Here is a 72,089-nt window from a genome sequence, read left to right as displayed (position 1 = left end):
ATACTACTCTTGTGGAACGAATTATGATTTCAGCACAAATGAAACTTACATTATATTTGAAATTTGCTGACCAAAGCCGAGAATAGATGCGCAAGAGGATCTCGCACTATATTTTTAAACAGTTCACTATATACTCTATAAAATAAGTTTTTACCAAACGTACAATAGCAATTGTGATACTTGTCAGTGTTATTTATTTAGCGCGCAATAATCAATATTGTACTCTTATCGGCAGCACTAAAGAATATTCCACACAAATTCGGAACTAATTCGACGGTTTTTTTAACAGGTCTAAGTTTATTTACATTAAACATGTACATAATGTAATAGCTGGTTTATTGTTTATAATGTATTTTATTAATATATATATTTTATTATTTTAACAATATAGCAAAAATGGATTTGAATACTTTGATACTCCATAGTGAACAAGATAACATAAAATGCAAATTTAGTTTTTAAGGACAACCGAAACGTGTAAACAACGCAATCGGGTTGGAAAATACGCATCGGTTTTACAAAATAAAAATGAAAAAAAGAACAAAATTCAAATAAAACGCGTTTGGAAGTACAAACGAGTTTTGTATAGAATAACAACAATTAAAAAAAGATAATAGGAACGACTAAAAAATGTCGAGGTGATCAACTGGTTAGGTCGACCAACAAGTTGTAGAGCTCGTCATCGGTTTCCGGGAAACGCTGGTCGGCCTGTTGCGGTTCTAAGCTTGACTGCGGCATCAGTTCCAACAGTTCGTCGAACACGGGTTCTTGTTTGATGAAGTCTACCGAATTGACGGCAAGCGGTTCCGTCTGATACGGATCGAACATGTTCGAACAGTCTATGACCAACGGATTGTATTCCATCGGGTCTTCCGGCAAGCCCACAAACTTTATTTCCGGTACGTATAAGTCGTCGGCGACGGGATCCGCCGGTTCCTCCGCGGTCATGTGGTGCGCGGTGCGGACGTGTAAACCGAACCCATCGACGGACAGAAATGCGGTGCAACACACGTGACAAGTGAGCGTCTGGTTTATGAGCGCGTGTTGTTCCAGATGACACTTGAGAAATGCCACGTCCAACAGGTCCTTGTTGCAAAGATTGCAAACCGTGTGGTCGACGGACAACACCGCAGCCTGACCGGCCGTATGTCCCGTGATGTGCTCGACAAACGCGGTCCTTTCGTCGAACACCAGCTGGCAGAACGTACAAGCAAATCTGTCGGACGTAAGTGTTGCCGCCGGCGTTTCGATTTCCATGGACGATGTCGCCGTTGCCGCCGGAATTTTCTGATACGTCTGTTGGCTGTCGGCGACCACGCGCAGCCGATTGCAATGGGTTTTCTTATGGCTGTTCAACGACCGCTCGGTGGTCTGCGATTTGCCGCAATGGTCGCACAAGTACTTGCCGCCGCCGCCGCCGCCGTTACTAGTGGTGGCCCCGTTGTCGATGTGACTGCGAGTCTTGTGCAAGTTGAGCGCGCCAACTTTGTTGAATTTCCGCGAACACAAGTTACACTGGTGCACGTCGTCCGTGTGGTCTTCCTGGTTGAGGCTAAATCCGTGAACGGTTTTTTTGTGGTACACCAGTTTCCACGACGATTTGAACTCTTGTGGACACCGGTTACACTTCACCTTACCCGTGTTCACGGTGTGCTTGAGCTTTCGGTGCAGGCACAGGTACGTGTAATGCAGGCACGTTTTACTACAGTGCTCGCACGAGAAAAACTGAGGTATGCAGAACCGGTCCTGGTCGACGTTGTTGCCGTTGTCGATCTGACATTCGAACAAGGTGGACTCGGTGTTTATACCGTGGGTTAACTTGTGCGTGGCCAGCCTGGAATATGTGATAAAAGTAGAAGAGCACAGAGCGCACACAAACGCCTCGGGGTTTCCGTCTTGGGGGTGCGTCGTGTCCCGGTGTTTGTTTAGCCACGACGAGTCCACGTATGTGGAATCGCAATACTCGCATTTGACGACCATGGATAAGTCTACGGTAGTGACCTGCCCGTTGAAGTTGTGTTCTCTGCCCACGTGACTTGTTATCATATTGAAGTTGGGCGCTACAAAACAGCAAACCGTACAGTAGTAGCAACGCTGCACAGTCGATTCGGCCGCTTTGTGCGACTTGACGTGTGACCGGAGACGCGAAGCTCGGCTCAAATATTGGTTGCATATATGGCACCGGAACGGTTTGACGTCCATGTGCGATATTTCGTGTTCTTTCAGCGTGGATCGGTTGAGGAAAGATTTGCCGCAAGTCTTGCACGTGTAGTGTCTGTCGCCGACATGATACCGACGGTGAATGCTAAGGCCCATGGACGTCTTGAACGTCCGGCCGCACGTCTCGCACACCGACTTCTCACACACTTCGTGCTGAAAGCGGATGTGGTCGTACAGATGGCATTCGTCTTCCATTTCGACCAGGCACACGTCGCAGTGTAGATGCATGGTCGGGTAAACGGGATGGTCGTGAAACTGCAGGTGGAAAGCGAGCCTCATTTTGGACGGGAACATCTTATCGCACTTTTCACAGTATAGGTTTTTTATTAAGCCGCACGGGTGCCTCAGTACGCTGGTTTGGGTTTTGAAGCCGATGTGGCACGACTGGCACCGGTACACGGCCGGCCGTCTGAACGTCTTGACGGTACAGTGCTCGCCGACCAGGTGGTCGACCATTGCCTCGAGATTCTCGCACTGCTTTTCGCAGAGTAAACACGCCAGGCTCACCGTGGCCTTGGAAAGGTGCTTGTCGAACAAGTGTGTTACAAGAGTGTTGCGGCCGGGTCGCTGGTCACAGTAACCGCACGTGTCCGGCATCGTCGCGGGATCACTGTCCGAGTGCATAACGGACACGTGCTGCCGCAGGGCCATCACGGTGTTCTGGGCCGGTGAATGTCCACAAATGCAGCACTTCAATTGCGTGGACTTTCGAACGTGCACGTCCAGCACGTGTGCTCGTAATAAGTCTGAGTTGCCGTATTTTTCACCGCAACTGAAACACACGTGGCACGTGACCGTCAGGTAGGTTTGTTTCGTGGTGGCGTGCGTTCCAAAGTGTTCGGTAAGTTGTTCGCCAAACCATCCACCGCATGTGGGGCAGTTGTCCTTGTGGCGTTCCAGGGCGTGCGCTAACAGGTCGCTTCCCGGCGACAGGTCGCACGCCACACACTCCGCGTCCACGGTGTACACGAACGATTTGTCCGTGAATCCGTGACCGAGCGGCTCGTACTTGTTTTTGTTCTTTGATCCTTTGGGCCTGCCCTTCTTCGGCTCTTGGTCGTTGCCATCCGCTGCCGGAGCGACATCGATCTGCTTGCCGATCTTACACCGTACGTATCCTCCGCCGGCGGGCTTCATGAAGAACACCTTTTGGCGGCTGACGTCCAAAGGATGTTTGCAAGGTCTGCCGCTGTGGTGTTGCGCGCGTTGACGGCGCCGGCGGCATTTCTCGGGTGGCCTGTGTTTGTTGACCGACAGCGACGAGAAACCCGTCACGGTCGGCAAAACCACCACCGGATGGCCATTACTCGTGGTCGCTTTCCTAGTTTTCCAAACAAAATCGCTCTAAAATTAAAAAAAAAACAAACAATTAAATTACAAACGCTGTCCAATTATATTTCTTTTCGTTTATTAATCAAACTAAACAAAAACAAATTACATATTAAAAACAGTTTTTTATGATTAATCTATCACCATAAAACATTGTTTGTGTTGGAGGTAGACAGTTAGAACAAAATTAATTTTTAATACTATTTTTACATATAATCTATTATATTATAATAATTTATACAACTAACTAACAGATTAAAGTATTTAATTATTAATTTTAGCATTTTGAATGTCTTAATTATGAAATACAGTCGAGTTAATTATTACCGTCTAAAGACAATAATAGTAAAACAATTCGGTTGAAAACTTGATTGGATCGACAGTATTCTATAAAAATAAAAATCTGGCTAGGTAAATTAGACTCTACAAATGCAAGCTAAGTATACCTTACAGCCTTTTCGTTTAGTGAATAGATTATCAATACTATAAACTAATGTGGCCAGCTGGTATACCAACGTCAACATCAACACCTGTCCTAGCTTTTACCTACTACGAAAACCTCCCAAACATTATTATTTAAAAATTCGAATACTTCCAATTATCTAGTACACTGATTTGCATTCTCTGAACTGCTATTCGTCAATAAACTACTCATAAGTGCAAATTTAATACCAACAAAGTCATATTGATTTTGATAAATGTTCATCTCTAGTTAGGCCCCAAAAATGTCCTTAATGACCCAATAACTAAGTTCTGAGTTTGTAGTGACAATAAACAACTGGCGTTCACTTTGATCGGCTAATTTACTTATTGTATGTATATATTTTATTATTATACATAAAACCTTAAATTTCAAATATTCATTGTTTTTTTCATAATTCCATTGTCGGTACCGACACGGTTCTGATAATAATACAAGTTATCACATTTAGGTAGTGCGATATTTTTTACTATAATATCAAAATATGCTATTGTTTAGATTTGACGATTATATTTTATTATTATTATTTGTTGTATTAGTAATCATGAGAGACGGCGGATTTTTAATTACTACATATATTATAGCGAGGAATAATATAAACGGAAATTGAATAAACAAATTTAAAGTAATGACTTGGATCAAAATCGATATACTCTGCTGAATAATCTCTAATTTTTGAACAGTAAGTTAGACCAAGGTTCTTACTTATTTAATATTAATGTTAGAAGTTGTTCGCTAACAAATAACGTTACTGGTAATGTGAGTTTTTTTCTAAGACAATGATATGTGTATCTACATATTAACACAATTGATGGTACGCAAGACGTGATCGGCGATATTGTATTTGAAAAAAAAACAAGCGAGCTGTTTCCGCCGGTTAATTTTGAAAACGCGCTTCTTCTTTCAGATAAACTTACATAAGTTTTCTGTGGTTTACAACTGGAAATTGATGTCTATGCTAATCGATAGCGAAAGCGACGACGATTGTACAATAATTTCGGCAAGTAAATCAGAAAACCAAATATGACACTATATATTATACGGAAAGATGATCTGGATAGCGTTGGAGACGAGGAAATTGCGGTTGTCTCGAGAAAACAATATACTTATTATATATATATAGGTACTCTCACAGGCGACGGAGTATGTCCGACGAATTCCAATGACAGGCCATAGGGTTTTCTGCTATGTCCACAACGCTGACAAGACAAATATTTATAAGATTAACTGACAGTGACTGAAATTTTACATTTGACCGGCACAAATCCTGTGCAATTGTTTAGCGCAACGCCATCGCGTCATCATGACTACCACATCGACACAATCAAAGACATAATAATATTATCACTACCAACCAATATAGACTGATCATTCTGTCCGCTTATTAAAATGCGCTACTCCTACCGAAGAAGTCAAACAAATTTATAATGACGAAAAATATGTAATTATATACTTATGGCGGTTTTCATAATAAATAAATTATCGACATCTTTTTTACTATGAAAAAAAAATTGAAAAAATGTTCAGATTATTCTGAAAAACAAAACGTTAAGCTTATTATTAAAATGACAACGACAACCCTACTAACTGTATGCTCTTGAATACAGTTCGACCTATGCAACGATCTGACAAATTAATGTTATACAAATATTGTATAGGTACTAGATATATGAGATCTCTGTAGTTCTTTGTAATAATAAATAAAACTGGTTTTTTTTTGTAGATTACTTGGATATAATTCTGTAGCATATAAATACCATATAATTTGCCATTTTTAAATTAATGACAAACTTTACTTACCTACCTAACTTTTAATTATTTGACAGCAATGATTATTACTGTTTTATGACATTTATTACAATACAATATGCTTTATGACTTTATGCATGCTCGGGGAAACCCGAGAAGTGCGAAGTCACTTGCTTTTGTTCTAATAAACTTGTTATACAAAATACTAATATTTGTACTTACCGAAAGCGTGTCCATTTATTAATCTTCACTCGCCGCGGGTATTGCTAATGGCATTAAGCGTTATACGAAAAAAAAAGCGTATACAACTTGACTCGAGCTTTAACTATTTTTATATATAATAACTCGAAACTTACATAGTAAAAGTATAAAATAAAAATATAAAATAAATAAATATATTAACATAGAGGAATAACGCTAATCTTGTTGACTGTCGAGCTCAACGATGAATGATGATTTTTTCGGCGTTACCATAATGAAAATATAATAGGGGAGACCGGGGTAAAGCGGATATCTAAGAAAGTGAATAATGATAATAACTTTTTTTAATATTGAAGATTAACTAAACCAATTGATAACCTATAAACTTGGTTTAAAATTAGGTGAAAATGCTTTCCATGATTGGGGGTTCCAATGTGAAGGAATCGGTGAGACGCATTTTGAGGAAGCTTATAGCAAATGAATTTGCAAAAATGTTCAGCTACACCGGTCACAAACATAACAAAAATGCGTTCAACAAAACCATTTTGTCGTCGTTGCTCATAAATGACTATTTTAAATGATTTTGTTTTTATAGTTATGTTTCAAAAAACTTGACTTATATAAATATTATAAATTATTATGTTTAGAGGCTATATCCAGACGGCTACAAAAAATGAGATAACCCTCAAGGAAATTGAAACCGTGTCTAGTGTTTGGTTGTCCAAAGCTGCTAAAAGATGTGAACTTCAAACTCCGTAGTTTTTTTTTTAACATTTTTTCCCTTGTTTATTGTTCATTTGTTCCTTAATCTTTTATAAAATAATTTACTTGGTATTTACATATTTAAATATATTATATACCTATATTTAATATTTAATAGATTAACATGGATAAATAAAAAAATCTGTAGACATGATGGGTATATTCTTTCACTTTCCTCAGTACAAAACAATTTTAAATTTAGTTATAGGTATATACATTACCTTGTCTGTGAATATTCATACAGCTAAGTTTTTTGTCCTGTTTGATTTATTAAAACCGTTTTTTGGTCATCAATTAACAATACCGGACACCTATCGATTTGAATAGATAACAATTTTTTTGGTAATAAAAAATATCATTCTATGGCTGTGTTGTATAATAGTAATTGTACTGTAAATCGTACAGGATGGTATCTACATACATACAAAATTATAGTACTACACAATGTACAGCAATCCCATACATTTGACGATTATCGTATGATTTGCAATATTTAAATATTAATATAAATATAATTATAGTGAATTTGGAAATTGATTATATCATAAACAATGCTAAGTAGTTATCAAACCTGAATAATTTAATTAACTATTTGTTTTTTTTTTTAATTGATATATTTACCGATTTACGGTTTATTCAAGATAGATAAGTATTAGTCCATAAGATCAAGTTCTATTATATAACATCATTACAATCACTAAAACTAACATTCGGTACCTAAACACTTCCAGCAATTAACCTAAGCTTTATTTCGTCTCTTTGTTGGAGCCAAAAAATTTTACTTCCATTATAGTTAAATGTACTTATTTATTTATTTATTTTCAATTAAATATATTTACTAATAAAGATTTTTTTCGGGAATGAGTAGGCACATACAAAAATTTAACAAAGATTAAGCACAGAGCAAATAGAAAATTACAATAATAACGAATATTATGAAATCACATTTTAAACATTCGACCATTTTTATTGAAACATAGCACATAAATAGTATAAATAATTTACAAAATAGCACAGTAGATAATAAAAAAAAACTGTATGGGTAAAAAAAAACGATGACAAATTCAATAATAATAAAACAAATGGTACAATATTAAACAGGTAGTAAAGAAACAAGGATTACAAAAAATAAGGCAGACGGTCTAAACCAACGTTCGGTGATCCACATAAAGTTTGACCAGCAAAATATGCCAATTTATGGGCTAATAAACAAGGGGCGGGTACACGAACTGTGCCCTGAAATAAAAAAAAAACAAACAAGCTCAACGACAGGCGTTTTTATATGACTTAAATTATCTAAAAAAGTGTTTACTCACCGACCAATTAAAGTACATATGACACAGTTTGAATGTAAGTTTTTGCATATGATCTGGTGGAAGATTTAAAGTGTCTTCAATAACCTGATAATGCGTGGGCGCCACTGTACCTTGTCTTGAATGTTGTGATACTAAATAGAAGTCGTATCTAAAATTTAGTAAAAGAAAAAATATTACAATTTACAACGAAATAATTATAAAATCTAGTCACACCTATTTGTGTGCATTGTACGTCTGTCCCTTTTTTTTTTTAATATCGTGATGTTATTCAAGTTATTCATGTAAAATTAAAAATATTATAAAAATTAAAAAGGTGAACACGTTACAAATAATTAAAACGAAATTATTAAGAATTCGAAATAAAACGAGCTAGTTATGAACTTAATTCATAACTTTTTTTTTTGACAGCCCCTACAACCAACCCATTGAATCTTATCTCCCAAAGGTTTTTATTTTTTATATCTACTTATTTGAATCTACATCATTAACTTATACTAATACGATAAACAATAATATAATTATAATCCCTTACTTATTGGGGTCGGTGACGACACTATCTACAACTGTACCGGCTTGAGGGTTACGTGTGCCATGTTTTGTGAAAAACCGGGTGGTTATACGTTTAGTTACAATGACAACAGCCATGGGGACACTAGCATCACCATAGAACTGTTTAACAACGGCCTATATTAAAAAAAAAATCATAAATTACAATTCATTAAACTATTCAAAACACACTTTTACAACAAATTAATAATTGTTACTTTAAACAGTTTGATTTCAATTTTGTGCACATATTGAAGCTGCCCTTCACCGACACCGTCCCTGTATATTACTATACACGTTGGCAAATTTCCATTTATCGATTTGTAAGTTATTAAGGCCTCTGGAAAAATATTTTTTTTAGAACGAATAATAATTGAAGAAAATAATCCTGTACAATGTACATACATACATATACTAAATGATTTACTCACTGCTCATAGTAGCTGCGAAATGATTGGACAACTCTTCCCCGACCTCGTGGAGCTCAACACAACTAAATATATTAGTGTGGGTGTCGCCCATTGTTGCAATCAAAGCTCCATATGACATTTTTTTCTTACCCTTTTGCGTATGGTAAACGTCATAACCTACTATCATCATACCCTAAAAATATGTCAGAGGAAAAACTTTTTATATGGTGTATAACATGACCTACAAATGTTCAGTGTTAAAAAAATGTACAAATAGTTACTTTTTTAGGAATTTTGACGAGCCACGGTGCACCTCCAATTTTGCAATTAATTTGTACAGCAATTTTTGTTGCAACCGACATGTTATTTTTTTGAACATTTTTTAGTAGTACCACTTGAGATGGCACTGAAATGTAGAACAGTTTATACAACATTAATATGTACTATTACAACCGACAAAATTATACCCAACGACTTTTACCTGCCCTGTCGACACACAATTTTCGTTTAATCACAGCGTACAACTGTCCTTTCGGCGGAATCGCGCAAAGTATCATATTTGGATTGTTTTGATTTACCGTTTGTTCCAGACTACATATAATGGTATCCGATCGAAAATCATGCAATGGAACCCTTGTAAATGAAATTAAAGGTGTTTAAACGTTTCGGGTAGGTGACAAACCTTATTTTTGCATCAAATAATGGATACTCACATAACAGGCTGTGGTAATGTGAATCCCATCCCTCGGGCCGCCTTTGCCAGGGTATTGACAAAAGTGATTATCTCCTGTTTATTTTGCACAGGAGCCATAACGACCCAACATTTTATCACAGCACTCGTGTACATGGGTGACATTCGTAAATATTTAGTCCAATCAGCTTCGTCTCCACCAGTATAATCCTTTACGTTGCCAAAAATCGGTTCTGGTTTCAAAACGCGCCCAGTCACTTCAACAAGGTCGTTGCTTAAGTCTAAGTTCCATTTCGTAAACTCTTCTACAGACTGCAAATAATTAACACACAATTGTACAGTATTTATTTATAAATTAAGATTTTATTTATACGAATTTTAATTTCCCTTACGTTATTGGACGACAACACTCGTCTTACGAAATTTCGAAGGCGCTTAACCCTTTCATCTGGGTTTATACGCGTATAGCTCGCCAAGTCCTTCATAAGATTGAAATTGTTTCTATAACATAAATAAATCAATTTAATATAAAATAAAATATTATCGAGTGGGTCTTGTTGAATAAAAACGTTTTTGTTTAAAGTATGATCAAGTACCTAACAAAACAAAAAGTATATTACCAATACTATTACTATACATTACTGCTACAACGTTTTTTTAAATATTAATCATCAAAAATTTTAATTTATTAAATGCGAATAAAAATATGTATTATTATTTGAAAATTGTACGTTTATATAGCGTCATTTCGCATGGTCAATCCCCGAAACAATTTATTTATCTACATTATTATAATAATTTTTTTTTAACCTAACCAATCTCACAGATCAGGGATAAACATCATGTTACATAGGTAATAGAATTGTATAGTGTATAATAATTACCGCATCTGAGTAGTTAGTCCAGTCATGACACACAGTTCAGGAACCAAATACACCAAAGATTCTTCCACTCCAAATTGTCGCACAGATTTTTTTTTGTTCTTTGATATCAGCATGGGTTGTCTACCCCCGCGTATTTGTACATTCCATTTCTAATTTATATCGAGTTCAAGATGACTAATTTCATAGATATAAGTTACAAAATTAAGTGACAATTACTATTAATACCTCTTTATAGTATTGGTTGTACGACATTTTGGTGCCATCTTTCTTAGGAAATGTTGACGAAGGATCCGAAGCTTCGTCGATATCATCAATAACGTAAGTCTCGTTATTGTAAACTGTCATAACAGTCGTTCCAATGACTCCATTCTTGAAAATGGTCTATACAAAAATTAATGTTCAAACGAAACGCGTTAAAAAAATGTTGAACGTACTGCACACCAACAAAACAATTCCAATATCAAATTACTATTGGCTATTTTGCGAACGCTTATTATATCTTATAAATCGCTTTAGTATAATAGTAGTCTACAGACTAATTAACTGATAACTAGAAAGTAGCCATATTATATAAAGTATAGAAGCTTACAGATTGTCTGATAAATTTCAGTGCTAGGCATAAACTGAAGAGCTAAAATGATGATAGTTAAACTGTAGATTTTAATAGCAAAATTGTAAAAAAAAAATGTATTGTAAAAGTAATTTTTCAATAAAACTTAACATTGGTTAAAACTGTTATACTCATCACAGCGATAAACAGTATACCTACATGTTTATTTTGGATTTTTCCTACCTTAGCGAAAAAGCAATAATTTTTTAGTTGAGAAAATATTAAATTATGTACTTTTAAAAAGTTTTAATTACATTTAAAAAAAAAATTGTAAATATCTAAATAAATTTTACATCTTCAGTTTTGCTAGCATGTAAATAAAAGCTGTAACTGATAAATTTTCTAGACCAAGCACTTTCCGAGTTTTAGGCATTTTAATTATTTTTGTGACGCCCTCCTAACATAATAGTATGACATCATATTATTATGTTAAATAATAATACCATATACTATATCAATAATACATCAATCTCCTCAATAAAAATAATATAGTTTTACCATCCATTCTGGGTTCCTAGACCTTTCGGCGGCACATGAATGTAAGAAATCCAACACTGTTTCTTGGCGCATTACTTTAGTCGAAATTTCAGCACACATTAATACTGTATTGTTTTCATGCATGGCGATAGATGTTTCGTATCCAGGCCAAAGTTGGAGTTTATGTGCTGGTAAGTCAATCTAACATATTATATACAAAAATAAAAATTCAATACCAATGTAGGGTGTATGTACGTACACTAACCAAGTAGTAAGGTGTAGTGAAAAAAAAGTTTTTTTTTTTTTTAAACTGCCTCCGCCATCAAGTTGAAAAATCAATATTTAGTAAAATTATTTAAATTTTCCCTCATAACTCAAAAAGTTTCAAAGCTAAAGAAATAAAAAAAGAAATACCTTATTTTAAATAGGTAATCTCTGCAAAATATACGTGTTATTTTTAACATTTTTTTTTATTATAGCTAAAGAAAAATTTGTTTTTGAAGTAAATTATGTTGTTTTGTAAAATAAGTTATTCTATATACTCAAGAATATCTCATCTTACATCAAAATTTAATTATAGAAAAATAATAAATAGAAGAAAAAATACTAGGTTTTTAAAAAATAATAAATTGCTTTTATTTATTTAATTAAATATTTACATTCCTATTTAAGTTTTAAAGTCCTCAATAGCACTTTGGAAAAAAATTTAAGGAGATAAAAATCTGAATATATTCTAATGTACAATAGCATAAACTGAAGTATCAACAAAAAGAAAAACTGCACAATTACAATTATCTTAAAAGAAAATAATGAGTATTTCTTTTTTTTAAATAAATCCACCTGTAAAACTTGTTTGTTTTACAAATTTTTTAATAATCTAAATTTGACTGTATTATTCGTAAAACAACTTAGGGCGAAGGAAATATTTAAAAAAAAGTTGTTGTTTAAGTCATTTTTATTTTGGGTTTGAATTCATAAAGCCGTTACATTTGTGAGGTATTATGGATACATTTTCAAAAATTGCCTTTTTTTATAACTCCCTATTCCCGAATGTTTATAATGCATAATAAATACTGACCTTGGCTTCCGGGTCATAAAAGTTTCTGGCTATAAGTTTTAGGCCGAGATGACGAATACAGTTGCGCAAAAGCAAGTTGAATACTTGAATGTAAGCATAATCACCGGATTTCAAAACATTAGTGAACTTTACTTTTATAATAAATATCTTATCGTCATTACGATTTTGGGATGTTAGCTCGAATGACTGAAACAATATAACGCAATTAGTTATTCTATTGGCAATACGGACAACCACAACCGGGTTAGTCATTATATCTTGCCTCGGGGTTTAACTTGGTGCTTGTGAACAACATAGTTCCATCAAACAAGTAACCGCCAAATACATTGCGATGCTGAGCCAATAGGCCTCTTTTGACTGCAATGCGATCTTCTTCCGGATCAAAATCAACTCGATATTGATATAGCTCCCATTGCATTAATCCTCTGTCCTTGTCAATACATTTCAACGGGAAATAATTTGCCAACAATTGTACCTCAACTCCGGAGACACCTACAAATTGTATGTAAGATTAGACCTTATCCTGTAGTTATAGTTATTTGACTATATTTTTTAACAGTCATGATAACATGTAGATTTGTGGATTTTAAATGGCTTTATCTGCATTACACGTATACCTAAGCTAATCATTATGTACCTCTCTTTCCTGTCGGAGTCATAGACGATTCAGGGCGCGGCGCTAAAAATGTTTCTTGGACTTCGGTCGTTGATCGACGGCCGCGTACACTTCCCCGGCCAAGAGGAATTGGCATATCATCTATAGGTACACATAAGGTGAGATCAGTTTAACTTTTACGCATTTTTCAAAAAAATTATAATTACATTATACCTGTTACCAAATTTTTCATTTTTTCTTTTACCTGTTCTACCTAAAAAAAAAATAATAATTTGAAACATTTTTGTGATCTTCCACTAAAACTATATTTGATTAACTTGTTTATTATTATTCTTAAATTTCCGCTTACTTGTGAATCAGACACAGGTGGTCTAGGAGTAAAAAATGTAGACGTCGGTCGCGTCGGACGCATCCTAGTATTAACACCGGGCTGTTGTGGATACCTTGGACTAGGATGACGTACATCGTTAACCGGACCTCGAGCTCGTCCTCTCGGTGGTCTAGTAGGATACATTTTGATTGTTTAAGCTGCTAAACAAACAAACAAATTGTTATAAAAACGTAAGAATTGGTAAATTTTAAGTTATAATGTACATATAGTTTGTTTGTATCCTCTTATAATATTATCTTCTCTTATCCTATAGTATATCTTCTATTAACAATTAGCATATACCTACACTTACTAGCTACTAATAACTAAAGTGGTCAAACACGTTATGAGAGCAATTTAATTTTTACTTTATTTTTTAGTACATTTAAAATAAAATAAAAGAATATTTTGATGGCTGCACGCAGTAAACATACAACACGACAAATAGCGTTATAATAGCAGAAGTTATCATGTAAATATAACTGTTATTAAAAAAGTTCTTACTATATTAATTGGTAAATCATGTGAAATTACAATAGGTCGTCGATATCGTCGATAGTCCCTATACATAGGGCTATGAACGATATTTTAATTATGCACTTAAAAAATGTATCTTAACAAAATGTTGTTAATATTTATTTTAAACACAATGTTAGTGGTGTTGTATAGTAGAAATATTTAATATCTATTGTTACCTGTTATTAAATATATTTGACTGTGGAGATCCGATAAAATGTTTACGATTTAATAACGCCGAACTACGAAAAAAAAAATTTGATCTCAGAAGTACATATAAAACTGAATGGTCAGAAAAAATGGTCGATAGTCCTACGCACTGCCATGGATTGTTGCAAATTTCCTTTGAATATTATAACGTCCATATTTCAAAGACATCCGACATATTTTCTTTTTGCGTTTATACAAGCAAAGAGGGTAGTATTGGGTTGGCTTTTTCGTTTCTCATTATTTTCAGATTATAATTTAATGTTTGTGTAAATTCTATGTTTGTATACACTTTTCTATTCTTCTCATATTTGTAATTGAGCACTACCCGTTTAAAAATACAATAAATAAATAAATGGAATACAACGTTACGCAGATAAAATTTTATTATTCATTTAGTAAGAAAATAACATTTAATTATATAATTTACCATTTAAGTTTTAAAAGTTGATAGAGCTAGATTTTTTGTTTAATATAATTAACTGACCTAAAATTGTAAAAATGTACCCTGATAAAATTGAATTACCAATGTTTGTAGCACGCTATAAAACCACATTAACCACTAATCAATCACTAATAACCACTGATCGTTATCTGCCTATTTAAATAAATAAAACCTTTATTTTAAAATATGATGGCCAAATTAATCTCTTTTAAAAAATGTATTTTCAGTGTTAATGTGTCAAATTGAAAATAATATTACACTGGGAAGGCAACATAAGAAATCCGAAAATCATTGATTAAAAAGTAGTATAAAATTATAATTATTTGCCAAGAAAATAAGTGGATTAAAGATATCTTTAATACAATGTATTGCTTTTTGACGAAGTTGTCAAATCAAATTAAAATTGCCATCTCTAAGTCCTTCTGACACAAAATTATTTTAATCTTAACGTGAAAATATGAGAAGGATAACTCTTTTAAAGTAGGTTAAGTTGCGCAGACTTCTCTCATAGGTCATATATTTTTATTTACACTCATAATGAAAAAACTGCTGCTAAGTCACGTCGAACCCGAATTGATCACATTCAACTATTTTGATTAATTTATATTCCAGACTAATCAGGAAAATATATAACGTATAGATATCTACATTAATTTATGTCTTTTACTATTAAGAGTTCTGGCTAACTATGTTTGCACAGTAATGATTTTAATTTACATAAACCCTTTTGATTGACTAACATAAATTATGCCACTATTTTTATAGTTTTTATAGTTTACTTTGTTTAAATTATATTAGGGCTTGTGATAAGCGTGTGTAGTTTATCTACTAATATTATTTTTTATTTTGTGAACTATTTGGAAATAACTATAAGCTATACAGGATTCTTTTATTATGGGCCACTCAATATGTAATAAGATTTAACAAGAAATTTCATTTTTATTTTACCTACAGCGCCTCATTTCAGAGTCTTGTGTGATTTAGTAATGGGTATATTGTCAGCCAGAGGACGCCACACAACCTGATTACACTGTCTGTGGAATCGCATACAGCAATGGAAGCAAATACGGCTGTACGGCGCCTCCGACTGTTCGTTGCTTATGGTTTCCCTGTGAGCTCGTTTGAGACCACTACAGTTTTTTAAATTTATCACATGAAATCGATGACGATCAATCGCGATTTTTTGCGGCAAGTGTGGCATTTTAATGGTTTTAATCGAATTGCGATTGCTTTTCGAGACAAGTTTTACGGTTTGTTAAAGAAACACAAAAATAACACGGCTACTACCATGTGTTCGTTTCGCGACATTGGCGTGGTATATATACGCGTAAATTATTCACTATTGAACAGGGGGCGCGATGGTAGCAAGCACCAAACTAGCCATAAGGCTCAACCGTTGACTCGTATTGTGGCGAAGCCGTCGAGAATCGGCCGATTCAACGTTAATGTGGCGTTATTCTCAATATACTGTCAAAATCGCATTCTTCTCACCTGTCGTTGTTTCTTACTAGCGTCTGAAACATACGTCCTTAGGCGTTTGCTGCCGACTATAATCCCCCGCCCAAAAATTTTTATACACCAACAATATGAATCACTTTTCTTATTTATTTATTTTTTTTGTAAAATATGGAATTGTGATTTTTATACTTTATTTATCACGCTTTTCATTTTGTGTGTTTTTATATAATGTGATCTCCATTTATCATATTTTTTTTTTGTTCTTACCTCCCTCCTAACTTAGATTTCTGATAGCAACTTTTCAAACTTAAATGGTAACGCATATATTTCATTAGCTTTTTAATTGGGAATAATTTACTAAACATTTTAACTGATTGATAACCATTTGGTTTTGTACAACTATTTTTAAAGTTACAAGAGTTTAAAAGTTAGGATGGGAGGGGAAGTGCGCGCAGATAAAAATAATACTTCACTCGACCTTCCTTCCTACCCTAAATTGAAACTTCAAAATTAGTTATCCAAAACTGGTTATTCACCAGTAAAAATGTTTATTACATTATTCTCAATTTAAAAAGCTAATGAAATATATGCGTTACCACTTAAAATTCACAAGTTGCTATCGAGAAAACTAAGTTGGGACGGGGAAAAAACCTAATTTTTTTTAAAAAATTAAGATCACATTGTATAAAAACAATATGAAAAAAAAATGTAATTTCTTATTAAACCCTACGAGATATTGAGTGGCCCATGATAAAAGAATCGCCTTGTATATGTATAGAATATGCATGCCCATAGTGTTATAACCATTAAAAATAATAAAAATAACGAAATTTGTTATTTACAAAATTTGTAATTAATATTCTAATGACTAAAGCTCAGATGTTTATGACTTTGCATATGTTTTCAGTGAAATCAGAATTATACTAAAATAAGATATAAATTTGATTCATAAAAAACTATATATCAAAAGATTAAATCTATAGATTTCAAATCAGCAAACTTGTATTGCATATATTTGCCTATTGACACTTCTGAGCATATATTTGCCTATAACGATTATTTCTAGATTTAGTTGCCTATTTATAGGTATAAATATTAAAAATGTTCCAGGTTAAGAAAATTATACATCATATGAGAAAAGTAGGTATAAAACATTCTGGTTATAAATTTTGCCTAAAATTTCTATAATAATAATATTTTTCTTTTAAATTTAAAAACATACCAAAATAATAGTAATTCAATGTTATCCTGATACGCATAATGCCTTTTTAATTAATTAACCTATGTCAAATATTATTTATATATTCAAGTCGGCTACATTTTTATAGTCGAACTCAATAAAGGCATATTATTGCATATTTTGATATTTAGAAATACATATTTTAACACATTTATGGTCATTAACTTCCGAGCTCTACTAATGACTTTTGAAAAAATATCACTGCTTACATCCTTTTAATACCCACGCCACTGTTTTATGTTTACAACAAAGTTCTTACAACTTAATCTAATAATGAACTGTATTACAATAAATATAATATAAATTAATCATTGTTAATTTTAACACATTTTTATTTAATTACTATAGTTTATTGGAAGTGTATAATATATAATATTATGTTTACATAATACATAAATATATATATTAATATATTATGAGTACTATTTGAAATTACATAAATATAGTATAATATTTAGTAACTTATGTAAAATTTGTATGACTATTTATATTATAATGTACCCGTAGAGCTAGGTACACTGCTAACTACAAATATTATCAAGAAAATGTTTTTTTTTCTATAACAGTTTAAGCTATGTTAATCATGTATGTTTACAATATGTTTAATATGTTATCGTTTTGTTGTTTTGAGTGTTCACCTATTATATACATAAAAGTTGTGTTCTTAAAATTTCACTGAGCAGACTAAAATTGGTAATATTCCACTGTTAGTAAAATCTTATACAATAAAAAGCTTAGGTTATAAAAAATCAGATTAAGTATGTTACCTACCTGTGAATTGCGGTTTCCAAAAAGCTGATTTCCAACAAAACTGTGAAATTTAATTTCACACAAAAAATGTAATCATAAAATGTTTTACTGTAGAAAAATACATGAAAATTAACAGCTAAAAAATTTGTTGTGTTAGATCGAAGGTCTAAGCGTTGATGATGTTGCCATAGAGTGCTTGAGTTTTTGTGTGTATAATGTGTATTCTTTGGATTTCGTGACTTCTACATTTTAACGTTGATTGAAAGATCAACACATGTTCTGAATTCAGTTATAATAACAAAACAAAATACACTACATTTTATAAAATGGGTAATTTAAAACGTTTTGAAAAATAATTAAACGGCTCTATAAAAAAATACTTAATATATATAGTAAGTTTAATCATCAATAAACAAAAAAAAATGTATTGGATAATAATATAAGATAAAATATATGTAGCTATAATTAGTATTACTCATATAAGAAGAGCAAAAGAAAATTTATAATTATTTTTTATTATGATTATGATTTGTTTTTTTTTTTGTGATACCTGAATAAAAATAATTTTTAATTAAAAAAATTATGCTTTATAAATATAAAATTTACAAATGTATAATGACTAATGAACTTGTATGATTTTAATAGTTTTACCGTATTGCAAATTTGACAACACAATTTTCCCGACCATCATCGACATAATTTCACAACAGTTTATACATTATATTTTAATGTTATTAAGGCTAGTAAATATAAATAAATTTACTCATTGACATTAAACAGGGAAGAGCGCATTTCATTTTTGTAATACTGTCTAAGATTTGTGAAACTTAAATAATAATCACACATTTTTTTAAATCAATAAAAACTTAATTTTTTGTTTTATGTTTTGTTACTTTTTTTTTAAAGTAATATCAAAAAAATAAATCCAATAGTAAATGCTAATTTTATTTCATTAATGTTTTGTTGTTTTTTTAATAAAAATAATTATCTGTATTAAAATACCTACTTTAAATAATGAAGTACTGTGTATGAACCATGTAGGTTGGTTTATTGATAATAAAAAAAAACAAATAAATACCATAAACATGCATAATTATTCAAACAATATCTTCATATTACTAAACATAATATTGTAATGTCAAACCACATAATATAGGTAAGCGTACAAACATATTTTAATCCTGCAAAACTTGCATAACTATAATTAAGTTATATACAAGTACTCATTATCAATATAATGTGTATATTTTAATGTGTCTGGTATCTGTTTAAATTATTAGGGGTATAACATGTTACTAATTTGATGGTGCGATCTATCTTCACAACGGTTTCGAGGATGTAACTAGTAAAAGATAGAAAGATCAATGATGTCGTTATTGTTACATTTCGCCATTACACAATTTAGTTGGCTAGGCTATGTTACATTGATGCGAGTTTCTTAAAAATAGACTATACTTTATTAAATGCCCTGCTTATATAGGTACCATAAGCATATTGATGATCCAATGAAAAACTAATTATGTTTTTTAATAAGTAATACTTTTTATTTCATTTCCATTTAATACATTACTTGGACCACTTTGAACCAGACTTTTTAAATAGAAATTTATACTCAAAATTTTCCATGTGTTCTGAGCAATAGGATCTTCCCTTAATACAAAAGCTTGATCAAATACTCCCACCATTCGCCCTACTCCTTGGTGGAGCGTTCCGCCAATTTGGACTTTGATAAGCCCATGGCTTTCTTTTTTCCACTTAACTTGGTCGAATGTAGGAGCGAAAAAGATATGATGTTGTTGCTTTATATTATACAGGCCTTGTATCACCGACGCAGTATCGTGATATTGCTCCTTGATCTCTTCTGTGTTGCTGGCTATAATTACAGCCATTGAAGAATTTTCAAAAAAATATCTATCGTCTAATGCATTGTCATTTAATAGATTATAAAAATGTTTGCCAAACATTTTTATAAAATCTTCAAGGAGATCTTGTGTTGGTGGCGCAGGTTGAGCTTGTACCATCATCTGAAACAACAATTTTATTAGGTTTACTTAATTCAAATGATTACATAACTCATTATTAAGAAAAAAATAATGTCAATAATTTTATAAAATCAATTACGTTTTTAAGAATGCCAGGTTGAACCGGATTGGCCACCTAAAATACAATACAAATATATATTATAAACAAATATTGTACACATTAATAAAATTTAAAAACTTAATACTAGCGGTTATTAGATACCTAGAGAATCCATTAGTACTATTTATTTTGTATGCATATAATTTAAATTAAATTGAAATTCAGTTAACAATACGAATAATCATACAATGGGACATTCGGCACTGATAATCATATCAATTTGTAATAAAGTAATTTTCCCCATGTACGCTAACAAAACTCACCACACAACAAGTAGTTGGGTTTATTACGGCGGTACCATTACTTTAGTGAAATAATTATATGACACAATCATTATAACTTTTACAGACATTTTTGTACACGTCTAAAATAAAAGCCTATGAAATTATGAGTTACTCTGATCAAAGAAGTTTTATTTTATTTTTGCTTCCCAAAATAAAATAAAAATCACAATAATCCAAGAATAGCTAAGTCTTTTTGTCCTGTTTGATTTATTAAAACCGTTTTTTTGTTATCAATAAACAATACCGGACACCTATCGATTTGAATAGATAACAATTTTGTTCGTAATAAAAAATATCATTCTATGGCTGTGTTGTATAATAGTAATTGTACTGTAAATCGTACAGGATGGTATCTACATACATACAAAATTATAGTACTACACAATGTACAGAAATCCCATACATTTGACAATTATCGAATGATTTGCAATATTTAAATATTAATATAAATATAATTATGGTGAATTTGGAAATTGATTACATCATAAAAATTACACAAATTTTTAAGTATCATGGACATTTCTATTGGATATATTATACAACTGGGAATCATAGCCACAGCCCACAGCATAATAGGTTTATAGCTCTATGCAGCTCATGTCCCTTACATCAAAATAGCCTCTTAACCCTCAAAGCGAATTGGTTTGTGCATAGCTCGTAAAAGTCAAAACCACAAATCTAAAATATGTAAACCTAGTTGCCGTTTATTTTCAATCAAATTATAGTATTGTACTGTAAAAGTACATACCTGTAGCGCATTTGAATTGTAGAGCATCTTAAAATATTCTATTGCCTGGATTTTATTTACATCGGGTGGCACATTTATACCGTGTTTAAATAAAAAAAGTAAAATAGATTTCAATGATGTTTTTTTGCAACTTAGAATGCGCCAACTTTCTTGCGTGAGAAGCAGTGCTTCGGCCTCTGAAAACCAAATGAAATATGTACATCGCTATAGGTATTGTCTGAATATATTGGCCGTGTTTTCGAAATATTATCATTAAACAAATTATTTTTTTCGAAAACAGTTTTATTAAAGCTTAGGAACACTCAAGACAGCATAATTACCTTCCCTCGAGTTGATTTTAATTCCACCTCCATGGTATATAGAACGAGTTATACCACATAAATTGTCTGTATCTATTGTGTCCAAGAAACTTTTAAGAATTACTTTTTCGTCCGCCATTGAGCGAAATATAAAACAAAATATCCAAAAGCTAGTTTAGACAATAGAAAAAGTAAAAACGTCAAGGATATAACCTAAACCATAATTTCTGTGGTTATTCCAAATTTGATAAGTGATAACAGTTCTTCCAAATGATAATATCAATTGATTTTCATTTCAATCAGCATGACCAACATCGAAAATCTAAAAACCGCACACTAAAAATTTACCAAACTACTGCCTATCAGAGCGAACTACTGTTATCACTATGGATATTCCAAAATCAGCAGCTGATAACTCAGGACTCATTTAACTTCATTTCTGACGACTTACAAGTTACCGCTACATTTTGGATTTCAGAAATAACATTGCAGTTTACACAAACAAATATTTTAGAATTTTTTTGGCCCCTATATTCTTATGTCACGGAAAACGTTGGTAGGTCTTTTTCAGACAGTTTTTTTGTAAATAATAAAATGCAAACGTCAAGTGTACAAAGGAAAAATTTCTAGTATGGTTGACGTAAGTCACGCCTGATAGCACTAAATTTGTATTTATTACTTTACTGTGTACCTTAGTAAAAACTAAAACCAATTCTAGCTCCTCAATGTTTCGTACTAGTATGTAATTACTATTATTCAGCACACTACTAGACTGCAGAAACTATAGCTAGTATTCATTAATATTTAATACTCTTAGATTTTAAAATTATATGAAAAAAATAATAGTAAACCGGAATAACTTGATCGATATACCTATTTCACTCTACAGATCACTCTCATTCGACTTATCAATTGAAACCAATTAAAGTAAACTATTACTGTAATTACTATTTCCTAAGTATTTACACTTTATGGGATTCATAAAAAGGTTTAAACAAAATAATTCATTTAAATTAAAACAAAACAATAACTACATGTAAAAAAAAATTAAGTCATAGTCATAATTTTACCTACACATAATGTGCTAGTGGATTTTTTTCTTTTTCAAATTTTAAGCTATCCATTTGGACGTAATATTATTGCCAAATTATAAACAAAACACCACATAATCCAACAATTATATTGTTATTATCCATGTAAGCGTACGCGCCTGTCTTTGAGCCGTTATGTCTATTAAAGTGGATAAGAACATTGACAACCTCTACAAATTAAACATAATTATATTTATTATATACACTTATTATTTCAAGTGCCAAACAATTGTGTTATAATAAAAAACACCTCTTACAAAAACACACCATAACGAATTTACCTAATTTGAGCTAATACGATGAATACTAATACAAACAGAATTCTCTTTTTCAGCGAGAACAAGCTATTATAGACTATTTGAAAGCGGGAGTTGACTTGGCCTTATTCTCAATTGATAAATAAATTGAGAAGCCAAATATAATACGTAAATGCTCACATGTAAAGACAGCAAAAAGTACCAAAGAAAGCCATGTAATTCTCTTTAATATGTGCTAACGACACAAGAACAAAATATCATGATATTGAGTCTGTTTCCTCCAGTTTATATTATAATACTTAAAAGATTGTACAACCAAGTATAGCACAACAATCGTTATATATAGGATGTGATTTTGTTACTATTTGGAATATAACAGCAGCTATGGCTAAATCGAATACGGAATACAATAACTTTCCTTAACAAGGATGTAAAAATATATTAGGCATTAAAAGTGCAGCTATTAGTGGTGTATATCTGTAAGTTGGTCTTGTATATTATTATGTAAGCCTAAGGTGATTCACCATACCACATGTGTTGCGCTGCATCAGTAAAAACTTTGTAATCAAAGTCTGTATAATGTACACTATTATCGTCAATAACAAACCAGTGAGCAAAAACAATTAGCAATGTTCTTATTACAAAAAATCAAACACTATATTTTACCACATAAAATTTATATTACTTTTATACTAAGCTATTGGTATTTTTCTTTTTTTTTTTCTGTTTACATCAAGACTATATTTTGATGCGATGCTTTAATGAATTGGCTATTAAACACTGACGAAACAACATAAACTGATCTTTACAAGAGTCTAATTTAAGATCTTTTTCATTTTGGATGATGCATGTAGCATACTTGATCCCTTCAACACGGCACGCTAATAGTAGATCAGGATATTTCTTGAAGCGCAATTTTGCTTTGTTCACAGAATCCATAATTTTATTCTTCCTTATCCTTTTGCTTTCTAGAAAAAAAAAACCATTTAAGTCTCATTAATATGTATTTCATATTGGAAAAAACGGGGGATTCAAGGGTGCCTACGCAATTGACTACATTAAAAAATCAATTAATACTACTTGGCCTATTTTAATAAATAGTAGGTAAATAATAAATTGCTAAGAAAGTGTTTACAAAAATTGTCACATTCAAATTCATTTACAATTTAAAATAGTAAACAGTTTTTACTTTTTAGATAATCGACTATGTGAAAATTCGCTAACCATCCCTAAAAACTATGCTTTGTGTGACATATTAATGTCTCAAGTTTCAACTAATTGATCTCAATTTCAGTATCCAATGCTACTCTGTTGGTCAAAATTTAATTATTATTATTTAGCAGAGATATTAGCTACACGCATTAAACAATATTATTATTTATGTCACACTACCGATCGTGGCGTAGCGTCATGGCCAAGAAGGTTATCGTGGAGCTGGGCGGGCAACCGTCTGGAGAGAGAAATGGCCAACCGACTGGTGCGGAACGCAACAGGAATCTACCGCACAACTACTCGCTTAACTACTTCCCCAGAATGGCAACCCTTGTCTCAAGTAGAGCAAGAGTTGTTCAAACCGACCAACAGGTCATAGACTAAAAAAAAAAAATACTACCGATATAACATTTAAAATTTAATTTGCTATTGGAAATTGTGTACACTAATATGCCCTTATGTAACACAAAGGCTTTGTGACAAAGCAAAAGAAATGATTAAAAAAATATCATACCTACACATATATTGTCAACTTACAATCAAAAACTAGTGTAATTCAAAACCCATCGAATTATTTAATTATTCTAGACCAGAATATTTTGAGTTGAAATATTAGTAAATCTATTAAATTATCCAAAGAAGAAATTTATCAAATAAAAACGTCCAAAAAAATTACATTTATAAATCATGTCATAGTTAACAATTATTTCCTGTGTTTGGAAACGCAATCTTGAATTTTAAAGAATGAAGAATAAGAATGTATTCGTTTTGTATTGGAATATGAATGCAAATAAAGAATTCTACAAAGAAAATTTCCCTTGTAAAACAAGAATTATTTTTAACCAGTCTTAGCCATAATTTAAGTGTCTTCAACGTACTGGTTAGTCAGTGTAAAAAGGTGTATTCTTACAAATCAAATTTAAAGGGTTTACCTGTATATTTGGTTATAAAGAATATTTTAATACCTGTTTAGTACATAGCACAAAATCAAGTATTAAACATAATTTTTTTTTTTAATGAACTGAATGCTTTTTATTTTTGATGAATGTATTCATTATGAAAATAAGGAATGGGAATGCATTATTTATTAAAAGGAATTTTCCAAACACAAAGTGGCACTGAAATTGTAATCGACCGACCCCAAGAACCTATTTTTCTAGACACTGATAACAGCTTACTCTTTCTTTAAGGTTTCTTGTAAATGTAACTGATATTGTTTTTCCTTGACTAATTGCCGCTGAAAATCTTGAAAAGTGGTAGGTCTGAAAAAATCATACAATCCCCTGCTAAACAAAATCAAGAGGCCTAGTGAACTTCCGATAATAACAAATGCTCTAGGATTTCTTCTATAAAATGGCTGGTCTTTCAATAATTTTTTGTCTGTGTATTTTTGATAATTGTTTTTTGGTCTTTGTGGGTATTGGTTTGACATATTACTCAAAAACCTGAAAAAAAAAATAGAATATATATTATAATAGTTACTTTCACAAACACGGCGGCTAGCCTTGTATGTGATGAATGATTAATAATATATTAATACAGAGCACATAGGTACAGACATAAATATTATAATAGTTATATGCAAAAAACTATGTATTTTCTATGGTGGTATGTTTTATTTCAACCCTATACTCTGTTCCAACAATTTTGGACCAAAAGATAACATACCAACAAAGAAATTAGGACACATAACTCCCGCCTAAAGTCAGCTGCCAATTTTTTGAAAACAACTTATAGCTCGTCATAGCCAAGATTAATTTAATATAATATCATGGGATAGGCAAAAAACAAAATAAAAATGTATCAAATTTATTTTGTGAAAAAACTGGCTGATCAGAATGGCACTAATATTTTATTCCAAGTAAAATTTCTCGTTATTTGAACTACTCAGTAACCTTTTTCCTATTCACAAGCCTTTAATTTTTTTATAACACTCATGTTTTGCTTTATATTTTTTTCAACAACGGCTCTCTTATTTGTGTGTGAGTGAATTTGAGTTGTGATCTTCATATGAAAAACAAATTAAAAAATAATAAATCAAAAATAAAGAATTTATGCATTTTAAAACATGAAAGAAAAGTATGAATGTACTTATTTTATTAATTTTTACATCACCTTTTTTTCATGTATAATCCTTACAGACCAAAAATATTTTTTTCACATTGTGCGGACCGGTCTGAACAAAGTAAAAATGTTTTAATATTATTAAAAAATAAAAACTGAACCCTCACACGATCGTGCCTTGCCGGTCTGTAAGGTATTTATAGGATATTATTTTTTATAACATACGCATTTATGAATGTGTTGAAGGTTTCACGGGTTGAAATATCACATTGATGACTAACAGATATATCTGTGTCAATAGTTGTTAGCCGACGTTCCAGTACCGCTACGGCAGCAGAACAGTCATGACTATCGCAGCCCTGAAGATGGACTCTGCAAAAAGTCTGAAATATCAGCTAACAACTATTGACACGGATATATCTGAAAGTCATCCACGTGATACAAATTTAGCTACAAAAAAATTGGTTTACAAGGCAGATTAATAAGTGATACCATATAAATTTTTTTTTTGTCTTACGTTCTGGTATATTTTACAACACTAAAGAAGACATTCTTTGAATACTACATTCTTAAGCAACTCACTATATTTTAAAATGAACTTATTCAAATTAACAAAAATTTCGGAAAAAGGTGTTCTTATTTTATCTTAATATAAAATTCGAAAAGTTTAATTCAAATACATGATCCACTGTTTGTTACCTTACTTTGTATACATATCCCTACAATAGTTCGTTAATAAAATGTACATACTTTGTTTGAAATCAAATGAACGTATATTGTGTAACTTTAAGAAGTATTTATGATAGAACTGCAACACCAACATTTAACTGTTAGAATTATATACTTACTTTTACTTGCTGCTAAAACTTAATTAGCATACTTTGAATATAAATCATCAATCGCTTTATTCGGTATTCCGGCTTAACGTTGTAGCTATTTTATTTTATCACTTTATTAGGAGAGAGAAACGACGTGAGTACCGAAAACTTGTAAATCATCCCAAAATATGTAAAATATTTACTGATTATACTACCACAGAATAGATAAAATATTTAATCTATTCTGTGATACTAATTGATAAAATATGATAACACTGTATACTTGTATTAGGTACTTATATCTATTCAGTGCCTATTTAGCAAATACATTGTACCTACCAATGTATAAATTGATGTAAAAATGTATAAATTAAATAAAACACAACAATTATTACTAAATTACGGATTAACTAATTCGGATAATATTAATAACCACGTGTCCCTACTTGAAAAGTCACTGAAAATATTTTTGCAACGAAATTTTAAAATCTCATATGTTGGTTAAAACAAGTAAAACTTGGTACAAAGAATAAAATTACCGACCAACCTATAACTCTACAAATTGCTGTTAAGGCCAGAATCTCTAACACTAGCCGTATTCAAAGATTCTAAACCAAAGCCCTATGAACTATTTGTTAAGCCCCAATCTTTCCAAGGACTCTATTCACAAAGGCATTTCTACTGTGCCTGAAACTGTCAAATTACACTACAAACGCTTTGGAAACCGAACAAGTCATCATGCTAATCCTCTCATCAATAACTATTCCGTAAAACCCTAAAAAATATGAACAACTAAGAAGGCGATGGTTTTGTCACCTTCCAGTTAAAGAGAAAAAAACTGTAAATAATATTAATTAAGTGGAGGTCTGAGGGGGTAAACACTAAACCCCTTACCCTATCAAATTTTTGCTTAAAATAAATATATGGTACACTAATTGTAGTAAATTAAAAACATATGTATCAAATAATCGCTATAAATTATAGCCACTTCGACAAGTGCCGTATACGCACTTTGGTACACGAACCGTTAAACACACACACACTTCAGGGTTGTTTCTGCCTCAGGTGATTTTCCATCCAACGAGCAAGGCTCTGATTATAAATAGTATAATGACTCAGGACAATTATATTGTCTAGCTTTATAACTAAAATAAACAGGTTGGTAGCTTGAACGCAAGTACTGACACTAGCAAAGAAACAAGACCTAACCGTACTTAGGCTTCCTCGAGAGATTCGGTCTTTAACACAATACACTTATTATTAAAGAACACTTAGTTTCGAATTACCTTAAAAGCGACGGGAAAAAAGGTAACACTTTTAAATTAAGTAAAAAGAAAAGCAACTTATAAGTTAATAAGCACACACACAATTATAATATTCGTAAAAACAATAATGCACGCGACAATACCCTCCTCGTAACAGAACGGTCGCTTACGGGAGAGTGTACCGACATAGTAGTTTGGGTGGCCTTAAATAATAAACATGATTGGAAATTTTACCGTGTAGATAATTTTATATAGTTTTGTTTTGATTGTTTGGCCTACATTTAATTGCTTGTTCGCTATTATACATTTGTCTCTGAGAACTATACTACACAAGATAACGATGATCGGATCATTTATTTTGCTTTTAAATTGTTTTAGTAAATTTTATATTAATATTCATAGCTTTATCTTATAAGCCAATTTAATCTAGACTAGGTACGTCTCTTGAGACCTCTGCTAAAATCAAGTATTTTATTATTACACACATGCTCATTCTCTACAAAACTCTACTAAGACCTATGTGAAGTGTGAACCTATGGTATAGGCATTTGGGGGCTTTAGGCTTGCGAAATCCTCAAATATAAGGACTATTGAAGCCTTTCAAAATATTTGCCTGCCACCTTAGCTGTAACAAATGAATCATTAAAATGTGACATTACTATCCAATCAGTAAATGGAACCGCTTCTTCTTAAAACTAAACTCAAACTCCAATCGACTCAGCACACAGTTAAGTATCAGTTAACTTCCCTGTAAACCGGCCCAGACACCTTAAAAATAAAATGCCAAGATCTTTCTAGATCTCTAAAATTATTCTGGGTTTCCATTTAAGGCGTGTGATTCTATTGTGAGATTTCCCATCGTGATTTGTGTCACTCGTTGTTAATTCGAATTTTCAATTTATTTACTTATTATACATTGTTTTTTTATGGATTGTAAAAAAATACCTACAAACAGAGCCGTTATTATTATTATTAAAAAAAAAAATTCCTCGGTTTTCAGCCGTAGTATATGGCGGTATATTTTGTTGATTTTAATTAACATCCTAACCTATAAAACGGTTTGGCTATAGTAGCGCTCAATGCTTAAAGTGGTGAATTCCGTAAACGTTTTCGCGAGCGGACAAGTCGTGGCGGCGAGCGCGAAGGGGCGGACCGGAGTCAACCAATAACCGACCTTATCTGTAGCTGCTAAAGCCGCGGTGGCGATGATACCCATTACCCATAGTATATATAATAATTATCATTGCCGATGATAAACAGTAAACACCAGCGACCAGCTATAGGCCGTACAGTTTACAGTAAATTGCCGTTCGGATCCGGTGTCGACAGCTCAGCGCCAAAACGGTTTTGTAAACGACAACGTTGCCGCCACCCAAAAGCCGAAGGGAGGATATTATAATAATTATATCGTTATAAATTATTATGTCCTCCATCGACGACTTCACCAGGCAAGGGCTGGCGGCCGCAGTAGCCCGTGTGTGCACGCAAAGTGGCTGGGAAACGGCGTCAACGTCGGCTATACGAACGATGACTGATGTGCTACACGAGTATTGCTCAGGGCTGGCGAAGGCCGTCAAGAAGTACTCCGAAGTCAGTAAGTAAAACGCGCTTTGGTGCCGTTGACAAGTAAACCCTACTCGCCGTCCGTATCCATCCGCTCGTTGTGGGTTGGGTGTCGCTTGCATTCGGCCTAAACACCGGTGTACTTATGTTTCCGTTACCCCTGCACTGACGGTCGGTAAAAAAACTGGACCGATGCTGCAAAAATCGATTGTTCGCTTTAGTCGTCTCATTTTTTGTAATTTTAATATAATAACATATTTTATCTATGGAGGAGTGGGTTAGGCGTCCCGCGTCAGTGTGTTTGGCGCTCACTATCGCCGGTTCGATACTCGGTCATGGGCGCTCCGTTTGCAGGGCAAGATACTGTCTGGCAAAAAGGAGTTGCCATCCTCTCTTTGGCGACGGACTGACGATCCATCTCAGATAGGGAATTTGTCTAGAAACCATCTCATGATGGCAGCATTGGGTCTTCAAGGCCCGTTAAGCTACATGATGATGAATAACTTATATTATTCAAAGCAAACTATTTATCGACCAGTCGACATTTTTAATGGTTTACTCTTGATTTAAAAAATGCATAAAACATTTGAAGAGTACAGGGAAAAAACCACCAGTCATTTTTTTTTAATCTAAGAAAAACATGTTTAAATAATACTAAAATATATTTTAAAGTGTTAAAGAAATACTTAAAAAACTTTTAAAAAAATTGTATATTTTTGTTTATAATCAAGCTTAAAAGTAAAGAACAGATTCGTTTTGAATCAAAACTAATTTTACAACAAAAAATTGCCATTTTTAAAAAGTGACTGCTGGTTTTTTCCCTGTACCCTTCATTTATACATTAACATTTAAGTTTCAAATGGTCTGGGGAATCAAATTTTGAACTATTTAGTTTAAAATGTTAGCTACCTAGTTAGTAGTTGCGTTACAAATAAATTTGTTTATATACACCTATAAATCTAAAAATTAATTTGCGCAGCATCGGTCAAGTATTTTTGACCAACCATGTATTCTTGCTGATGAAAACCCTTGTGAATTTGTTTTCAGCGGATTCTACTCTGATTGGCAGTGGATCACCGTGCGTTGAAGACGTCGTTATGGCTTATCGCGACCGACGCATTCGCCTAGCAGAAATTCGAAAATACCTCAAACACCAGCAAAACATAGAGACGGAACTGCCAAGTGCAAATAGACTCATTCCCCCATATCCTGTGCCAGCCAAGTCCACCAACCTGAACATGATGAAGCCAGGAAGTAGAGAAATTGTCACAAGACCAGTTCATGTACACGAACACCTACCGACAATGTATCCGGTTGAACAGCAGTCTGGTATATATCGTAGTATAACCTAGCGTCACTTAAAACAACCAAAATAATAAATATACAAAAAAAAAAAAGAAATACCCGATTATGCACTTCCAAGTTGTTTATTTAAATGTGTAATACTCATTTATAAATTACAAAAAAACTTGTTTACACAAAATAGTTGTTGACTTTTCTTTTTTCTTCTTTCTCGTTTAATAATATTTATTTAAATGCTATCTATACTGTAGTTTTCTATTTTTTCAAAAACAAACAAATGTTTCCTTTTATCTTGTCATTATTTTGTTAGTACTTTTAGATACCCAAATTTTAAGAAATGTAAAATATGCTATTAGTATTGAAAATGTTAATAAATGTATGTACAAATAAAAAATATACTAAATTTAATTTTTAATTTGGACTCTAGAGTAGTTCATCAAGATCGTATCTAATGATTGAGGCAAATGCCAGTTAACTCGATTGCAATATGTAAACAGATTCTTTAATGTTTTATTTCGCGTACATGCTTTTGGTAGTTATTATTTTTTTTTTTATGTCAAGATTGGTTTTAGGATAAATGTTTTACTTTTTTTTATTTGAATAAACTAATGTAGACCTGACTTATTATAAAATAACTCAAAAAACTCTTTTGATTGCAAATTTAAAAACCATAAAAATATCAATTCAAAAAAATATAAATAATATTCTCCTTTTTTATTGAAAACATAATCATCAGTTGTACCCCTTAAAAAGTTTTGCCATTGATGTATAATCTATTAAATGATTAAAACAATGTAATTGATTCAAATAAAAAAAAGTAAAACATTTATCCTAAAACCAATCTTGACATAAAAAAAAAATAATAACTAAAAATATACATAATTCTATGCTTTTAACAATAATAATATATTAATGTAAACATTTGTTTTTTAATTTTACTAGATGAAAAGTCCAATCAAAATTTTAATACTGCTAACAATTCAACAACTAACGATCCATGGAATATTTTGATTGAGGATAATCAACCAAAGAGTTCTGCTTCAGATAAAAATGCTGACAGGTAATGTATATTTAATTTTAATTTTTTTTTTTTTTTTTATTGTATATGGACATTTTTCAAGATACCAAATACAATAAAAAATAAGTAAATATATTTATTAGACAAAAAAGTGAAATGAAGAAAAAGTAGGAAATAATTGAATTGTTTGTCCGTCTATGATGTAGACAAATTTTTCTCATAATTCGAATATTTCTAAAATTGAATTAAAAACTCTTATTACTTAAAAATGATATTAGCATAAACAATTTTAACTTTTTTTAAGCATTTTTTAGGATAGTATCCAAAATGTAAATTGTAACTTAAAAAAATAATTAAAGTAAAACTATATTCATATTTTCTGTTATATTTTTACAAGACTAATAAACTTTTTGTTTTTTTTATCAAAATATACAAATAATATTACAATTAATAAACAAATTTAGTATCAAGTTGATGAAAGCCTGAGAGAGTAGTAGAGATAAATAAAAATATCACGGAAAGAGAGATACAACGTTATAAGAAAATCAATTTTTAATTTATTAAAATAGTTAAACACAATTATAATAGTTTAGTTCTATACATTTAACACATTATTAACATTTTTGTTTTATTATTCTAGGCCGTTAATGAATAACATAGTAATGGCACCGGTGCATAGACGTCTTAGAGAGATAAAAAGCGTTGTCATGACGACATCTGGATATTTGTCGCCTTCACGGGAAGGGAGACTACCGGAATCTAGATTGGTACTTCCGCCACCTCAGTCCACTAGCTCGTCGTCAACCAAGACAAGTACAGTTACGTCTTCAAAACCGATTTCAAATCCTCCAGAAGCAACGACTTCTGTAAAAACAGCAATAAAGATTGAAAATCGCCCACAGCAACGTCATATTAAGAAACCGCCCCCTAACAAAATACCACCGCTAAGCAGTTCTTTTACCAAAGAAAAACCCTCTCTAGCCAGTGGTGGGCATAAGACCGATTTGATTAAAACAGTTATGAAAAAACCCTTGAAAGAAGAATTTTCAAGTGTTAAAAAACCAACACCATCCAAGAAGATTAGTGCGATACAGCGAGAACGCAACCACCGCAAAGAACAAACCCCGAAAAGCAATAGAGACAAACTGAAAACTAATGCGCTCAACGCAATTTTTGATAGATTGTCCCCGGCCGCAGCAGCTCCTCAAAGTGGACTGTCATCATCACAAAGTTCTAGTAAACGTTCGAAAAACAACCATTCCCACAGTGACGACGAAAGTGAGAAATTAAATGCCGAACCTGACAAACGCAAGTTGAATATATTTAAGAAAATATCTACCAAATCAGATAAATCATCAGCGGCACGACAGGCTGCAAAACCTCCTAGCAATAACACAATTAACACGCTGTCGCGTCAACACGAACAAACGGCATCTAGCGTTGCTGTCGCCACCACGTCAGCTGATGTTTCCAACATTGATAACAACAAGAAAATAAAGAAAGAAAAAACACCCGAGCCCGTTCGATCAGTTGTTGCTGATGAAAAACTACCTCCTACTAGTACGATTACTTCTCTAAAGACTGAGCCGAAAGAGGACCAAGTGCTAAAGCCTAATCCCGTAGCGAAAAAAAGAAAAAAGAAACAAAAATCAATAATGCCTGTGGATGATTTGTTTATGTCAGATTTTGCAGTTATCAATAATGTAAAAAAGAAACCAAAAATAGCAAATGATGTGCACCCAATGCCACCGTCGCCGGTAAAATTCTCATTTTTTGGAAACTTACCACCGCCCATACCACCTTCACTCGCCTCGAATCCGTTGGTCCCCAAGTACACTATTCCTCCATGTAACATTTTAACGGCAAAAACTGTTGAAAAATCACCGAATGCCACTAGCCAATCAACTCCTGTGTCTTACTTACCGCCCCTACCCGGTGAAGACGACTACCAAATACCGGAAGAGGTTAGTTCGTCGCCTCCGACTCTCGTTAAAGAAAAAAAAGAATCGTCGGACGAGGTTGGTCAACAATTGTTGCTTTACTTATGTATACATTTTTCACCAATTTTAGTTTTGTACTACTGATAAATTTTTTAGATGAAAAAAGAACGAAAGAAGTCCAAAAAGAAAAAAGATAAAAAAGACAAGCGCAGAGAGCGTAAACGAAAGAAGGAGGAAAAGTTATTGGGAAAGTCCAACAAAGAAAAATCGGATTCCACTTGCGGAGAATCCAATCGTGACGATTCTAATAGCGCTGTCGCCGAGGTAATAATTAAAACCGTTAATTTCGTTTGTTAAAGGTAATTCTTTTTTTTAGTATGACAAAAGTTATAAAAAGAGCCTTTATAAAACAAAAGTATACTTAGTGCATTTTTTTTTTATATAAAAAGGCCTTACTACTAAAGTTATTGGACAATAATTTTTTACATTTTGGTTTTATTGAATTGTTTTTAATAAAATAGATAAAACATTAACCAAAAAAAATAAAGAAGTGATTATTTAAACTTTTGATGGTAATAGTTATTTCATTTCTGCTGTTATTATTTTTAATGCCTGAGAATCTGTTCATATATTAAATTTGCTTTTGCTTTTCTTTTTATTCCCAGGGCTTCTGCAGTTCTGCTGTAAACATGCTGTTTTTATATTTCACCTTGTACTAGTATAATGCTGTTTTTCAGTTATTATTTTGTGCTTTGAATAAAAGAAAAAGTGCAAAAACGTTTTTTGGAAATTTTTGACACAAAAATTATGTTTTTGGGTTCAACTAGTTTTTCTATTTCTGTTAAGATCATTTGAAGTACTTTTTTTGTGGTATTTCTTCATTCGGGATGACAAAAATTATTATTTGGTAATTTTTTAGAAAATTCGATTTGTTGTTGGCAGTTTCTCCAAAGTTTTTGTTTGAATTTTAATTTGATTAAAGGTATTGATTTGTTTTTTTTTCAACGTTACAGGAGTAGAGTTATTTATTGTAGCAGTATAATTGTACGTTACAGATCATGTTGAACAGTTAAATATTTTTCAACTTCTTAAAGCTCTTAAAAAAAACTTTTAACACCACATATTAACTATATTATATATTACTATTTTGTTTAGGAACCTACAACCAGTAAAGAGGTGGATTTGTCGCTGGTACCAAAAATTAAACTCAAACTCGCCGGCTCCAATACGTCTCCGAGTACAATGCAGCGTAAACTGTAAAAAAACAAAAAAATTGTTTATTTAAACTAATTATGAAGGGTTTTAATGAATGTAATGTTTTTTACAGTGTTATCAAGCCAATAAAGAGAAGTAGTAAATCTCCACCCATCTCTGACAAAGTAAGGTCTCCCATCGTCTCAAAGAAATCGCCAAATGAAAAACGAAATGCCGATACAATAATTAAGTCCCCAAAGTACACAATTAAAGACGACCATTTGCCGCCGGTGCTAACAATGGAGACCAAAGAATTGGTGGAAGTCCATAAAGATCGTCGGACTTCCAAATCGAGAAAAGTTTCATCTACCACAGACAATTTTAAAGCTACTACTCCTCCTGTTAACGACAGCATAGATGATGTAGTCATCAGTTCGCCTCCTTCAACGAGTGTCACTGTGGATTCGCCAACTAACGTCAACATTAAGTCATCGAAAACACACAAATCAAAACCTCACAAAAAATCTACTTCTAAAAAATCTACTGCCATCCGACAGAACGTACCAGCTGCATTTTACTATGTAAGTGTAGATAAAATAATAAACTTAGGTCAAGCCTTCAGTTTCAGGCACTTAAGAAATGTTTAGGTCTTGGTTAATAGATTGGGGCTTTACAAATAGTACATAGGACTTTGGTTTGGAATCATTGAATACGGTTAGCGTTGGAGAGATTCTGGCCTCTACCCACAACTGTATGCCTTATGACCAGCTGTGTCGTTAGAAGTCATAAACTGAGATGTAAGTTGAGGTTGGCTATTCTGAGATAAATAAGTTGAAGAGTAAAGGCGCCGTTGCTGCACTTTGGGGCACGCTTCCGTTTATTTTTTCTGAAGAAGAAATAGCAGAACCCACACGTACAGAAAATAATTGATTATCTAAGTAAGATTTAAGGATTAGAAAATAATGACTAGGTAAGAACAGTTTTAATTTGTATATTAGACCTCCGTGTCAGACCCTATTGAGGGCTTGAGATATATCGAGGAAGGCAAAAGAAATTATATTTACTATTGGTATGATGCGTTTTTAGTAACAGTTTTTTGAATACTTTGAGAGAATATTGGTAGGAGGCTGATTGGCCTGTATGAGAAAGAACAGTCTGGTGGCTTTTTGGGTTTTATTAAAAGGATAATGGTAGAGTGTTTCCACAAGATAAGAAAATAAGATAACCCAAGCAACTTTTCTATAATTTGTATTATTCACATACCAGATAGATGTATTTAATTTTTGAATTTTTCCATTAAACGATATTTAAACCAAAAAATAATACTTATATGACGTCGACGTTTAGTGAGCAAATGTCCGAAGAACAAAATTATGTTAAGAAAATATAATACACATTTAAGTGTCAGTATTATGAGTGATATTGTCTGTGTCGCCCTATTATTGTACACGTTTTTTTTTTCGGAAAACTTTTTATTCGACTTTTATACTTATTTATTTTTAACAACAGGATGAGGCCGGCAACCAAGTGTGGATCTGTCCTACGTGTACCCAACGGGATGACGGTAGCCCGATGATAGGATGCGACGGGTGTGATGCTTGGTACCATTGGTGAGTGATAACATTGAATAATTACACTACAGTCAATTTGTAAATAATTGTAAAACGTCATGGGTAATTAATAATTATCTCTTTTCCGTAGGGTCTGTGTCGGCATCCAGTGCCCGCCCGACTGCGCCGTATGGTATTGCATGTCTTGTCTTGCGGCCAAACGAGTAGCGGCGTCAAAGCGAGGCCGTCCGCCGCTCAAGAAGAAAACGTCGATATCTTCTTTATCATAGACTTACTATTATTATTATTTTTTTTTTATTTAGACTATATTCCAATTATTGTGCATTATTGTTTTTGTGTGAGATTATTTTTTTTATTTTACTATTCTAAACAATTTTTCCTATATATTACACCTTTTACGTAATTATGTATTATCATGATATAATATACCTATTATCCTTTGTTTATAGTTAATAATAATTATCGTCGTGTTGTTACATACTTTTATCGGTTTGTAATCGTACTCTTTGCGTTTTTCTTTATTTCTTTTCGGTTTTCTTTCATTAAAAAATAAAAATAAACTATTGTATGATACAATTTGCGATTGCCCCCCAAATTTAGAAAATTGATTTTGTACATAGCAAAGTGTACCATAATGATTGATACGTATTTGTTTACTCACCCACACCGATGTGTTAATACACAATTTTTGTAAATTTTTTTTTTTTTGTTTACTTACCCTTTTGAAGTTTCGTGTTGTTGTCGTATCATTTTTAATACTTATTCGTTATGCTTTGAATTATATACAATATATGTACATAAATATAATTTCTTCTTTTTTTTTAAACTTATACTAAGTTTTATTTATATTATTATTGTATATTATACAATTATAATTTTTTCGAAAACAAAAATTATTATCATTATTATTAGTCAAGGTACATAATATATACGTATTATTATAATTTATAACCTTTTACCCAAATTTTTTATCATTGCTTGTACGTTATTGATTTACCAAATAAAAACGTGTTGTTATGAATGTTGTTAACTTTTTGTTTTTTGTTTTGTTTTTTTATGGTATTAAGAACAATATTAATATGTATTTCCAACTGATATTGTCTAAAGGTAAAAATATATAATAAGGACACGTTTTACTTAATAGTAAATAAATTTAAAACGACAATTCTTATAGTGTAATAATATTTATACGATAAACAACAACTATCTGCACGTATTTCGATGAAACAACATTGTATCAAACGACGCTAGATCCGCTTATTTTTGTCGTTTGTTCTAAAATCTAATTTTTAAAACTTTTTATGTATGTTTTACTGGATTACTTGTAAAACGAGTCTTTTTTGTGTAGTATACCACCAAACAGTTGGACTAAAATATAATTCACATAAATTACGACTACAAAACTAACTACACGTTGGTTGAATCCAATATTTTTAGCCACAACATTATCTGATAAAAGTAACATATTATATTTACTATTTTATTATAGTTCAACATGATTTCACTTTATTGCTATTATATATTATATTACAATTAATAATTACTTTAAATTGTTTTTGTATACAGTGCATATCCCCCAAGTATTTAAAATTCTATTTAGCTAAAATAAAAATGTATACTATTAATTTCTGGCTAAAGGAAAATAAGTAAAATAAAAATTAACAATGAAAATAGTATACATTTGTTGAGTTGAGTTAAATGTTTGAATTAATTTAGATATTCAATTATAGTTATTAGACTAGCAAAGGCAAAAACTACATGTATTAAATGTACTTTAACGCGTTTTCAGACTACAGTAAAATAGTCAGTTTTATTGTTTTAACTTAACATTTTAGTTTTAGAATTATTGATTTAACAATCGTATAGTTAATTTTTCTAGACAAAAAAAGTAAAAATATTTAACCAAAGTAAAAAAAAAGAAGAGCACAATTGATGCATTATTTTTAAAATCAAACAATTAAATAACTCAATTATAACAAGTTCCTTTGGGACTAGTCCAAACGATATTAATATAAGATTATACAAGTAAGTAGTCAATATTGTATTGTTATAGGCGAAAAGCAACTAGCAAGTGTCATTTTAACTGCTTAAAAACCAGTGTTTGACTTTTATTACCTATTACAACAATATATATTATTTTTAAAATAAAAAGTACATAATAAAACCTAAGTAAATTTGAAATTCAATGTTATACCAATTCACATTTGACCTTGTGCGAAATTGGTGCACGTGTCTCGTTTTACACAAAAGTTCATTAGGACTTAACCAGGTTGTTGATATTATAAGTTAAACTTGGATACATTTGGATAAGTATTCCGAGGTCACGAGCTGAACAACAGTCGACTAGTTTATAGGTATAACTGTATAAGTACCTATGGGCTATGTATATATACTTCGACCCTTATACAAATAACGTCTCCTAAAAAATTATTCCAAAAAACAAAGTATAAAGTCCAATATATACATTTTTTTTAATATCACTTTATTTATTAGTATACATGTATATATTAAGGTTGTCCTTTTTTTCGTACCTAATAGGCCTATTAAAAGTACTTTTACTGGCCAAAACTGTAAAAAATTTATCCCTTCCCCTATAAAATAGAGAAAACGCCACTATTAATAGTACATTTGTCAACCGAGTAAGTACTATGCTTTTTTTTTTGTATTGATTTAAGTTTACCCAAGTAACGCGGTTTAACAGTCAAGGTTATCCACGCGGGAAGTACTGTTTTTTAATGGGTAGTGTTGGATAATTATAGGTATCATACCATAAACCAGTAAGACTATAGATTGTTATAATTTGTAGTAGGTATTATTTATTTTTTTTTTTGTTCATTTTGACTGGTTTATAAATTTCCCACGTTCGTGCGAGCTACAAAATAATAATATGGTACCTATAATAATGTCACTATAAAAATTATATTATATATCCGTGGCTTGGGTCAAGAAGGGTCAATGTCACATTTTACAAAGTTTGACAAATAAGCTTTTAAAGGTTTCATTTCACATAAGCGGTTACATAAGGCTACTATTAATGTAAACCACCAGAATTATCCATGTGTTTTGATATAGCAATCATTTTCATTTATATTATTTAAATAATAATCATATTAATATGCGACCACTGATATAGGTAATATTTACCTATTTTAACTCACTTTGACAAAAGCTTCCGATTAGTTCTCTTAGACCCAAAGCAATATAGTTATATTTATACATAGTGATTGGTTAGCTATGACCCGCAGTCAATGTCTTAAAAGAAATAACTTTTTTATTTTAATTTATTTTTTATAATTTTAGTTAAAAGTTAGTCGACATTTTGTAGATATATTTTTCAACAATAAAACCCTTTTATGTGTTAAAAGTTAAAACCATACGAATATTTAAAAAAAATTTAAATGGTAACGTACCTATATATAGGTAAATTTAATTATTTTAATAATTAGCCGAAAATGTTGACTATTCTGTAATCGAGTTTTAATTATATATTTGAGAAATATAAAAATGAACTCTATAAAAGTATGGAGAATAAGATATTTTATAAAGACTAATGTCTTCTAAGATAGTCCCTGTCCATAGGTAGTTAGCCAATCTCTTTGTATGGTAAAACAAAAAAAATGTACATTCCTACTTACCTACTATATTAAACGTCAATGCGTAGGTAACGGAGCAAAGACCTTGCTACAGTCCACACAAGGTTGTAAGCGAAAATAAAATATTTTTATGGAAAAAATCCGACTAATATAGTACTGTGTAAAAAACAAATGTACCTACACGAGTTGTTAAAAATAAAACAAAAAAATATAACCGCACAGACAATGTTGTTTTAAGTTTTCTACTGTAAAAGGGCAAATCTTTTATCTTTGTCCCTTGACTATATGTACTCATATCAAGTGTAAATGTTGTTTAAACAAATTGTGCATCATATTACAAATTACAATATTATTATTGGTGAATATAATTGTTGAGCCTTAGGCACGTTTCATTTTGATTAATCTTTAAATACAATATGAGTCATGATATTTTATTATAATATTAAATATTTATCATTCTTGAAAATAATACTTAATTATCGTTCTTCGGATTAAGTATGTAGAGTTTTCGTGTTTCAATAGAAAATATGACAAATCGCTGATAACCAAATACTTATTACTTAACATAACCGCCAGAATTATCCACGGTGTAATTCGATATAGTAATTATGTTTATTATTTATAACAATATACCTACCTACCATTATCTGTGTACAAGATATATCAAAATGTATTGACAGTATACTGACATACCTAATATTTACATAGTGATGTAAAAATTCATTATTAGGTAAGTACCATACTTGGTCCAGTCACCAAACTACAATGGTAATTCGAATCGTTATAATATAGTACACACAACATTTGCTGTTAGACCTTTTTGGTTTTCTTATAATTTATTTATAGCTCGAGTAAGTATAGGTAGTAAGTTAAAAAAATCAATATACACATATTATTAGTTTCTCATATTATCTGATAAGAATACTGTATGAAAAACGATATTTTATGCAATGTAAATGCAGCGACTTGGTATATAGGTAGGTATAAATTATAATATTATTACTTATCGCATAAAATATAATTAATATGCATTGTACCTAACCTAATCTAAATATAGTATATGCCTACATATCGTTGGAAATTATTACTATATTCTTTACAAGTTTATAATTTATGTAACCTTAACTTAGCCGACAAGCAATAGAAGTAGGTAACACGCATTGAAATGTTTTAACAATTAATAATTTTTGTATTTAAATGTATAAATATTTTATATGTAACTATTGTGAAAACACGGAAAACCCTAACCAGAAGCTTGAAACTATTTATTATAATAGCCTAAGGCATTGATTTTATAATTATATTATACAATATTATAAAATCAATGCCCAAGGTTATTCGTGTGTTAGTCATGGGAATCACCACGTTGATCGTTTTTTTAGAAAACCCGGGTTGTTTTCCATAGCATAGGACAATTTAATTTTTTTTATTTTTAAGCCCTAGAGGACATTTAACTAACTTATCGCAGGGCATAATATCGCTTTTGCCAGATCTCATAACATGGGTCACAATTCACAAATAATCGATAAACAAGCAGTCAACGGTTGGTCAACCCCTACGAGTGGTATATATTTATTTAGTAGGTCATTGTAGGTAGCACGCAAACGAATAGCTAATATTATTGTGTCCTAAATAATGCAGGCTTATGTTAGGACAAAAATGCACATAGGTAATATTAACATTGATAGTGTTCTCGAGAAAGGGCACAAGTCTGAAATCCCTAATTTTCAGAAAACAAAGTAAATATTATTTTTTACACTAGATAGTTGTTTAATATATTCTCAGACTTGTTCAAAACATGAAATGTTATGTGAATTTTTTTAATTTAATACAAATTATAATATTATATTAATGCATTTTTACTAATTACTACATTAAACACATTATGAATACAATAGTGTTCAAATGGCAAAAACAATGAAATGTTTGTTAATATATTTTTAATTATAGTACCTATTATGCATGCGAAATTTATATGTGTTATACTTTTTTTTTTAAGTCTTGATTACAATAAGTTGTACGACAAAATTTTGGAATAAGAACCAAAATTCATATTTTTTTTTTAGAGACTTTGTCGCTGAAGCCGAATTCGGCTTAAGAATAGGTATTTTTCTAATAATTAGGTGATATTTTTTTTATACCATAGATGGTTAGGTTAGGTTAGGTATGTCAACAGTTTACTAACAAAAATTAGGATTTTTTAAATTTAATTTTATTAAAATAAACGAAAATTCTACAATAATTCTGTGATTAGTTCTATTTGAAATATAGTATAGAACAATTATTCAAACTTCCAGAATTCGCTGAAAATACTATTAAACGGTATAATTGTTCACAACTGTAGAGGCGATTTAAAATATAACTGTACCTACCTACTACGGCCTACCTATAGTAATATGCTGATAGATTTGTGTTCAGTGAAAAACATCTTAAATGAATTATTATTTTATTTAGAAGCACTTAGTTGTACTTCAAATTCATACTTTTTTTTACAACTACCTACAACCGTGCAATAATTATATCAGTCGTTCGTATAATAAAACGGGTTGAATTTTTTTTTCTGGCGTACAAATTATTACCGACAACGATAAAGTAGGTGGACCGACCTACCTATAAAAGTATTGGCCAATGACCATATCATAATATTAGCAAATATCATACTTATTATATAGATTCTATAGTATTCGAATGTTAAATAATGTTATCGCTGCGAATATTATTATTATAATAATTGATCATAATCGTGGATTTTGTCTTATACGCCAGCTGTGACCGTGTACGAATACAATGAACCGTCCCGACAAGGTAACATTGAAAATTGAAATTTGAAATGTTTAATAATTATTGACGTTTGAAAAATATTATATTTGAGCGTTTTTATGTTTTGTAAGTGGGGATCTGCGTGGCGGCGACCGTGTGTGTGTGTGATAATAATATATATTATTATTATTGTTGATTGTGTAGAGTGGGTTTGTTAAACCACAGTTGCAGCTGCTGGCGCAACTGAGTTTACCTGTTTAAAATTCAGTGTTGGCCGCCGCTCCGGTCGTAATCATCGTTCATACATTGATAAGCGTCGACCGTCGGCACTCTGGGTAAAAGTAAAAAAAAAAAAAAAATCAAATTAATTAAATTAAAAAAATATTATAATATCTCTAACCGACAAATTATAGTAAGGTATCTAATTTTGTAATATTAATACTTATCGTTATTGGGGAAAAAACACAATTGTCGGTGCAACGACAAATCCGGAAATAGTGTGCTCAACAGTGGACAAATATAATATTATCATCACCGTCAATAAGAATAATATAATATAATAATAATAATTATATTTTATTATTAATTGTCAACAGTACAGGTACAGAAAGCAGCAGCATGAGCCGATGACTATACAATTTCTCTCGAGTGAGTAAATATTTTTGAATTATTTATTTTTTTTGTTGTTATCGTCCCGAAGTTAAAAATGATAATATTACCAAAGTTTGTCCGAAACAAACAAATCCTCGGCTTGTAGACTCCTGATTGCGGTAGTTTACTGCGATGTTTGCTCATATCGTTAGCTACTTTATATGAAAATCAATAGTTTAACTAGACACTCAATTGGATTCATGTTAACTCAAGGTTAATGGGTAATGCTTAACGCAGTGGCTCAAACAGGAAAAAAATCTCGGGTGGGAGCCTCTTACTGTCTTTTTTAACATTTCAGAAAAAGAAACTTGAATTAATTTCAATGTTTATTTGATTCACTTTGAAAATGTATAGATTAATACAAAAGTAATGACAGGTAAATTTTATTTAGAGTTCAATAGTTAATTATTTTAATCAAATTTGTATTTTATTTCTTGTATATCATATCTACTACTACTTTAGGTACTTTGAGGTAACTATAATATTCAGTGAGTGTGTTCTGAAAGAGTTATGTAGTATCCCAAGTATTTAAAAGTTTATTTAGCTTATAAAATAACACGATAGCTTAATATCTGGCTAATAATTTAAAGAGAAAATTTTTGTACTATTACATAATATCACACTTAAATTCATTAATTACGCTTTAATTTGAATTCAAATTATTTTGGACTTCACCAAACCCATAACTGGCTTCAAAATTTCTCTATCACGTCTATTTTCTAATTTTTCCAAAGATCAAATTTTGCTGTAAATAAAAAACTATTTATCACTAGGTATAATTTTTAATATTTTCTATGGAGATTGAAGACAAGTCGATTTGGCTCAGCCTCCCGTAGCCCCTTTCCCTTTTTTGTGCCATGTGCTTATAGCTCTTTAAGTTAATATCCTAAAAGGACGTTCAACGTATTTATTAGATTTATTATGGTTTTTATTATAATTTTTAGAACAATTTTAAGGTTTAACTTAAACTAGATACTGTGTAATTAATTTATTAGTACCTACAGTAAATAATGGACTTCTGTTGCTAGTATATTTTTTTTACAAGATTTTTTCACATTTTAACTGTAACATAGTTACGTAGCTTGTGTTTTACTGGATCCATGTTAGTTTACAAAACAAAAATAACTATTATGAAATCTAAAGATTAAGACATTGTGGAGGAAATATTATTATTAAAAATTGGATACATCATTTCCTAGAAAAAGGCATTCACTTTTGATTTCATAAGAGATATTTTTATTTTAAACTATCACGAACAAGTAAAACCCGTTGTGAGTAAACACTATATTGCAAACGTTTGGTTGTTTTTAAAATTGATTTATTTTGTGGTGACCATAAAATCTCAAAAAACTGCTTGAACGATTATCAATAAGCTTTTGTAGGCTTATAATACATACTTATTAAAAGCAGTTCTTGAACAAAAGATTTTAAAATATTAAAGAATGATGATTAATTTAATATAAAAATACAATTATTAATAAAACAATAAAACTTTTATTCAAAGACAATCATATACCAGGTGATTCTTTTAATGACATCTACATAAGTTAACCCTTAAAATACAATTGAAAGTTAATTTTGTAGTTTTTCTTAATGAAAACAATTTTGTTTATGTAATATTACAATATTAAACAATATCCCAATTTTTATCTTTTTAGTATTTAAAAACATTTGAAACTTAAATGGTAGCATATTTATTTAATTTGATTTTTATATTAATAACAATTTACTGATTTTAACAGTTTTAAATAATTATTTTTAATGTTATTTAAGCTTAAAATTTAGGACGGGAAGGTGAAGTGGAGTTGAGTGAGGCACGCAGATAAAGGTTAAGAAGTTAATAAAAATATATATCCTACAAGTTAAGTTTTGGAAGCTGATAAAGCTTAAATTGTAAATTTCTATATATTGTATTATATCATATTAAACAAACATATTTTCAAAAAGGAAAACTACAAAACTTCAATAATTTTAAGAGAATACCGGTGTGTTAATAGAATCTTCTAGTGTACAATAAACCTAAAAAATTATAAAATAAATAATCGGTTTTGTAGTATTTGAGATATTGTTCCCAAAGTAATGGCAAAACAAGTTCTATTTAAAAAAACCTGCTAAAGTATTACAATAATTTTTAACATTTTAAAATATATTTCCATAAATCTTGCACACAATTATTATTAAGTTTATTAAATAATTTTAACAAAGGCCATTGGGTTTGTTTATATTTATATAAACATGCTCTTTTTGTATAGTTTTATTAAAACTGATAATAATTTGTTAGAATGGTCTCTTTTAGGATACGTAATTTCAGGCAGTTTAAATAAATTTGTTACCCTTTCGACTGCTCTGAAAAGATTGCATTTACCTTTTGCTTTTTTGTTTACAATTACTACGCTCGATCTTACAGATCTTAAAAATAAGCATTTTCTAAATTTCTTTTGTTTAAAAAAAAAAATTACAGAAAGTACATTAATTCTGATACAAGTTCTGAATTTATTTTTTAAAAGCTTTTTAAAAATGTAATTGTTGTTTAAAAAGAACGTTATTGTTTTTAGTGCATATCTGTTTGCATAATATGAACTTTTTAGAACTATAGTTGTCTGCCCTAAATTAATCTTTTAATACTTTTTACGGGCTGAAATATTTCATATGTTAGTTCAAGATAGAAAATGATTATGTACAATTTTTCCTGTTTACTAAATTTATATATTTATAGGTTTCAATATAATTAGTAGGTAAAAAAAAAACGGGTTACACGGTAAAGAGTACAAGAGTTATTATGTAACTTAATATCAGTATTATCAGAATATTTTAATGTTAATTAGATAATTATTATATTTTAGCTGCTGATTTTTTTTTATATAATATAAATCCATTTGTACAAATTTTTCTGTGTACTCGGAAGCCTGAAGGTCAAATATTAATGTATGCTAAAATAATTCACTGTGTACACTGTAATGAACAAAAGAAACTAATTTTCTTCACAATAATTTTTTTTCTTAATGTTTTAATTATAATTTAAAGTTTGTATTTAACATAATTTATCAATTTTCAAATTCAAATAGCAAAATCATCTGCCAAAAATAATGTTGGTAACCAGTTTTTGGAAAAATTACCTTAACGGTCTTTCCCATCAGTTTGACTTAAAAGATTTTATTATAGCTTATTCTAAAATGTTGGCCTACACTTAAATAATTGAACTAAACTGGCGAGAAGGACCATTAGAATTTTAAAGGCAAGGCGAGAAAAGTATGACGGCCAAATGGTGTGCGCAACCTCTATATCTCTTCGTCTACACTTTTCAACGCTGATAACTTTTAAATTAACTCAAAAGTGGTCATTGAACGATTTCAGTATTTTTCATAAATTCAAAAAATTGAATAACATTTGGAAAATAACACAAATCTGTCGTCCAAGAGAAACCCTCAATGGCTTACGTTAAATCGATCACACCGTAATCGTACACAATATAGGGTGATTTTTTTAACATGGGCCACTCAATATCTTGTACAGCATAGGGTTTAATAAGAAATTAAAATGTTTTTTTTTTAATATTATTTTTATAGAATGTGATCTCAACCACTTTTTTTGTTTCCACCCCCTCCCAACTTGGTAACCAATAATGTAATTAATTATTTATTTTTGATCTTTTTAGATACCCATATTTTAGAAGATGTCCTGTAAAGGCTGTTTGAAACGGTACGTGTTTTTAATTATTATGAATTTTATAATAACAATTGATTTCTATTAATCAATTAATCTATTAATCAAGTAATTATATTACTTTTTGTTCTTATTTTTGACCTCGACAAAGTGTCATTTATATAGTAGATACGTATGCTTAAAGCATGCTTTCGCCATATTTTATGTTGATTGTTTTGATTAGCAAATGTAGCGAGTGACATGACTAAATAAAATTGTTTTTCTTATTAATGTTTGAAAAAATTATTTTTCCTTAAACATAGTTTAGAATGCAAGGCTAATTTTTACCTAAAATATTTATTAAAATTCTGACTTAATCGAATTCAGAAATGTTTATTTTATATTAAAAAAATGTTAAAAATAAGTGTCAAAGCCCACTCAAGTTTTCTAGTTTAATCGGTTAGAACTTCACTCGGATATGCATAAAAGTTTTTTCATAAAAATAATTATATGAACTTAATTTTAAAACGCGGTTTATTAAAATACTTATTCTTTATATTTATAATTGCTCACTTAAAAAATTGGGGGACTTTTTTTAAAAATGTTTGGTCTATTGCTAATGATAATGTTTTGGTCGAAGTTACAAGTTAATATCAAATCTGCTTAGGCGAAACCAGAAGGCATTAAAATATGTTTTTATATTTATATATCCACTTGAAAAAGTTTTATATAACTTGAGGTTAAAGTTATTTTTAACAAAAATTGTTCGTTAATAATATTTGTAAAAGAAAATAGCAGGTTTTAGTGTGATATAACTTTACAACTAGCACACACTTATCTAATTTTTACACAATAGAGTAAGAAAATATTTAAATCAAAACTATCACGTGAGACCTAATTAAATATTTTCTTAAAAAAATATGGGTTTTTTAAAATTTAATTCTCCATTATTGTTCACGAGTTTTTGAATAACTATTCAAAAAACTTATTCAGTGGCACAAAAAGTTGCACAGAAATTATGCACGATGGAGTTTAGGTAAAAATTCTATGACTCGGAAGTTGTTGTCCCAAAAAACCTTCAAAATGGTATTTGAAAATTATATTTTGTTTATTTAGTCGAAAAATATTAAAAATTTTTTTAATAAATAGAATAAATGTTATGGAGTGGCGGATGTGGAATGTATTGATTTTAATGTAAAACTACAATTTTAAAATCTTTTTTTTTTCTCTTAAACGGATTTTTGGTCTTCAACTCCCAGTTTTTGTTAGAATTTTGTAAAAAACTATATCAAATTTACCGACTTCCGAGCCCTAGTCAAACCTAGTTTGTCTTTGTCACTGAAATAATATGTTTTTCTGAAAGTTTAAAACAGTTTTTTCATATTAGATAGGAACATATAAATTCCTTATAAACAATAAGTACGAACGATAGATTGTAAATGTTCTTAAGATGTATTTAAACTTTTATAAAAACATCTTAATAAGTGTTTATAATTAATAATATTATCTTTGTAGTTAAAAAGCAAAACGTTCACTTTGCTTAGTTACGAACTACGATAGGTACCTAACTTTTTTTCTTGATAATAAATAATATAATACACATTGCCTATGTTTAGTTTAGCACACAAGTAAACTAATATTTGTTTTCTATTGCATAATATATTTAAAAGATTGTAAACGGTGTCGAAGAACACAATTATTGCATTACTCTCTTTATCACAATTGGGAATCACAGCTGTGCTTGGTGGTTTTGCAAATGTTTACTAATTTTTATTAAATAAACGTTAACAGAATATTTGGCGTGGGTCACGTATTGTATGTATATTTTTTTTTTTAACGATAATATTACATGCTCACATTTACAACGGCAACAGTTGTTTTTGTTTGTAAATAAAACAATAGACAGACCGTACTCTTCTTACCATCCTAAGTAGCAAAGAAAATGTTTTAATATTTTATGCATACATTTTTATAAATTTATTTTAAAAACGTTTTATGTCATTGAAAGATTGCATTAACCGATTAACCAACGTATTTATAAACGTTACCTACACATAAAATATTTAATGTTGTTTTTAAAATAGTTTATTTAACATGACTTACAACTACAACATAATATAACGTTTGACATACATTTTTCAAATAATTTCTTCGCTACTCGGGAAATGTTGTTGGTGTTTTTATGATTTTTATTTTAACCAGTATAATTTAATTGATGATTCACGGTAAAATCTGTCATGACCGAAACCTTGATGGACAGGAAATAGAAATCATGTATTTAACCGATAGTATTATACGTGAAACTGATTAACCGGACATGACGTTAATTTTATATTATTACCCAACAATTTTGGGATTTTAATTAAAATGTTTAAATTTACCAAAATCATTAGAAGCTCGGGAAAGTATTAAAGTTTAATAATTATTTTGTATACGGTGTGTTTTTATTAGTTAATAAATTGTAAAAATAAAATATAAATTATTATCAATAGATTAGGGAACAATATAGGTAACAGTAATTGATTACGGTTATACCTAGAAGTCCAGAGAAATCTTTTTTATGGTGACATTTTTTTTGTTTTTAGCGATACAATTGGATTATTTTCGCAGTATTTTTCAATAGGTACTTGTTTACTTCTAATAAAAATAAAATAAGAAAAATGTGCATTCATTTCAAAATGTAATTTTTCTACAGTCACTCATTTATTTTACATTTATAGTAGTTAAATTATTATTTTTTGGTGTTTCTGTTAATTTTTTTCTTCGTCGAATTAAAACAATGTTAGAATTTTTTCGACACATTTAAACCGTCCTATTTTTTACAATCACCTTTAAATATGCATAGGTATCAACTTGAAATCTCTAGTTGCCAATAAATTTAAACCTATCCGTTTATTATTAATAACTGAAATGTTAACAAACTTTGTGGAGTGTTGCCAATCATAGGTAAACATCTTACGGTTTGTGTTGATCCAAAACCGTGCCAAATTCAACCGTATACAAGTATTAATAGGTCGTTAATCAGGATTACTATTTATGAATATTATAACATTCCTTTTTGGAGATAACCGACCGTAGTTTGTTATGTATAAATTAACACGTTGCGATACAAAAGAAAATCATTAGTTGTCTATGGGTAAAAATGAAGTCAAATGGTGGAAATTATTATGCAATAATATTCTAAAATGGAGGTCAGTAGTATATACTACTAAGGTCAAGAATGAAAAATTGTAGACAGTTGTGCGGTTGCCATCTGTTTATACATTTTTTTTATTGGCATCTATAAACGTTTAACTTGTTACGTCCCATTTACCAATTAGTTTCTTAATCGAAACGACGATGAGAATAATTGTTGTTTGTTGTAACCACTTTGGTAATTTCAGTTAAATAAGTAATATTATTTTACTGTAAGCGAAATTCAATAATACTATCGTAATATACGGTATGTCAACTTTTTATGTAGTTATCATAATTTTAAAAATATTTAATTATATTATAATAGTATGTACGATTTTCACACTGAGTAAACGACATAGCGATGTTATGTTGTTTTGTTATAATTATCAAAATATATAGCGTGATTCGTTAATGATAAGACATTCATTTTCTCTTAAAATAATTGCCATACTGTCCTAAATTTTAAACTTGACTAACTTTAAAAGTAATCATCCACAACTGGTTATAGAACAGTCAAAATCTCCAGAAAATTGTTCTTAACTGATATGAAAATTAAATTATATTATCACGTACGTTGCTATTTAAGTCAATAGAATAAAAGCTGTCAGGGGTCTAGAAAATACTAAGAAAGGCAAATATTAGAAAGATGATAGTAAGGTGGTTTTAGATTATTGTAAAATAAAACATAAACCAGTGTTTTAAAAAAATAAAAACCAACAAATTGCAAAATTGTTGAACCACCCTATATTTTGGAAATTATTTCACAAAAACGTGATATCACCGTGTCATTTACAATACTTAAATAACGGAAAGTAATGTTTGTACATGCTTGTGGCGAAGTCAAAACATTGTTAGACTTGCCGACTGTAATTTTGTTTGTTTGTTGAAACTCGTTTTGACTGGAATGGAATTCCATATTATGTTACAGGATTGTCGTTGTCGTTGTACTCTAAATATATTGTTGCAAGCACCCGTTTTTTTAGGTTCATCGTGCTGTGAAAAAAAAAAATACACATACCTACCTACATATATATATATCTACATATATCCGAGTAATGGCATCGTGCATGTTGTTGATTTCATTTCTGAAACCTGTGACGATAATCGCGTTAATTTGTTATTTTGCGTAAGTAATCCATCTTTAAAACATTTATTAAAACCTTTCACGTATGGCCATCAGCACGTCATACGTCATCCTCGCCCATCTCACTGATCATTATTAATTAATTAACAACGCTAAGCAGCTGCTGTGTGTACACTATCGGCGGATCCCACGCGATGCTCGTGTGGAATAGGAGAAAAAAAAATCATTGTTTTTGTGTTCATAATAATATTATGTAATGCCGTTTGTTTGTGTTTGTATTGTCTATAAAAAAAAAACCAAGAGGCGGACTGAGAGCAAATAAAAAAATGTTTGAGGTGTAAATATAAATAGGATGTAATATAAATATTAGTCCCAGACGCTTCAATCCGCCTCTCACTTAGCGTGTATTGTTCCATATTGTCGTTATGCTTATCAAGGCGGAAACCTGGTTTACATAGTCGAAAATGGTTTTTGGATAGTTGAAAATCAAATGTTTTTTTTGTTGAAAAATGTGCTCAAAATTTACTTTTATTTTATGCTTTGCTATCCAGGTTCTCCCCTTTCGATGTACTTGTTTTAACACTTTTATGACTTGCGCTTAATAACGTTAGATTTGCACGATACGCTTTCAGCTTAATGTAGTCAAGTTTGGTTGTATATAATATTATATTTTTTGTGCAATTTCATAAAATAATATTACCATTTATAGAGGTCACTAACTACTATAGGGACACGATATTAAATTGAATCGCAGATAAATAATATATCATAATATTACATTGTGTGTGAAATGTACTATGTTTGAGGTATTATTTAGTTAGGTACAAACAAAATATTGTAAACAAAACTATTACATAACTCTCGACACACGTTATCTCTTCATAATTAAAACAAAAATGCAATTGTACCATATTAAATTTTCGGGTTCAAAGTACTTGTTGATATTATTCAGCACGACCCAAAAAGTATACATTTCAAACATGGTCATTATTATTATTAGCAAAACCATAAAAAAAAAACGTTCTATATGGTGGGATTGTTTGCAAAATAGTTGGTAGTGGTCTACGTGTGATAAAACATTTAACTTAATAATAATAATAATTAACACGACTAATTATAGTTTGGCCAAATCTATCAAATTAGTCGTTATTTAAACTTGACGAGTTCTAACCAAAAAGCTACATGTTTTTTTTCAAAATGTGCAAAACCAATTGTCTGATTCATAAATGGATTCCATAATAATTCAATAGGGGCGATAGATTTTTGTAAGGGAAATTAAGATAGGTACACCGAAGAAGAAGCTGGGGCTTGCCAAAAAAATAAAATAAATGGTGATTGATAGCGGCTGGTCGACTCATTTGTATTGGATAAAGTGAAGAATAATCTAATTAATAACTACTCAATATTATGCTTCAAACTGTTGCCCGATACACTATTTATTAACTTATTTTTATATCTATTCTTGTTCACTGGTTTGACAGTCGTCGATTTTTAGTACATAAAATCGATTACAAATTAACTAATGATAATATTTTAACATCTAAAAGTAGTTTTTTTTAGAGTGTAGATTGACTTGGTAATTGACCTACTAGTGAAGTAGCCGGACAATGTTCGTACAATGGTAATAAATTAATTTATTACCTACACGTCCTGTAGGTCGGGTTTTACATAGTTAATTTTTTTTTTAGTCCTTTACAGAACGTTAATACATTGGAGAAGGGACCTAATAGAATACTGTAGTTAAGATGCTAAAAAATTAAAAAAAAAAAAATAGTTTGCAAAAAAAACTCTGTTTCCCTGCTCGTTTTTATATCGCTGAAGCGATAACTAAAAAAAGTGCATAATTGTCTAAGTAGTAAATAATAATAATAATAGATACAATTTTTAAATTATCAAACTTAAAAAATATATAGGTACCTAAGGTTAGTAAGGTTAACATGATGAATGAATTTATAAATAATAAATAAACTATAATGTTATTTTATTCGCCAAACGACAACCGTATCAAGTCGGAATTTACAATCTTTTTCATTAAAGCTATTTTTGATTGATACGATTAACAGCATTCTGAATGGCTAAACTGATTTTGAACTCGTTAAAAAAGTCCATGAAAAAAATTGTAAGATATGTTCGTGGAACGAACTAAATGATATTTAGTTCCAGGAACAATATCTCATATCTGTAAAAAAGTGCGCATAACTCGACATTAAAATGTGTTTAATATATTTTTTTTGTTATTTTCTACAAGTTTACTTGGTTGTACTCGGTTAACCTATCAGAATATAAGTCCTATTAATCGACGACTTTTGTAGTTTTGACAAATCGTTTTTACATTTTTTTGCTGATTAACGTTTCCAGTAGCTTTTGTTGTTGTCTATGGTGAATAGAAAAAATGACCCAGTGACAATTATCTATTATTTAATTTATTCGTCCACACGGGTCATCTGTTTGTATAGGGTTATTATTTTTTTTCCTTTTAGCTCCAAAGCACACACTAAACAAAACGCCTGTGTCGTGTATAGTTTTTTTAACATTATCAATTATCGTTAGTGTTATAATATACTATGTGTGTTCGTTTAAAAGGGGAGGGGGATGGTATAAAAACCGGGTCAAAAAACTTGGTGATTTGGATCAAAATTGACCCAAAATTTGGACCAGTTTTTCGACACTTACAACACACACTTACATTATGTCTGTACATATTTTCCTCCATGCACGTCGTGTAATGAACATGTTTTTTTTGTTAATCATAAACCGATCATCAATCATTTGTGTTGTAATATTTTTAATAATAATAATAATTTTATTATCGTGTCGCGTGTTAAATTAAAATGTGATTATTAATTTTTGTTTTTTATGCTCTCAGGTCATGCTACATAACGACCAGTTTTGTGGGCATACTACTGCTGCTCATATTTGTAGTCATACCAGTGGTGTTCCGTTATTCGCCCGCACTCCAGAGGGGAATGATATTTTTGAATTATGGTAAATTTTTTGAAAATTATCGTTGCTTATTCAGTCAGTTAAACTGCCGCCGGATAGATGATCAAAGACGGCGGCCTATTACACTTGATTTATATATTTGTTACACCTGAAATCAACACAACACTTATTTAATTATCATTAAAATGATTGCATGCGGTCTGTTTTTAAGGAGGTTTGTTTAACACACATATAGAAACCTAGAAATTTACAACAGCCAAAAAGTAATTTCCTCCCTTTTTTGGGTTTTTCCTTTAAAAAAAAAAAAGTTTCACTACAGATTATGTGCTAAGACACTTGTTGTATTACATTAATGATTTTGGTTGATTTTCAATAATTATGTTTTTATAATTTTAAAACGTAAATGGGGATTGTTGTGTTGATTTGACAAATAGAATGACGCGCGTTGGTTTAACCTTACAATAATCTGTACTATTGTATGATTTTTTAAGTATACATTTTTGTTAAAAATTAAAAAAATTAATTCTTATAGTTTTTGTTTAAATGTTAAATACAGGGTGTTCAAAAAGTTAAAAAACGGTCAATTTTTAGAGCTGTTATTGGTTTTTTAAAATTTTGAATCCATTGGATGTTGGTAGATGTTATTTTATGCACATTTAAGGCAGAAATCCAAAATCTTACCTTAAGTAGTTTGCGCATGCGTGGCATCAACTTTTGAAATTTAAATGGGAACCCCCATATATTTTAAATATTCTGTTAGCAATTAATATTTAAAAGTAAAAAATGTTAAAAACACTTTTTAATATCATACAGTTCAAAAGTTATTGCTATTTAAAGTTCATGTTAGTGCTCAATTCAAAAGAATTTTAAAGTATGTACAAGTCAGATAATTTGATGTGGCTTGTATCAGATGTGTAATTTAATATCTGAACTATGATTTAAAATTAATAATCTAACAGAATATCTAAAAAAATTTGATTTAAATTTCAAAAGTTGATACCACGCATGCGCAAACTACTTAAGGTAAGATTTTGGATTTAAGCCTTAAATGTGCATATAATAACACCTACCAACATCCAAAAGTCAAAATTTGAAAAAAAAATCAATAACGCCTCTAAAAATTGACCGTTTTCGAACTTTTTGAACACCCTGTATAAAGTTTATGTTTAAAAAAAAACATAAACATTTTATCATTTACAATATTAAAAAATTTAGATGCTAAAAAATTATCCTTTAAAGTATATAAATAAAAAAAAGTAATTCTACAACTCGCATTCTATTAAATGCGAATTATAAAAAATCAAAATTTAATAACAAAATTAGGTTTAATAAATAAGATCACTGATCAACATACACGTGTATATTTATTTAATTATTTTGTATATATTTTATTTTATTCAACATACGAACAAATATAATATATAAAAATAATATTTGACTATCTAATTAATTTGTTTTCAATATATGTTACGTTATTATAAATCTTTGCCGGGAGGTAAACCATAATTATTACTGTATTACTGAAAATATTATTATACATGTTATGGTCAATTGAATAAACGTTTTCCTGAATTTCAGTGCGTTTGCCACCTAACGTCAACTATAGTGATCCCGAGCACTACGGTCTCCGAGGAACTCGAAACTTCTACATTAAAACTACAGATAACATGACTTTAGGACTCTGGTGAGTAAAGAGAATTAAAAAATGTTTTAATATTTTTAAATTCCAAACACTGGTGTCAATAATGTTGTTAAATGGTCTGTTTAAGGCACGTGCTGCCCACGAAACTGTTGGAGAAGTACGAACAAGACGAAGACAGCTACGAACAACTCTTAGGGCACGGTGAACCGATCATCTTATACATGCACGGCAACTCGGGTACACGAGCGAACGAACATCGGGTCCAGCTGTACGGTGTACTGAGAAATGTCAACTGCCACGTTATAGCCGTAGATTATAGAAGTATTGTGACCCACTGGTATAGCAGCCACTGAAATTTGTGTTAATGCTTGCGTTTGTTTTTCTTTTAAAGGTTATGCCGATTCCACTGACGTTACCATTAGTGAAGCCGGTGTCGTTACCGACGTCATGGAAGTATTCAGATGGATTCATAGTCGCGCTAACGGCTCACCGATTTTTGGTTGGGGTCATTCCTTAGGCACTGGGTAAACATTTTGATAAGATACATAATTTTATATATCAGAAAATATCAAACAAAGCACCTATTTTGTGTATTATTTTTAATCATTGTAAGACATGTTTGAAACAAGTTTCACTCAGTTTTAAAACGACCAACTAAACGTTTTACAAAAAGCAAAAAAATTACTAAAACCTGTGTTTGGGTAAATTTTTTTTATTGAAAATTCAAAAACATGTTTTTAAATCAGTTAACAAAAATTGCCGTCTCGGAAACTATTACTTTATATTTAATTTTAAAAATAAAATAATATCACTTCTCACTTGTTTATTTTATTGTTATAACGGATAAATTAGAAATTTATCGCTTTGATAATAATATTTTATTCAATTTTATACAATCTATAATATACATATTATATTGAAGTCTGTTATAAATAAATAAATATTATAATATTAAAATAGGTGCTCTGGTTTTTTGCTTCTACTTAAACATTGTTTTATAGTTGTTCCGTTTTAAATAACTTATTTTTTTTTTGTCTTTCCGTAGCATAAGTTCTCACGCTTTTTCGTTGCTAGAGAAAGAAGGGTTGTATTCGAATGGTCTCATATTGGAAGCGCCGTTCACTAAAATAAGTGAAGAAATTCGAGAGTATCCGCTTACCAAAGTGAGAGTCTAATTACTTACATTGGTTTTTTTCCTATAGGACGTTATTAAAATTTGTTTGTTGTTTACAGTTTCATCGTCTCTTACCGTGGTTCGAATTTTTCATAATCGATCCTGTCGGAGAAAACGGCATCGTGTTCGATAACGAAGAAAACTTGAAAACTACTAAAATGCCTGTTCTGATATTGCACGCACGTGATGATATTGTGATACCTTACACACTAGGGCAAAAGGTATTTTTTCTGAAAGCTACAAAAAAAAAAATATTAAAATGTAATATTTAAATATTACAATAATTGTTTGATCGCATTGCAGCTGTACAATAGTCTCATGCAATCTAGAAGCAACGCCACCAATGAACTACAGTTATACGATGCCGAACTCAAATTTGGACACAAGCTCATATGCAGAGATAAAGATTTGGGAAATAAAGTCAGGTACGTTATAAAACTGAAAATTAAAATAATTTATTTATTCCATCTGTCGTTAAAATAAAATAAATAATTAAGAAAATTACCCGTTGTTTCCTATACAGTACGGAGGTAAAAAGTCCCTTCGGGTCTTTGCCCCCACATTAGGTTACGTTAACTTTTCAAAGTAAATAAATTTAGCCTTCACATAGCCTAGGCATATCTATTTAAATAACAAACAATAATTAACAAATCATGAATTATTTAGAATACATTTTTATTTAGTGCATCAAAAAATAGTTATTACTTATTGAAAAAAATTCTTAATTACTATATATATTTTTTTTTTTTTTACATTTGAAATAATTTATTACTTTAAACTTCGCTATGCTTTTTCATTTGCCTTTTTAAAATAAAACTTCAAAAATGAAGTTGATTTATTACTCAAATCCATTTAATGTTATGGTCTTTAATTATTTCCATTTGTATTTAAATTAAAAACTATTCGGTAATTGAATTCTTATTTAGGTAATACGTTACCAAAGAATTTTTTTATCAACTTGTATTTAAACAACAACAAATGATTAATTAATTAAAATGCATTTTCATAAGTATACAATTTTACTTACTGTCTTAAATAATTTACTTAGGTACTTCTTTTGATAATGTTCTGGTTTTTATTACAACAAAATTGCTAAAAAATTAAGTCGTTAAATAAATGTTTATATTTATTTAACTTAATTAAATAAATAAATTAAAATTAATTTATAATATTTCAATTAAATGATTTCTTTTAATTATTCTTTTTGGATATTTTATTATTACTTTTTCTCTCAAGTTTTTTGTTGAGCACAAAAAAAATTGTAAAATCATTTTCTTCTTGTCATCTGGTGTTCTAACTAAATAATATTGGCCATCTGTTAACTAAACAGTATTTTTTTTTTTTTTACAAAATTTCCAAAAAAACATTCAAACTAATTAATTAAAAACCCCAAAAACTTTTTTTTTATAATATATATTTATTATTAAAATTTATTTGTACTTATTAATTGTGTATTTTTGTTTTAGGAAATTTATTGATCAGTCATTAAATAAAGCGTCATCTCAATAAACAAATTTTGTTCTTGTTTTTTTATAATAATGTAACACTGATAATTCCTTTTAAAAACTGTAATAAATTCTTTGTAATTTTAATTGTAAAAAGGTTGTGTGCGTTATTTTTATTTATGTGTTAAAAAAAAAGAAGAAATCTTCATAAATTTTGGTTATTATATTTATGTAATAATTTTAATACGTTGGCGAATGTAATTTAAATAACTAATTTGTATATTATTTCTATTATATTAATTATAGTGCAATAATTATATTAGTTAAATATTTTACAATTAGATTTGTTCTATGTGATGTTTTCTGTTATGTGTTAGTTTTATCATGACTTGATGATTTTTTTATTACTAGTATAATTATTTTTTTACATATTTTTAAAATTTCGTATATTATAAAAAATTCCACTCTATTATTATTATTACTATTAGAAATGTTTAATAAAAACAGTCATTTATCGCTCAAACTATTCTGTGAAATATTTACTATCTGCAGCAAACTAATCAAAATTTAGGACTAAAATGAATCGCACTAAAGGGATTTATCGTTACATAACTTGGACCTTAAATTAAAAAGAAAAGGTCTGGTAATTAATATATTTATTGTCTAAAAAATAGTTTTTGCTGGCTACATTTCCCTATCAAAGGGTTTATTTGAATGTGAGTATACCTGCTGGCTTTGTCAAGTGTTTGACTGCCATTCAATTGCTATAAAATAATTAGCATTCATAGCAAAAGAATAATGTATCGTTTTTTTTTTTATTTACTATTAACTATTGTCTCGAAGAATCTTTACAACGGACAAGCATATGAATAAGACGGTGGTTAGTTAAAAAATTGTCAACACAGGCATATCTCTAGACGGAGGCAACCTCAAAGGTTTCACTGGGTCTTATTGCAAACATAACGTACAAACAAGTTTACCAAATTAAATAATTAAAATCGAATGCAAGAAAAAACCGTTGGAGTCATAATATTATACTAGTTAACAATTATAATAAAAAAAAAATACCAATAACAAAAATTACAAAAAAGTGTACTTTTTTTTTCTAACATGGTTCCTTCCAGTTAACATCAGCCCAAGCAGGCATTACCGTCTCATATTTCCAGTCGGGGCCGCTGTACTGATAAGCGTGTAAATACATAATAAGGTCTTTGGGTTTTGGATCTCGGTAGCGGGTTTTGCATTCTTTGCAATACGGATCGACAGACAGTTTGATCGGATCAAATGTCGAATCTGGTGGTTCATAATCAGTCTGTGTGCATACGTCTCGTGTGCGACACGGGTCTAGCTCTTGTTTTCTGTCGGTGTTGGACGTAACCAAGTCTGGCTTAATTGAATTGTCATTGGTAGATAATGAAAGAGAGTCCTTCTCGTTTTCTGACCAATTCTCAGCGTTGTGCGTGAATATCAACTCTTTGATGAGCTGCTCGTCGGTTTTGCCAAAATCACCACCACGCCCTTTTTCTGGACCAAATATTGTGTCGTTGTACAACGGGTCGTTTTTAATCGGATATCCTAAGTACTGCAAATGTACTCTGATCTGGTGCATACGTCCAGAATGCGGCGAACACTTTACAATGCTCGTGTTGGATTCTTTATTATAGCCAATCAGTTTGAAAGACGTGGAACAAACTTTTCCCTTTGGAGACACTTTGCACACGCCAATTTTATAGCTAACCACTTCGATGGGTTCTTCGCATTCGACAGATTCGGGAAATTCACCTTCCACTCGACAGACGTACTGCTTTTCGACCACTCTGTTGCGTATTTGCTCTTCGAGTTTTTGTGCCATACTTTGGGTTCTGCCAAACATCAATACGCCGCTGGTCAACCTGTCGAGGCGGTGGATGGTTTTCAAGTCTTTTAAATTGTGTTCTTTGGCCAGCAAAAATACCATCGTGTTGTGTCTGTAACGTCCGCAGGGATGAACGGGCACACTAGCGGGTTTGTTGACGACGACAATGTTTTTATCTAAATAAATTATATCGATTGGATCGCTCGTAACCGGCACTTCATGCCTATGGACAATGTTGGATAACAAATCATTGTGTTTCAACACATAATCGGTACTTACCCGTTCGTTATTTATGGTCAGCGATCCTTTTTTAATGTGATCTTCATACTCTTCGGAAGAATGTGCACGGAATTCGTTACCAAACACTTCGAGCAGAGTTCTGCCTACCCATCTGGCTTTAGTGTGAGTGGTGAAGGTGAAGTAGTACGGATAGACTTTTCTCAGGCCATTTTCAAAGTAGTATGACGTTTCGTTGTAATTCAAGATACCCTGTCGTGCTTGTTTAGGGTTTAATTTCGGTTTTTTGTGTTTTTTACTAGATTCCAGAGAGTTGGAAATCTTACGCTTGCCAGTTGACAAATCTGCAAGGTCGTTATTTTCGTCGTCGCCCAAAGAAGTATTGCACGCAGCGTTATCGGAATCTGCTTCAGCCGCCACAATCGTGCACTGCACACTGATATGCTTTACTTTAATACCGAGCGGTAAAGCGTTTTTCACTAGATTTTCCATACTTCTTTTAAGAGTAGAAGCACTTACGATTTCTCTCAAGGCGATTTTAAATTGACACCACAACATCCAAAACCACCTGGAGAATTTAATTAAACACATTTGTTAAAACGACATTAAGCATAGGAAATCGTAACTATAAGTGAGTTCAACACAATTACAGGTATATTAATTTTAATGGAAACATTTTTTATTGTACTTAATTTATAGGTCGTGTTCTGATTAAAGTTTACTGAACAATAGAAAAAGGGTTTGCTTACGTTTTAAGTATTAATGAAAAAAACCAATGATTTAAATCATAACATTTTAAATTGACGTTTTTTTTTTTGGTTCGAGAGCAAATAAATAAACTAATATTCGAAAAATGTAAATTGTAAAAGTCAAAACTCAAAATTGTTAAGTTGTTAAATAATGCGAAGGGCCATGTGACATTTTGTGACTGATAAAAGATAAGACAATTAAGAGAGATAAGGAATATTGATAACAAACAGTTGCTTTACAATTTTAAAAATGTATACACGAATAAAATAATTACTCGCTATTTAATATTATTAATAATATGGGAACAGTTTTTATAAATGCCAATTAGTATCATGATGTATTTAATGATTAGGGTTCTTTAAGGTTTAGACATTATAAAAATTATGTACTATCAAAATATTGCTAAAAAATTATTTCAAATTTGTCAGATAGTACTAGTATGAAATAAAACGCTTAACGATAATAATTTCACTTATTTATGATTTAACAAAAACCACAAAAAGCTACACCAAATGGGCTCAAAAAATTCCAGCTAACAATTACAGTATTAAAGCGTAATATCAAATTTTATGTAATGTTTGTTATAAACTTTACAGCTTATACGTAATTTTGGACAACAAATTAAATCTTTCCTGTCTGACAAGGTATATTATGTATCAAGTCCTGTTAGACAGGAAAGGTTAAGACATACAGTTTATTGTAACGATAATGAATAAAATGAATCATTGTTAATAGATCACAGCTATATACATATCTGTTCAATAGATACAATAATTACGATTTATGTCTTAGTAGTTGTAATAATATTAATAAAAAAAAGGTGAAAACTGAATAAGATTTTCCATATCTGCCACATGTCATTGACTGGACTACAGAACACCATATACAATAATATCTTAAATTGTTTATTCTATTAGCAGCCAAGCGGTCTGCAACAGAATTTGATGATTTTTCGGTTACATGCATACAAACTTACACATGCACCCTGACAACTCTTAGTTTCTTTTACAAAGTGCAATGTGTAAAATCTGTGAGTGTATAACCGACGATTGGTCCTCTTGTTCTAAAATACCATAGTGATGAACCTATAACAGAATAATTTTTTACATGGGAGTTCTTCCACAACCTGTAATTCCTTGTATAGTAACGATAAAATAATTTTTTTTTTAGTATTCAATATTATGTATTTTTTAGCACACACTGGTAACGCGTTACACTCTTCCAATAGTTTTTTTTAGACCACAAGAGGAATATTTATGTTTTCAAAATGATCTTTAGCCGTTTCTTAGTTCAGGTGCATTATTGTAGCATATTTGTAATAATACATAATAGAGATTTCCAGATTATTAGTTTTTTTAGGAATTATTATAACTGAAAGTGATAAAATAATTTACAAACAAGCACTTTGATATAAAGCTGTAGATGACAGAATAATATTGATAAATGTATTTTTTGAAGTTGCTATTGTTGTGTCGATATTTCTATAGTTAAACAAAAAATGCGACAAAAATAAAAATAACTTATAAACTGTAAATAACTGATGGTAAATGATCTTAATATGCCTTAACCCCACTATACTGGCTATTTTTAATTTTATAACTCGTCTATCGATACAAGTGTAATATTTCTTAGCAATAGATTGAGTTGTAGGTTTCTTCTTTATCAAAAAAAAACAAAGAAAGCCTTATAAGTTATAGCCCCATTCTAAATCTACCTATAATTTAATTTTACTAAAAATCTATACTAAAAAATCTAATATAAAGAAAAAGTTTCCACCTCTTCTAGGGAAAATGCTTTATGATATTTTTCTTGTTGATCAACATTTATCGATAGTACTTTATAAGAATATTCTAAAAAATTAAAGCTAATTTGGCCATTAAAAAATTATCCTAAAGCGCTGTAATTTTGAACTGAAAAATATGTACATTTCATTGGTGTTTTTCTCAATTTTCAAGGATAAGGGTTGAACTTTTTAAAATTTATAGCCTAATATAGAACCTATTAAGTACGATTTCTGATCTATAGACCTGCTACATGAGTACAAAATCAAAATATAACAATTATAAATAATTGTTATACTTGTAACATCTTACCCTAATAATTGAATATGGTTCAATTTTCAACCACACGTGCGAGCAGTAAAGTCTAGCATAATTAAGACTATGAAAATACCATATTTTTTCAAAGTTTAGCCACATATATTAACATTTCAGAAACAACTAAAATAATATTATTAGCAAAAATCATAACAGTTGTTTAATATACCAGAAGCAAGACAACTACTTTACAACTCCTTTTACATACTTTCCCATTAAACTGTGCCAATCGATTGATCAATTTTCATGTACAACACAACAGCATTTACATCTGAACTTCCTGCAAAATTCAAAAAGTATTAACTTATAGTAATGCATCCGTGAAATTTAAATATTTTACATTACTAGTTACAATTATTGATACAAAATTAATACACCATACTAACTTAACCTATTCAACCTTTTGACCTTGGTTACTTCAGATGTTTTTAAGTTTGGAATCTTTTCTTCCGATAGATACACTACACTATACACTACACCTAACATACTAACCCTGATACACTGATTTTTCTGGTGTTTAACTCGTTAAGGTTTGCAACAAAATAGTAGGCGTATTTCCTAAAAGAGCACAATTCATAATTTTCTAATTATTATAGAAAAAAAACTATTAAAAGTTACATAAATAAGCAGATTAATACTATAAAAAAATCATGAGTTCCTATCGTTTAGAAGTCAATCAAAAACATTTTTCAGCCAGGCTGCAACCACGAAAGAGCATTTTCATGTCTCGTTGAAGTACCAAATATATTTCGCCCCCTATCTCATATCTCCTACCCCTATCTTCAATCAAAACCCTATTCCTTCCCCATTCCCACGCTTTTTTGGTAACACTAAGTAAATAACGCTTTTTTCGGTTATTTGTCAGAGTATATGCCAAAATATAATTTTACTGAATATATTAACATGATAACTGATGATATAAAATAATAATAATAATAGTAATAATAATAAATCATAAATCATTCACTATTTTTAAGAAAATCAAATTTTAAGGAAATTAAAAATATAATTTTGTCTCTAAAACTCCAGGTAAAGATGTTATTTTAGCACAGGTTTACAAACTATTTCATACACAAGCTATTGAAGCACTAGTCCAAATTAAAAATTACATTATAAGCTTAGGGGAGGAAACAAATAGTTTTGAGTTAAGCAATAATTACACCAAAATATGAAAAAATTGATAATCAACATTTGTGTCAACCGATATATCTATAAACCACTTTCTCAAACCATTTTAAGGGAATTAGCAAAATTAGGTGAACTGAATACTAAGGATAAAACTTACTGCTCTGAATGGTTTAGTACAAAGTTAACGACCTACTATAATCGTATCCACCCTAATACTAAAAATACAATTTTAAGCACATAATTGCCATTACAATGCTTTTATCGATATTTATATTTTTACCAACTACATTCTACAGATTCGCATCAAAGCGTTAATTTATTTAATGAACAGAAAGTCTGAAAAGAACTGAAATGTTCAATAGGTATAGATAATATATAATAAGGTGACATTCAAGTAAATAGTTAACATATTTTCCCAATTAAGTTAAGTAAACAATATAAATTCTAAATAAGTATATAATATGTAGCGTAAAAAAAATATTATTTAAAAACAAAAAAAGTCTACATCATTGTTTGAAAGTTATTTTATCATTATCAATTGTAATAATTAATATAAACATGTGAACTCGCTTCCCCAATATGCTCCGTCGTCATTATGTCCCGACCCCACTGTACTAGCTTTTTTTATTTTATAACTCGTCTATCGATACAAAGATAATATTTCTTAGCGATAGACTGAGTAGTATCTTTCTCTGATACATAATCCAAGCAATTTTTTAATCTGCTTGTTAACAGACTATTCTGGCCAAAGATTTAAGAGAATTTAATAGGTATAATACTGTGATGTGGAAACTACTTCATTATTATTCCAAAGATAAAGTGATGAAAGACTTGAAAGGGAAGTCTATATTTATTGCGACAAAGCCAAAAAGATGAAGTAATTATAAGAGTAATTAAAACAAAACCATAACCTTTACTAAGTATTAGTATTAGTATTTATACTAACATATTAGGCTACTTATATTTATTTTGAGACCATCGTCTATCGATACAAGGATAATATTATTTAGCGATAGACGAAGACAGTTCATTCCCTGGTACAAAAATCTGTGTACGTTTTTAATCTTTAGCTTAATTAAATAAATTACTTTAAAAAAGTGGAACAAATTTTGTTAAACCACTGTTTTTTTATTTCTTTTATATTAATTGTTTTTGTTACGCTGAAGACGATGGTGTTTTCAAATTTTTCTGATCATACTTAGCTTCAGTTATAGCTGAAAACTCGTTGCATTAACGGTCGCGTTCATTCACTATTCAGTCGCAACTTGCAGTGACCTGCAGCTACCCTATCGTCAAATCTAACCAAACTTACGTCGCCAAACCTCCAGAGAAATAAATACTTTACCTAAAAGGAATAAAAAAGCTAACCTGATACTGCTTTGCAAGCTGCTATTGTCCTAACGTGATCAAACCGAGCTCATTCATCAACTGTAAAAAACCTATTAGGGCTAACATGATTTAAATGTTAATATATTTATTTGTTATTTATATATTAATAGTAAGTTATCATAGTATCATTAGTAATGTTATTGGCAAGTAAGTACAAGAATGGTTAAAACAAAACATAATTTCTACATAAGTAAATTAACAAATAATAGCTAAACTAAGTATATTATTACTCTATGAGCAAAGCCTACGAGAGCTGTTGTCATAAAATAGTAATGAAGGAAATGTGTCAATGTTTACCTAATAATCTTTTGGCTCACTAGATCATAATGCGATTTTTTTGAACACCATTCTTGTAAAAATGATCTCGGGCTGGCCATGGTATTTATTACATTTCAACCAAAATCCTGTTATTACAGTTGATTATTTCAATAAACTACCAAAAATTATTTAGTTATTAAGGTGTAATTTTTTTTATAATTTTTAATTTAACACTTTTATAAACAGTTAAGCACTTTTACAACTTTTTAAATGGTTAATTAAACGAACCAACGAACAAATTCAAAATAAGACGAAAATCTAATTGAAACTGTTTAGTGTTTACTGTTTAGTTACACAGATTAAATGATAAAAGATTTAAGATTGTTCTAGAATAAAGTAATTGAATTACCGCTCTCTGATTGGCCCGTAAAAATCAGTGTGACCGTTTTGAAGAAACTTTCTTTTAAACGTACACGCGGGCTTTTACATTTAAATAATCCACTAAACAAAAGTTGTTTTCTCATGATTTTTTTCTATAAATATTTAAATCGTAATACTACTATTACAATTATTAGAATTCTTATTATATCTTATGAAAGAATAGCACTGTTTGTAACGCTGCTCTCTAGTTTTTATTTTATAAACTCTAGTTGTTTCTATCTCCATAATTGCTAATACATATTGTTAATTTCTCTACGAATAAATAAAATTTATTTTTAGTATACAATCTTAATTATTATTATAACGTCATGTTTTAAATAATATAGAACATCACGTACCGTAATTATTTACTCATGTTTTGAAACGTTTTAAACATTTTATTTAGTTAATTAGTTAATTTAGAAGTTTAAACTAATCGAATGGATTAATTCGATTAAAAAAAAACTAATTTTACCTAATCTTTCTTCCTTTAAAATTTGACTGACTTTAGAGTAACCATATAATTTTTTCTATCATAATTAAAAACTGTCAATAGTAAACTTTTGGTTATACATTTTAAATATTTATTGTTTCCGGTAGAACTTTAATTGATTTATTCATGAATAAAAAGCCTTTGCATAAAATAAATCCATTGATGGAGGTTATGATGTAGGAACAAAACGAGAATTAAGTATATCCAATGGATTTCGGTTCTTAATAATCATAATAGAGAGAAAGAAAAATAGTACTTCTGTTAGAAGAGTATCTAAAAACGACCATCAGCATTTATATTTGTATGCCACACCATACAACTTTACACGTTAATAATTAATATATGAAACTGTTTCCTATGACAGCCGGTATAATAATACCATACATAAATTACAACATTTTTAAACTATAAGGAATTCTTAAGAGTTTTGATAAAATTACGAAATAACTTCAAATGAAAAATTGTTTGATTCAAATTTATTTAAATTTCATAACTTTTAAATTAACTAATTAATAAGTTGAATAATTAATGAATATGTTATAACTTATAGTATTATGGTCCATATAACCACAATGATTTTTTTTATAAGGTACAATTATATGTATACTGAAAATTTAAGTAAGATGTTTTTGTATTTTGGCCACAAAAAAATCTTAAGCGTGACCGCTAGATCGATGAATAAATAGAAAACGTAAGACTTGGAGCAATTAGTAACGCATGTATCACTCTATGCTGGTCATGGACAACAGTATTCAAGCTGTGTGAGCTATACAAATCACATATTATGCAAGAGCCTGCTTGCTATAAATATAATAAGTGCTATAATGACTACGTTGTAAGATTTTTGAAAATAAAAGAAAGAAACGCTTTGATTTAAAATATAAGTTATGGTACTCGAATGATTGAATATCGTTAGGCAAAATTATAGTATAGAAGAGAAAAAGATGGTTTACTACAGAATAACCGTAGGTATTGCTGGCCATGTATTTAAATTAGGAGAAAGAGATGTTGTAACTGAAGGAGTGGCATCTGCGCCTTTGTGTTTTGTCCTTTTAATAAACATTTTCTCTGCGATCCCTACTTGATGATTTCCCACTTTTTTTAAACGAGTGTGCCTAAATATTTGTGTTAAACTGTGTTCACCCTGCAGGGAAATTTTAGAACCGATATGTGTATGCTATATCGTTGCCTTTGAGATTCCATGTACGAGTACCGCATTGTTTTGTTAAATATAATAATTAAGATAATGCGTGTATTCAAGTATGATTATTGATATAATATTATGATAACTGCGGTTAATTAGTAATGTATTATGATATAGGTAATATTACAGACCATAAGGTAAAATTTTCTGTCAAATTTCCAAATACCTACTTTGTTTCTGATAAATTAAAATATATAGTTTTCTTAAAAAAACAACCAACAAACCAAGTGTCAGTTGGCGTTAACAAGTTTTGTAAATCGTTTATATAGTTACTTAGGTGATAGGTATTATTCATGATTGTTGTATGGACGTCATTGCGATGTCTCGGAGCGGACAATTTTTCCAATTGCTCGACTATATATTTTTCTTCTCCGAGATCCAAACTTTTCACCATCTTTAGAAATTTATTTCTCAATATGACCTCTAACTTAACAATCTCCATCTTCTTGATTCGCCTGGTGTTTTTCATCATAATACGGAGTGCGTACCAATGGATACCATCTTTAATTGAAAACAACCGCATGATGTATTTCAGGTGATCTATAAATTCATTCAAGAGCTGTCGAATTGTATATAATTTTGGTGATAGTTTTTTAAAACAAAACATTGGACTTGCATACTTGGGTATTAATTTTAAGGACATATTTACGTGAAACCAAGCGTAGAATACCATTCTTACTTGAACGCAATTTAAAAACAATGTATGATACCTAACAAAATCGGTGACAAACAATCCCCACCTTTTATCGTTTAACACAAAGTCATTTATATCGGCTATTTGGATGAATACTGAATTGACGCTTTCCCAGTCCATAACGATTTCTAGCTTTGAATTTTGTGTAAATTCTTCATGATTTCCGTACAAGTGAACCAACATTAAATTTTGTACAGTCATGTGGTTTGCGTTCTTGTAGGCGCATTGTAGCTTATCGTTGTTGTATAGGTTTTCGATTATCCATAAAATGTCATAATCATCACGGGGATCTACTGTAGTTATTTCCAAAAGTTTAGAATATAAATCTTCAAATTTCTTTATAAATTCACTAGTAAACTCGAATGATTGTAAATCTATAGCAACTAGATCATTGAGAAACATAAAAAAACCAATTTGCCAATTAGGTGCTTCCCATTGGCCTACATGTGCCATGGATATCATGCGAGGCATATACGATAAATAGTGTTTGACTAGCATGTCCAACGAGCTCTTTTCCCCGCTCTTCATTAAATGTATTATAGTGTCCAAAATGATTGCCATGTATGCTCTGTTAATGCTTAAGACCGCTTCCATTATGGCACGGTATTTTTTGGCGGAAACTTTTTTCTTTGAACATTTTCTGAAAGTTTTGCATTCAGACGAAAGCAAACTAATGTCCTTGTCAGTGAGCACGATTTCGATGTGATCCAAAGTTGACACAAACCTTAGCGCTTTTAAGAATTCTTCGTCGTACAGTTCTTCCATTTGGCCCTTCTGACTCCATTCCTATAAATAATAGCTATATTAAATTAAAGTAATAAATATTCGTATGTATATTAACTTTGTGTGTGCTTGTTAGTAGAAAAAAATATAGAAGTATCGTTAATTTAATAGAAGTTTACTAAAATTAAGAACTAATTTTTAGACTTTCGGTCAAGAATCCCTTCTGACTTCCCTCTCAAACATTTTCCCATTTTTATTTTGTCCATATCGCTATCTTTTATCTAGTATCCTTAGTGTTGTAGTCTACATTTAAGTCATTTTTCATCTATTCATATATTATAAATTGCGAAACACACATAAATAGCTAATTATATTTTAATAGGATATAATATACACGTTAATTTTTAGTTGTCTTATATAACATTAAGGCGTAATTTACCGTTTTTTCTGTATTCGGATTTCTTACTAGCTTTGTATCAACATACACGATCATAAAAAAAAATATAATTTTCCAAATCATTTTTTTTTTTTTGGTAAAAATACGTGTAATTTAGTCTATTGCACGGTTTTTAACACAATAAAAGAAGAAAAATACTTAGATTTAGTAAAACAAGTCTTTTTTTTTTTTGGTAAAAAATAAAGTTGATTTTTATGTGACCAAGCACAAATTTACACAGATGTATAATAACATAGGTATTGGAACAACAAAAAAGACAAAGCTTTAAACTAAATGTGAATACTATGGTCGGGAGATCACTGGTCGCAGCTGTTCATGATTACTTGATGAGTATTACTAGAATAACAACCGACTCTGTGATACAAAAAAACTGATTCTAATAAAATCTGTTAGCACTTATAATAATATGCGCTATTGGTTTTCGCTGTCCTTGAATGGAAATTAAGACAGCACAATAGAAAAGTTTGGGCGTTGCCGTGATGGGTCATAGGTATATTATTAATTATAACGGAAACTGAAAAAATGTTTTTATATTTTATTGGTTAAAATGTATTTTTGTGGGTACAAACAAGAAACAACAACCAGTTTGGTTTTCAAATCAAACGTTCTAAAACTATCCTCAGAATATCGAATAAAATTTAAAATTCAACCACATCTGAGAAAAATAGTTTATGATATTTCTTTGGCTTTTGACTGTACAGCTTATTATCGTGGTTATGTATAAAGAATGTCCCAAGCATGTTCAGAACCAATCTGACAATTTTTCGAAAAGTTTCATTGCTGTCAATGTAACTTACATACTATTAATAAGCCGAAATTATCAGTATCGACCAACTTATAAATTAACATAACTTAACAACTAACGATAGTGTTATGAGTACCTATGGAGGTTACTAGAAGTAAGTTTTCAAAAAAATATTGCAGGCTGTGCGTCATGTTTACTGCAAGACACGGCATACATTTGTACTGTTTGTACACAGTTGTGCTTGTAAAATATATGCTTCTATTTTAAAAATACTATAATTTGTTGTAGACTGTACATTTTTCATTATTAACACTACAACTGATTATTTATTATATATATAAAGCTCAAAAGGGCACTTAAAGTTGATAAAACCTCATTGCGCAAACATGTTGCTCTGTTCATTTT

The 72,089-nt window shown here is 30.4% G+C and overlaps 6 protein-coding genes and 1 long non-coding RNA gene across 14 annotated transcripts; 2 read left to right on the top strand and 5 right to left on the bottom strand.

Moving 5' to 3' along the window:
- Positions 1-642: 642 nt before the first annotated feature.
- LOC126839744 (zinc finger protein 91-like) lies at positions 643-6,016 on the bottom strand. Its single transcript, XM_050575156.1, has 2 exons — positions 6,002-6,016; positions 643-3,564 (listed from the first exon to the last, which is right to left on the bottom strand). The coding sequence occupies exons 1-2, from the start codon at positions 6,014-6,016 to the stop codon at positions 643-645; spliced, it is 2,937 nt and encodes a 978-aa protein (XP_050431113.1).
- A 1,771-nt stretch (positions 6,017-7,787) lies between these two features.
- Positions 7,788-13,731, bottom strand: LOC126839647 (piwi-like protein Siwi). Its single transcript, XM_050575055.1, has 17 exons — positions 13,720-13,731; positions 13,584-13,623; positions 13,392-13,511; positions 13,017-13,246; positions 12,755-12,940; positions 11,698-11,877; positions 10,815-10,970; positions 10,590-10,738; positions 10,098-10,206; positions 9,728-10,017; positions 9,496-9,647; positions 9,296-9,420; positions 9,036-9,207; positions 8,823-8,944; positions 8,591-8,742; positions 8,059-8,206; positions 7,788-7,978 (listed from the first exon to the last, which is right to left on the bottom strand). The coding sequence occupies exons 2-17, from the start codon at positions 13,600-13,602 to the stop codon at positions 7,862-7,864; spliced, it is 2,427 nt and encodes an 808-aa protein (XP_050431012.1). The 5' UTR covers positions 13,603-13,623; positions 13,720-13,731; the 3' UTR covers positions 7,788-7,861.
- A 5,654-nt stretch (positions 13,732-19,385) lies between these two features.
- Positions 19,386-22,067, bottom strand: LOC126839662 (uncharacterized protein C3orf38 homolog). 2 transcript variants are annotated; one of them, XM_050575072.1, is made up of 4 exons: positions 21,851-22,067; positions 21,531-21,706; positions 20,478-20,513; positions 19,386-20,380 (listed from the first exon to the last, which is right to left on the bottom strand). In XM_050575072.1, exons 1-4 carry the CDS (start codon positions 21,966-21,968, stop codon positions 19,883-19,885), a joined length of 828 nt encoding a protein of 275 aa, XP_050431029.1. In that variant the 5' UTR covers positions 21,969-22,067; the 3' UTR covers positions 19,386-19,882. The 2 variants fall into 2 exon arrangements, with proteins under 2 accessions (XP_050431029.1, XP_050431030.1); XM_050575073.1 differs by lacking the exon at positions 21,531-21,706 and having other exon boundaries at positions 21,851-22,002.
- Positions 22,068-23,809: 1,742 nt separating this feature from the next.
- On the bottom strand, positions 23,810-27,472 carry LOC126839666 (uncharacterized). Its single transcript, XR_007685935.1, has 3 exons — positions 27,302-27,472; positions 25,568-25,834; positions 23,810-24,145 (listed from the first exon to the last, which is right to left on the bottom strand). It is a non-coding gene; the product is annotated as an uncharacterized LOC126839666 (long non-coding RNA).
- A 2,283-nt stretch (positions 27,473-29,755) lies between these two features.
- On the top strand, positions 29,756-38,099 carry LOC126839615 (transcription initiation factor TFIID subunit 3). The gene is made up of 9 exons (XM_050575008.1): positions 29,756-30,130; positions 31,147-31,428; positions 32,344-32,461; positions 33,060-34,437; positions 34,516-34,683; positions 35,515-35,615; positions 35,687-36,134; positions 37,063-37,163; positions 37,255-38,099. The coding sequence occupies exons 1-9, from the start codon at positions 29,959-29,961 to the stop codon at positions 37,391-37,393; spliced, it is 2,907 nt and encodes a 968-aa protein (XP_050430965.1). The 5' UTR covers positions 29,756-29,958; the 3' UTR covers positions 37,394-38,099.
- A 5,636-nt stretch (positions 38,100-43,735) lies between these two features.
- LOC126839799 (lysophosphatidylserine lipase ABHD12) lies at positions 43,736-59,759 on the top strand. Of its 4 annotated transcripts, XM_050575213.1 has the most exons (12): positions 43,736-43,894; positions 44,074-44,125; positions 47,784-47,827; positions 51,876-52,073; positions 54,898-55,016; positions 56,553-56,658; positions 56,744-56,937; positions 57,008-57,140; positions 57,662-57,779; positions 57,850-58,011; positions 58,094-58,215; positions 59,257-59,759. In XM_050575213.1, exons 4-12 carry the CDS (start codon positions 52,003-52,005, stop codon positions 59,297-59,299), a joined length of 1,068 nt encoding a protein of 355 aa, XP_050431170.1. In that variant the 5' UTR covers positions 43,736-43,894; positions 44,074-44,125; positions 47,784-47,827; positions 51,876-52,002; the 3' UTR covers positions 59,300-59,759. The 4 variants fall into 4 exon arrangements, with proteins under 4 accessions (XP_050431170.1, XP_050431169.1, XP_050431172.1 ...); XM_050575212.1 differs by having other exon boundaries at positions 43,736-44,125; XM_050575215.1 differs by lacking the exon at positions 51,876-52,073 and having other exon boundaries at positions 43,737-43,894.
- Positions 59,734-67,164, bottom strand: LOC126839798 (pseudouridylate synthase RPUSD2-like). Of its 4 annotated transcripts, none has more exons than XM_050575209.1 (3): positions 66,988-67,156; positions 64,382-64,453; positions 59,734-61,895 (listed from the first exon to the last, which is right to left on the bottom strand). In XM_050575209.1, the coding sequence occupies exons 2-3, from the start codon at positions 64,387-64,389 to the stop codon at positions 60,341-60,343; spliced, it is 1,563 nt and encodes a 520-aa protein (XP_050431166.1). In that variant the 5' UTR covers positions 64,390-64,453; positions 66,988-67,156; the 3' UTR covers positions 59,734-60,340. The 4 variants fall into 4 exon arrangements, 3 of the variants coding, with proteins under 3 accessions (XP_050431166.1, XP_050431167.1, XP_050431168.1); XM_050575210.1 differs by lacking the exon at positions 66,988-67,156 and adding an exon at positions 64,560-64,603; XR_007685975.1 differs by lacking the exon at positions 59,734-61,895 and adding an exon at positions 62,779-63,162 and having other exon boundaries at positions 66,988-67,164.
- Between the last annotated feature and the right edge of the window lie 4,925 nt (positions 67,165-72,089).

This window comes from Adelges cooleyi, unplaced genomic scaffold (assembly GCF_023614345.1).
Source record: "Adelges cooleyi isolate 19-005CV unplaced genomic scaffold, UGA_ACOO_1.1 ACOO_flye_CR_arks_rails_tigmint_CR_PRNA_307, whole genome shotgun sequence".
Lineage (NCBI taxonomy): Eukaryota > Metazoa > Arthropoda > Insecta > Hemiptera > Adelgidae > Adelges > Adelges cooleyi.
Note: the sequence above shows the minus strand (reverse complement) of the source record. Positions and strands in the feature narration are given on the sequence as shown.

What these genes read in the sequence shown, in the direction of transcription:
- LOC126839647 (XM_050575055.1), bottom strand. An exon ending in GACTCCGACAGGAAAGAGAG is followed by an intron (nt 13,247 to 13,391) that starts GTACATAATGAT and finishes TACAATTTGTAG; the next exon opens with GTGTCTCCGGAGTTGAGGTA. An exon ending in ACAACCAATACTATAAAGAG is followed by an intron (nt 10,739 to 10,814) that starts GTATTAATAGTA and finishes GATATAAATTAG; the next exon opens with AAATGGAATGTACAAATACG.
- LOC126839662 (XM_050575072.1), bottom strand. Translation starts at nt 21,968, where the DNA reads ATGGCGGACGAAAAAGTAATTCTTAAAAGTTTCTTGGACACAATAGAT. An exon ending in TAAAATCAACTCGAGGGAAG is followed by an intron (nt 21,707 to 21,850) that starts GTAATTATGCTG and finishes TTTGGTTTTCAG; the next exon opens with AGGCCGAAGCACTGCTTCTC. An exon ending in ACAATTCAAATGCGCTACAG is followed by an intron (nt 20,514 to 21,530) that starts GTATGTACTTTT and finishes ATTGTATTTTAG; the next exon opens with GTGGCCAATCCGGTTCAACC.
- LOC126839615 (XM_050575008.1), top strand. Translation starts at nt 29,959, where the DNA reads ATGTCCTCCATCGACGACTTCACCAGGCAAGGGCTGGCGGCCGCAGTA. An exon ending in AAAAAGAATCGTCGGACGAG is followed by an intron (nt 34,438 to 34,515) that starts GTTGGTCAACAA and finishes TAAATTTTTTAG; the next exon opens with ATGAAAAAAGAACGAAAGAA. An exon ending in TGTGATGCTTGGTACCATTG is followed by an intron (nt 37,164 to 37,254) that starts GTGAGTGATAAC and finishes TCTTTTCCGTAG; the next exon opens with GGTCTGTGTCGGCATCCAGT.
- LOC126839799 (XM_050575213.1), top strand. Translation starts at nt 52,003, where the DNA reads ATGGCATCGTGCATGTTGTTGATTTCATTTCTGAAACCTGTGACGATA. An exon ending in AACATGACTTTAGGACTCTG is followed by an intron (nt 56,659 to 56,743) that starts GTGAGTAAAGAG and finishes GGTCTGTTTAAG; the next exon opens with GCACGTGCTGCCCACGAAAC. An exon ending in TATAGCCGTAGATTATAGAA is followed by an intron (nt 56,938 to 57,007) that starts GTATTGTGACCC and finishes TTTCTTTTAAAG; the next exon opens with GTTATGCCGATTCCACTGAC.